At 43.7% G+C, this 71,769-nt stretch overlaps 3 protein-coding genes across 4 annotated transcripts in view; all 3 read right to left on the bottom strand.

Annotated features, from left to right (window-relative positions):
- LOC147237103 (CDK5 regulatory subunit-associated protein 2-like) overlaps window positions 1-3,799 on the bottom strand; it is a 34,656-nt gene extending 30,857 nt beyond the window's left edge. Inside the window, exons 1-2 of the mRNA XM_086144066.1 lie at window positions 3,661-3,799; window positions 304-342 (exon numbers count right to left, since the gene is read on the bottom strand). Of these exons, the coding sequence (XP_086000192.1) occupies window positions 304-310 (7 nt within the window). The 5' untranslated portion in view covers window positions 311-342; window positions 3,661-3,799. The remainder of the gene's footprint in view (window positions 1-303; window positions 343-3,660) is intronic.
- Window positions 3,800-25,306: 21,507 nt separating this feature from the next.
- Window positions 25,307-42,780, bottom strand: prrx1b (paired related homeobox 1b). Of its 2 annotated transcripts, XM_086144018.1 has the most exons (5): window positions 42,454-42,780; window positions 33,171-33,346; window positions 30,598-30,779; window positions 27,129-27,194; window positions 25,307-26,167 (listed from the first exon to the last, which is right to left on the bottom strand). In XM_086144018.1, exons 1-5 carry the CDS (start codon window positions 42,698-42,700, stop codon window positions 26,035-26,037), a joined length of 804 nt encoding a protein of 267 aa, XP_086000144.1. In that variant the 5' UTR covers window positions 42,701-42,780; the 3' UTR covers window positions 25,307-26,034. The 2 variants fall into 2 exon arrangements, with proteins under 2 accessions (XP_086000144.1, XP_086000155.1); XM_086144029.1 differs by lacking the exon at window positions 27,129-27,194.
- Window positions 42,781-52,561: 9,781 nt separating this feature from the next.
- On the bottom strand, window positions 52,562-55,584 carry gorab (golgin, rab6-interacting). The gene is made up of 5 exons (XM_086140811.1): window positions 55,398-55,584; window positions 54,999-55,326; window positions 54,520-54,621; window positions 54,302-54,442; window positions 52,562-53,501 (listed from the first exon to the last, which is right to left on the bottom strand). The coding sequence occupies exons 1-5, from the start codon at window positions 55,450-55,452 to the stop codon at window positions 53,132-53,134; spliced, it is 996 nt and encodes a 331-aa protein (XP_085996937.1). The 5' UTR covers window positions 55,453-55,584; the 3' UTR covers window positions 52,562-53,131.
- Window positions 55,585-71,769: the final 16,185 nt, after the last annotated feature.

Here is a 71,769-nt window from a genome sequence, read left to right as displayed (position 1 = left end):
GATTAACCTACTGTATTAACAACAGATTAACTAGCATATTAACTACCATCTTAACTACCACGACTAGAAGAGGAACAACTCAGGAGGGTCAGAAAGAGAGAGACAGTCTCAAGCAGAGAGACACAGATTAACTACTGGATTAACCACAGATTAATTTCTGGATTAACTACGATGACCTGAAGAGGAAAAGATAGCAGAGGGGTCAGAAATAGAGACAGACAGATTAACTACCAGAAGAGGAACAGTTACATGGTTCAGAAAGTGACAGGGAGGGTAGTTAGGTAAGTAGATAGATAGACTCACCCATCATGGCTTCCACTCCACTTGTCTTCACCTCTGAGCCTGAAAAACAAAACACACGTTATTAGTGATTCCTACTGACTCAGTGCTGCCTCCACCTGGAGCTCCCTCACACACACACACACACACACACACACACACACACACACACACACACACACACACAAACCTGGTGAGTCAGCACACATGCGTCTGACACACACTCACCAGTCACATCTCTCACACGGCTCTGAGATTATTTTTAAAAGAATAAAAAAAAATTCTTTATAAAGTCCGGGGCGACTGAAAAGTTCAGCGGAGGAACCAAGCCTGGAGTGGAGGAGGAAACTACGGCAAAAAGAAAAATATAAAAAAATGAATAAATCACCTGCTGAGAAATGAACGACCAGTAAGGAAACGCTTTGTTTGGAGCCAAAATGGCCGACAGGGGACGAAAACAGCGAGGATATCCGGGGATCGGCGACAAAATCCACCAAAAAGGGAGGAAAAAAAATCCCTTTCAGGACCTTCAGGGACTTTTATTTTGAAATCCTGCAATGAGATGGTGCTCTGTTCGCCACAGAAGAAAAAAAAATGCAGCGCCTTGCGACCAACAGATGGCTAATCCTGTCAACATCTCACACAAACTATGGGAATAATCTGTGAGGAATGATGGAAAATTAGCTGAAAACGGACCACACAAGAAAACAAAAAAAGCTGTTTATCTGTCAGAAACTATGCCTACCTTGGCCATAAAGTCGGCAACAAGAATCACCTTCATAGCTGAGAAAAAAAACAAAAAACTACAAGCAGCAGTCTTAAAAATCAGGAGGATGTTAGCATCAAGAAGCCAGCAGTGGGGAAACAGAACAGAGGGCACACTTCCTGTTTTATTTTGGTAAGAAAAGGAAGTGCCGCCATCCTGACACCGCATTGACGCTACCTTGACATTGGATGCAGCGGGTGAAGATTACAGCAATAAGATTACGGTAATCCTAATCTGACCATCAAATTCAGACGATCCTAATCTAATTGTTTTCAACCGAGCATCTTAATCTGACCAATCATCCTGATCTGGGCATTTTAATCTGATAATCCTCATCGCGACCATCCTAATCTGTATGTCAGCGGCCAAAAATGATAAATGATCATGAATATTGCATAATCGACTCACTCGTCACTCATTCATACCGCTGAGAGGCGGGGTTTCCCCTGGACCAATCACAGGGCCACATGTACAAATATATATATGTATACACACACACACACACACACAACCATACACATTTCTATATACATTTACACACACATGTATATATAATACATACTGTATATACACACATATTCATATATACATTCACACATACAGTACATATATACACACAAAAAAATGTAACTTAACACACACACACACACACACACACACACACACACACACACACACACACACACACACACACACACACAGTAGAGCCTCAGCTTACAATCAATGTTTCCCCATTTAAATCAATGGAAACTTCACTGATCCATTCTCCAGCACCAAAATAAAAAAAAGAAAGAAATACTCCACTCTATTGAAACTTTATGTTTTCATTTGTGGTAAAAATTCAGAAAGGAAAAAAGATAAGCTGAATTATTGCTGTGCTTCTGGTTCTTTCTCTTCTCACCAGCACTTGTACTTGCTGTTACCTTCACTGAATCAGCAAAAGTAATGCCTTCTCGCATAGGATACCCTCGCTAACGCTAACATTTCCAGCAAGCTGAGATTCATTCATCCAAACGAATAATAACTTTTCTACTTCTAATCTTTGTTCTTCATGATCGTACCATTTGTACGATCATGAAGAACTAAACCGTTTAGCTATTATGTCCTTCTTCAGATCAACTGTGATTCTTATCTTCCTCTTAACACCATTAACACGAGCACCTTTAACCTTTTTGGGAGCTATAATGAGGGCTAGCTTACTGGAAAAAAGCGTTATAACAGGAGAGCACAATCATGAACGATGTAAACAATGCAGAGCAGCCGCTATGCTGCAGCGCCACAACGCGGGAAGCATTGTCTTTGGTCTTCCTCTAGATATTCCAGCATCCGTCTTCCAATAAATTCACCATCCCTCATCCTGATCTTATCTATCCAGGTCACTCCCAAAGAGAACCTCAGCATCTTCATCTCTGCGACTTCCAGCTTTTCCGCCTGTCTTTTGGTCATTGTAATTGTTTCTAGTCCATACAGGATCGCTGGTCTCACCACTGTCTTGTACACCTTTCCTTTCATTCTAGCTGATAGTCTTCTATCTCATTGTATCCGACACTTTTCTCCACCCATTCCAACCTGCTTGAACCTGTTTCTTTACCTCTTTTCCACACTCTCCGTTGTTCTGAACTGTTGACCCCAAGTACTTTAAATCATCCAACTTCTTCATCTCCGTTCCCTGCGACTAACTTTCATTCCTCTCCTTTCCAGAGCATACCTCCAACTCTCTAGACTTTCCTCAACCTGTTCCCTGCTCTCACTGCACATCACAATGTCATCTGCAAACATCATGGTCCATGGAGATTCCTGTCTAACCTCATCCGTCAGCCTGTCCATCACCACTGCAAACAAGAAGGGGTTCAGAGCTGATCCCCGATGAATCCCCACCTCCACCTTGAACTTTTCTATCATCCCTTCAGCATAGCTCACCACTGTCCCACAGCGAGCATACATGTCCTGCACCAGTCTAATTTGTAATCAGACTGCATATACATATATAACAGCAGACATAGGGAACAATGCGCATGGAACGTGAAAAAGCCAAAGTTATGACTGGAGGAAATGAACAGGAAGAAGAAAAACCTGGAAGTACTTCGATCCTCCAGGACACAAGGAGTACTGGTACTTCTCCTGTGGTACTTGTGTGCTACTCTGACTCAGACCCTGGCCGGCATGACTGGAATTTTTTTTTTTTTCCTTTTTCCAGTTCCCGATATTATTATTGACCCAAACCTCAGCAGGCTGTCTCCACGGCGACAACGCAGCGGGACTCCTTGCCACGTCGCCGCTGTTCCGTCAATGAAGTTCTGCTGCGACTTTTTAAAAAAGAAAAAAAAAAAATCCATTCAGGTGTTTACTTTTAAAACTGCGGCTCGGCCAATCAGAGCGCCTCCTGCGAGGCCGCCGCCGGAGAACCGGACTTCTTACATAACAGCAGCAGAAAGGACTCCTTTTTTTTTTTTTTCTTCCTTCTTTTTTAAACTTTTCCAGACGAAGCGAACGCCGGGCCGGGTCTGCGGCGAGGACCCCCTACCCCACCCCCACCTCCAATTACACACACACACACACACCCTCGGCGCCGACCAAACAATACCACCACCACCGCCGCCGCCGTGCTCACACACCTGATCACGACGAGGAGACGACGAGGACGCCGGGAGGAACCTTCTGCTCCGGCGGTTCTGCTGCCTCTGGTTCCACGACGGGCCGTCCGGCGCCGAAGCTCCCCCGAGGAGAGCGGCACCCAGAGCAGCCTGACGTGGCAGCAGGGAGGAGGTAAACGCAAGAAGGGGTGCAAAGGTACACACACACACACACACACACACACACACACACACACACACACTCCGACAGGCATGCAGTCCCAAACACACTCTGCCTGCTGCTGCATGAATGAGGGATGTGTTCCAGCATGCTTTTCCAAACACACAGCGCGGTGTATGTGTGACTGCGTGTGTGTGTGTGTGTGTGAGTGTGTGTGTATGTGGAGCTTGCAAAATAGTTACCAAAGTCTGAAAGGACTGTTCGCTTCTGGTGGTTTTGAGAACAGGGGGGACCGCAGGGCAAGGTAGACAGCTGTTTGTGTGTGTGTGTGTGTGTGTGTGTGTGTGTGTGTGTGCATGCATGTGTGTGTGTGTGGTTCATAAAACAGTCACCAAACTGTCAACCCACAATGCGCCTCTGGTGATTTGCTTTCAGTGGAAGGGTGGAGCAAAATGTGAATGTTTATGTATATCTTTGCGCAATTCTGTGTGTGTGTGAATGTGTGTGCGTGTGTTTGTGTGTGTGTGCCCCCATCGGTGCCTTGCAGGTGTGTTTCCGAGTGTGTGTGTGCACGGGCAACATGTCAGAGCAGGCTTACAGCAGGTAGAACCAGGTGAGTCAGGAGTTATTCTGCTGCACACACTCACACACACACACACACACACACACACACACACGTACACAAACACACACTTATGGAACTCCGGCTTCCAGGTTCTCATGGGGGACCCTCTTAGTGAATCTAAACAGAACTTTAGAGGGGAGAAGGTATCTACAGACGAGAAGGAGGTTCCCGCGTTCCTTTAGCCACTGCAGGAGAATGTTGTGCACGATGACGCGCACGTGGACCGACAGCAAGCGGACACGGCGTTTATCAACGCCTGCAAACATGACCCCTGAACGCCTCAAGCCGCCAGTGGGAGGAGCCCGGAGAACGTGCTTCCTCCTCCTCCTCCAATCAAAAAGAACCACCGTCCCTAGCAACTGTCGCCGCGCAAACATTGAGTCGGTTTCGAAAAAAAAAAAAAAAACTCGGCACTCTGACATCACAGGAAGTGGTTGCTTCCTCGCTGTGACATCACTTTCCCCGACAAAATTTCTCCAAATCACAGCTGGGAAGCGCTCGCCTGTGTGAGATCACGGCGTTATGATTTGATGACGTCGCCGATGTAAAGCCAGCCAACCGCCGCGGAGAAAAAGCGTCAGAGACCTCGGACCGAACGCCGGACGCCAAAGCGTCCATATAGAGCAAAGAAGGGGCCAAAAGAGGAAACTTGGGCGAAGAGAAGAACCAACGCGTCGACCCCGAAGGTGCCGGAAGCCCCGATGGATCGCGACGTGGAGACGGACTGGCCGCCCCCGTCCTCGGACCCGCTGCAGGACTTTGTCTGCATGGTGACGGTGCGGCTGCTGGACAAGTTCGACGCCATCGAGAAGCGGGAGGACGAGGCGTGGGCGTCGCAGGTGAACCGGCTGGTTGGGCGGAGCCTGGCGGGCCTGGAGGACGCGCCGGCGCCGGATAGGAAGCTGGCGGCGTCCGTCCTGAACGCCGTGGTCCGCGACCTGGAGGCGCTGTACTCCTCCAAGCTCATCCTCAGGCTCCTCCTGACGGAGCAGGACGAGCTGGCCGAGGAGCACGTGGCCGAATCCCTGCGGCTCCACGTGGGGGAGCTTGTCGACGGGAAGAAGAAGAAGAAGAGGACCAAGAAGAAGAAGAGCGCCGCCAAGGACGCCGCGGGAGGGACGGCCAGAGGACGCGTGCGAGCCAATCAGAAGGAGCCGTCGGTTTGATAGAAGGTCCTCAAAAAAGAAGCTCTGAAACCCGACAGGAGTTTGTTTACGGAGCGGAAGCCGAGGAGCCTCCATGTCCGGAGCAGAGGTTCGCTCTGAAGGACCAGAAAGGCCGTATCTGACATTTACAGAAAATGTATTGAAATCAGCAAGTAATGTAATTTGTTTAAATAATTTAAACACTTGAATTATTTAAAAATAAAAGGGAAATATTTCCTGAAAATTACCTGAAATTATCTTAAATGTATGCATTTGAGAGAATGAGAAATGAATGACGGAAAATACAGATTTTCTGAAATATTTGTGGGGAAAAAAAAAAGTGATACAAGTCAGAAGAAATAACTTGAAAATAACAGAAAAAATTGATTAGGACAAAGAAAACCCAAATAAAAGGACCTGGAATAACATTTGCAACTTGTTACTAACTGAAAATAACAAATCAAACATCAGAAAACCACCAACTAACAACCGTGCAAATCGCCAATGACATGACATCAAACAAAAACTGCCCGAAAACACAAAAACAACATAAAGTCACTGATAAACTACCACAAAAACACCATTTAACACAAGAAAGTCACTGATAACCTATATAAAATCACAAATGAAGCACGAGAAAATCCTCAAACTACCCAAAAGCACCAGCAAACCTGACATCCACCAATAACAATCAGATAATCACAAGAAACTACATGAAAATACACACAAACTGCAAAACAAATTACAAATAATAACACTGACTACCAGACAAGTGTCAATAAATCACCCAAGCAAATTAAAAAAAATAATAATTAAAGCCCCAGGTGGTTCTGACGGTGTGTGTGTGTGTGTGTGTGTGTATGTGTGTTGAGTGGGGGTGAAAACAGATGGAGTGATGGCAGGAATTCGGGGAATGCAGGCGGTTCCTCACCTTCCTGACAGAAAAGCGGTTATGCAATCAGAAAAAAAAAAAAAAAAAGTTGCCATTTGGGGAATGTTCTGTGAAGAATGTTATTTTTTTAACGTCTATTTTCACACAATCTTAGCTACTGATTGATTAACTGTCACCTTTGATATGGATTGATTGATTATTCTGATAACTGGGGAAGTTTTTCAATGGATTGTCTGTAAAATACAGATAATGTGATCCAGATCAAAGATCTGAGAATTCTCTAATCTCAGCAGATTATCATCCATCCCAGGCAATCAATCTGACAGGTTGAAGTCAAGAAACACAGCGATTTCACGAACTATGACCGGAGGGCGGGACTTCCTTGCAGACAGGAAGTCAGTTTAAAAGACAGGAAATTATGAAAAAAGTACAACCGGGAAGTGAGTGAAAAAAGAATGACAGCGAATGGGTTTTAAAACTACAAACAGAGTTAAAAAAAGACAGTAAATAGGGTTTAAAAACTACAGATAATGGGAAAAAAACACAGGACATAGGGTTTAAAAACTACATATAGGAAGACAGTAAAAAAACTACAGGAAGGGGTTTTCAAAAACTACAAACAGGAAGTTTGAGTTTGAGGAGAAATTACACAAAAAGATCAAGGAAAAACTTGATATAACAATATTGCTTCAGAGTGACAAATAAAAGGTATTGATTGATTGATTGATTGATTGATTGATTGATTCCTTCCCACAGGCAGGTTCCAGGACCCAGAACCCCAACCCGGAACCAGAGCCACCCTTGTTCCTGCGCTGGACCCCTGTAATCTGCTTTGCTGGCAGTTTGTTGCAAAGAATAAAACACAAGGCTCTTGACGACTTTCACTGTCCATTTCTTTTCTTTTTTCATATATAATTTCTCAGAAAAATCTGGTAAAAAAAAACAAACAAAACCATATTTACCATATATGTGTGTGTGTGTGTGTGTCAGGGGGGCAGTTAGTATCAGCCAATGGGAGAACTGGACAGTGGACATCCTGCAGCCCCTCTGCCACCGATCAATAAATCAATCTATCCTCCCAAAAGGGACCCCAACACGGCTCATAAAAACCCCATTAAGCCCCCCGAAGCCCCACCTCAACCTACAAATGCACTAAACCGAGAAACCATCTGTGAAGAATTGAAAGAAAATTGACAGGGAAATGTAAAGAAATTAAAATTTATACAATTTTACATACATTTTAAATACAATTTTAATTTAACTCAAGAAGAAATCAGCAGTTGTGTTGAAAATCTGCATTTAACTAAAAAACAAAAACACTTGAGACAAACCGGAAGTAGAAGAGGAAACGACCGGAAACACCGGATGGAAACATCTTCACAAAGTCAGTGAAAAATTTATCTAAAAATAAAAAAAAATAAAAAAAATCTGATGGATTGGAAACCACCGTTTTGCGCGAACAAAAAAAACAAAAAAATATCAACCTGAAGGCGAAACGCAAAAACAAAATTACCCAACACACACACGCACACACACACAAACACACAGATCCATTTCACATTTCATGTTCTGATCACGTGACACCGAATAATGGCGCCGGATGACCTAAAATAAACCTCAATCATAGCAGCACCAACCTCGTCCGGTTCCCCCTCCTGCGCTTCAGTGCGTCGGTACCGGCCGACCCTCCATCCTCCCCCCGCCCCGGGGATCACGGCGTCTCGTCCCCGGGCTTCCCCTCCATCCGCCGGCTCGGTGTCTCCGCGTCTGTACCGGCTGGATGCGCCGCCGCCGCCGCCGCTGCTGCTCCCGTTTCAGCTCATTGGTCGGTGGAAGCAGAGGACCCCCCCCACCACACACACACACACACACACACACACACACACACACTCCCTCCCTCCTTCCACCGCGACCCAGTAAACGGCAGACCGGGTTTCACGCTCCGGGAGGCCCCGGGGACGCGCACAGCGTGAACGCGCCCCGTCCATTTGAATGCACAATCAAAATGAGTCACCTGCAGACTCCAGTGGTGTGTGTGTGTGTGTGTGTGTGTGTGTGTGTGTGTGTGTGTTGATGAGTCTTCGAATATCTGTCTGTTATTTTATTTCATGTTCATTTTATTTTACTTTATTTAGTCTTGTTTTATTCTTACTTAGCCTTTCTAATTTTTATTTTGTTTCACTTCATGTAATCTGGTTTTAAGTTTTTTATTTGGATTTATTTTTATTTTATTTGAATTATTTTTTTGTCATTGTTGCACTGGTGTGACAAAAGAATTTATCCTATGGGGATCAATAAAGTATATCTCATCTTATTTTCATTTAATATTACTTACTATATCTTGCTATTTGTTTAATTATGTCTTGTTTTATGTGACCTGATGTTCCTCAATTTATTTCATTTTTTACTTTAATTTAATCTTGTTGTATCTTACATGATATTTCACTAAATTTCAAATTCTATTCTTTGTTATGTTATTTTCACTTCACTTTATTTCATTTAATCGTGTTGCAATTAACTTGATATTTCATTTTATTTTATTTGTCTTTATTATTTATATTGTCAATGTTGTGCTGGTGTGACACAAGAATTTCACCTATGGGATCAATAAAGTATATCCTATCTTATAATCATTTGATATTACTTATCTTGTTATTTGTTTCATTATTTCTTGTTTTATGTGACTTGATATTATTCAATTTATTTTATTTAATTTATTACTTTTACTTATTTAGTCATGTTTTATATCACTTGATATTTCACTAAATTTCATCAAATTCTATTCTATGTTGTGTTATTTTACTTCACTTTATTTCATTTAATCTTGTTGTATTTAAGTTGATATTATTTAATTTATTTTTTTTATTTTATTTGTCAGTTGTCCGCTTCTCCACATCCCTGGGTGAATTATTTATTAGGTAATATATCTGTGTGTGTGTGTGTGTGTGTGTGTGTGTGTGTGTGTTGATATCATTTACCGGATGAGACATGTTTTAATTGCAAATAAAAACAAATGGACAGCAGAGGCCGGGGTTGGTTTTGTTGCCCCCTAGAGGCCACGGGGCGAAACGACCCGGTGGTCAATCACGAACCAGGTGTTCCGGTCACATGACCAGTAAATGGAGTTCCTATTGGATGAGTGACATTCCAAGATGTCAGACGTAAATACCATTGAGCAGGAGAAAAAAAAATCATTAAATGATCAAATTCTACCAAAGAACTGATTTCAGAATGAAAATTTAATGCTAAACCAAATATATGGAGTATATCTATTTGAAAATAAGAGTTATCTCGTTATTTAAAGGTCTGGTTCGTTTAGAGGTTCTTCAGTTGACAAACTTGTCCCCCCATTCACCCCCTCAGTGGTTTGACCCGCCTCACTTCCTCCAAAATAAACTCACCTCCAATTTGAGCACCAATTACATCAATTTAACTCAAAAAATGACGTTACTAAACTAGTTTAATCTAATCTAATCCAATCTGATCAAGAATAGACGAGACAGTATCAAATTTATACATAAACTAATTGATCAATCAAACAATCAATCAATCAATCAATCAATCAAAGATGTGTTCCTTCTGCTGCTCCCCTGTCTCCTGGTGGCTGAAAGTGGTACTGCATGTCTGTTTCAGTCAGTTCCCTGAGGACTTTCTGGCAAAAGTGTGTGTGTGTGTGTGTGTGTGTGTGTGTGTGAGTGAGTGAGTGAGTGAGTGAGTGAGTGAGTGAGTGAGTGAGTGAGTGAGCGAGCGAGAGAGAGAGAGAGAGAGAGAGAGAGAGAGAATATCAATACTGCTTATCCTGCAACCAGTATTAACCAGTATAGAGAAATGCAGACATGCAATCATTCACCCCTTCATTCACATCACAGAGACATCCCAACATGCAATCACTCATTCACATGCCTGATAGTGACGTGCAATCATTCGTCCTCTCATTCACACAACAGACATCCATCCATTCACTCAATATGTGGAAAATATTCCAAAAATATTCCAAAATCAAGCAATGTCTTGCTGCAGACTCAGCAAGAAAGCAGGTGACGGGGCGCCGAGAGATCAACCAGCGGAGACTTATCAGAAAAGATGGCGGGCTAACCCCTCCCCGCCCTCCACCGAAGCCAAACGGAGAAATAGCCAGTATTATATCGTGGAAAAATCGTCTGAAAATCCAACATGGAGCCACTTCCTGTCGGCATGCAGCCAATCAGGCGCCTGCCACTTAGGCTAAATGGATAATTGAGAAAAAAAATAAACTGTGGGGTCCGACTCCTGCAGGCCAGCGTGTGCACGGCGTGTGCACGTGCGCGTGCGCGCATGTGTGTGTGAGTGAGAGTGTGAGAAAAAGCGGCCACCAGCGGGGGGGAAAATTGAAGGCAGATTTTCCGGGGCAGGCGTTCCCTTCAAATTGCCGGGTTTTTTTGGACGAAGGGGGAATTTGCTCTGGCAGGAGATGTGACAGTGATATTCAACTCACACACACACACACACACACAGTCCATATGTACAACACACACACACGGACGAGAAAACCCCTAAACTATTAGAGAAAAGTGAAACTGCCTTCAAAGGATATAAGAGAAAGCTCTCCGACTATTAAATCAGCAGGAATTTATCTTAAAAAAATAAAGTAAAATTAAAATTAATCATTATTATTGGACTTATTAAATATTAAAAATAAATGAATGCAGGAAAGCAGACTAGAATAAAAACAAATCTCATGAGTGAACAGGAAATTATATTAAAAAAAAAAAAAAAAACAAGAATTCCCTTTCAAAATAAAGTCAGATTCACGTAAAAACCATCACATTGAGAAAAAAAAAGTCTTTTTCAAGAAGTCAGCCGACTGAAACACCAAACACGGAGGATTTAACGACCGGATCAGAAGAAAACCGCAAAAAGATAATCTGCTGAAAATGACCCCGGGAGAAGAAACTCAGCCAGACGTGACGTGAAAGTTGAGATTAAATGAAAGGGGGAGCTGAAATTACAAGAAAAACAGCAAGAAAAAACACATTAACTCTCTCTCTCTCACACACACACACACACACACAATCATAAGAAAGAGGCAAAGTCGTATCCGGATGTGGTTCTGAATCCCTGAACCGAACGGAGCTGACCCCGGGGCAGGAGGCGGGGCTTAACCGGGACGGGTCAGCTGTCAATCATCTGACCGCTCACTCTCATCCACACCTGCGGACAATTTGGGGTGCTCGGAGAACACGCCAACTGTTTTTGGACTGCGGGGAGGAAGATGGAGGAGAACCTGGAGGGAACCCAGACAGGAGAATGTTGAGAACATGAAAACCGGGGACCTTCTGCTTCAATGAACTCTATAAATCAGTTTCCTGAAAATGGAGAGTCAGTTAACACATTGCAAAAGACAGAAAAAAGCAACAAGAAGTAATTTCAAGATCTGTGAAAAAGAAAAGCAATTTAAAACTAATTTACGATCAGCAGTAAATCTATTGGAAAAACTTGTAATGTATTTAAGCAAAAAATAAATTAAAAAAATACCGCAATGATTAAGTTACAAATCTGCAATGAATCAAATAAACTCCGACACTGAACTGCAGAGAAACAAACCGGAAATTAAGGGGAACTGACCGGAAACACGGGAAGGAAACATCCTCAGAAAATTGGCAATAAATAAAATTTAAAAAAAAAGTTAACTTTTTATCTTCCATAATCTGATCTAAGATAAATGAAACGCGGATTTAAACCTTATATCGTCATGATCGATAACCGATTATCTGATATCGATCGCCCAGGCTGCAGTGACGGTGGGTGTCCAGCAGGGGGAGCAAGACAGCCGAGGGACGGAGGAACCCGGAGCTCCGACCCGGCGCCGGGGCGTCCCTTCCGGGGAGCTGGAGCACCGGGACGCGGGGCACGACACCCGGGTCTCATTTAAAACTACAATTTGAATGAAAACACACATTTGTACCAAAATATATATATAAATATATGTATCAAAATTACTATAAAATAAAATAAAAAAATCTAAAATAAAATTAAATTAAAATAAAATTAAATTAGTACAAATGTAATTAAAAACTGTTTTTTTTTTTTTTTTTCAATTTAATAGAGTTGGGAGGCTCCTCCTTCCATGACGCTGCAGAAATGGTGTTTTACTTCCCAAGACGTGAGATGACGTTCGAACGCAGGCTTTTATTTTGGATGGTCGGCCTCCGGCGGCCGCATGTTTGATCTCCGGAGCTCCAGATGAGCGTGTAGCTCCATCGCCGCCAAGCGACATGATGAAGCCATTATTCACCAAACACGTCGCCCCGGAACCTTCTGACGCTCAGATGGACTTTTCTGTTCTTCATCTGATAAATCTTGGGGGGAGGGAGGCTGCGGCTGGACGTCGCCCGGTTCTGCTTGAGAAACCGTCATAGAATCGTTCGTGTGTCGGTTAGCGGTCGAATCCTAGTCGTAGTTCATTTTGGTACGTCTTGTTTGGAATCAAGAAATGAGTTTTTCAGTCCTGGACAAATGCCACAAACAGTATTCAAAACTAGCTAACCGTAGATTAACAATTCAGAACCAGCTAAACTGTCGATGAAGCGCTCCACACTAGCTAAAGGTACATAAAGTCATCCACACGAGCTAACTGCAAATAAAGTATTCAAGACAAAGTAAAGGTACATAGAGTCTTCCACACCAGCTAACTCAAGATCAAGTGCTGAAAACTAAGAAAAGGTACGTATAGAACTGATCAGTAACTAACGGTAGAACTCAAAATTAGGTAAAGGTTAATTAAGTAGTCAAGTCTGGCTAACTGTAGATAAAGTGATCCAAACTGGCAAAAGGTACATAAAGTAAAGTACTCAACGCTACCTAAAGGTACTCAAAAACGAGTTCAATGTAGATAAACAACTCAACGCAAGCTAAATGTAAATGAGGAAGTACTCACCACAAGGTAATTGTAGATTAACTACTCAATACAAGTTAACTGCAGATAAAGTACTCATAATTAACAAAAGGTTCATAAAATACTTAAAATAAGCTAACTGTAGAGTAATTGCTCCAACTAGCTAAAGATGCATTAAGTATTCAAAACCAGCTAACCGTAGCTAAAGTACTCAACAGTTGCCAACTCTGGATAAAGTACACAAAACTAGGTAAAGGCATTTAAAGTACTAAAAAGTAACTAACTGTAGATTGAGTGCTCAACACGAGCTAAAGGTACATAAAGTAATCCACACTTGCTAATTTCTGATTAAGTACTCGAATCTAAGTAAGGGTACATAAAGCAATCCACGCTAGTTAAATTTACATAAAGTACTCAAAATTAGCTAACGGTTAATTAAGAACTCAAAACGAGCTAACTGCAGAAAACACGCTACAAACTAGCAAAAGGTACATAAAGTAGTCAACAAAACTTAAAGGTACATTAAGTACTAAAACAATAGTTTAATGTAGATAAACTACTCAGTGTGAGCTAAATGTAGATGAAGTAGTCAAACTAGATGAAGGCACATAAAGTATTAAAAACTAACTGTAGCTTGAGTGCTCAGCACTAGCTAAAGCTACAGAAAGTGCTAAAAACTAGCTACCCATAAACAAAACGTTGCGTTTAAACAGGGTCACTTCCTTCTCATGCAAATACTGCACTGGCACATGCAGATTCGTGGTACTCGGGACGGGGGCATGGGTGTGTTTTGTCTTCAGCCGGTTTCTTGGAGCGGAGATGAAGTCGAGCTTAAAAAAAATAAAATAAAAATAAAAAAAACGTGAAACCATTAGAACCGAATATCTGCCTTTTAAAGCTGCGCTTCCCGTCGGTCGTGGAGGGTAGGGTGGGGGTGGGGGGGTGTAAGGCGGAGGGCGGAGGGGGGCGGATAATGTAATATTCCCCGCGGTCGCAGAAAAAATGTTCTGCATGTTCCCCTGGTCACACGTGTTCGATTCCGAGAGGCAGGACTTCCTGTAAGTGAAAAATCGAAAAAGCGCCGAAAATAGAGCGTGTAGAGCAGAGCCCCCCCCCGCCCCGGGCGATGATCGCACACCCACCCTTCCCTGGGCTCGCCTCACGTCACTCACCATAATTGCTGTTTTGGGTTTTTTTTTTTTGCCCCGCCGGACCTCGTCAGGGCCCGGAGAACTCAGAACGCTAATCCGCCCCCGGGACCGCAGTGGGCGCCGCCGCCATTTAACTCAGGCCAGCGGCGTCCGTCGCACAGTAATTAGGCCGCTTCCAGGACAGGCCGGACTATCTTTGTCGCCGCCTTACGTGCGGAGTCCACGAAAAAGGGAAAAAAATAGCATGTGACTTTCGGAGGCATCTGACGTGGGCGCCTTGCTCCGGCGGCTAAAATTAGAAATGAAGAAAAAGCAGCGAATCGGGGAGTTTTTAGGCCACGCCGGATTTCAGAGCCGAAAGACGGAGGTGAAGGAAACGGCGGAGGGATGAAGCTCGGAAACACAAAACACAAATAAGACACTGAAAGTGGAGAAATCTTGGTAAATTATTATCACTGATGGCCTTTCAGCCAATCAGAGGTGTCAGCGGAGTAGGAGGCGGGGCTTAGCCTGGACCGGTCAGCTGCCAATCATCTACCAATCACACTCCATTTCACAAATACGGACAATTTAGAGGCTAACGTCCGCATAAGGCTAACAGCAAAGCTAACACACACACATGGTGTGGAACGGTCATGTAACATGCTAGCTGTCTGCTAGCTGTGCTAACAGGTCCATTGGAGGATCCGAACCTGACGCCACCTGCAGCCTGGATTATAATCTGTTATAATCCGTATATGCTAACATCGAGCTGCATTACAGCCATCGACGTCTTTAGCATTAAGCTAACTCAACGCCCCCCACAGTGTTGATCAAGTAGCGCTTTGCTAATTTAACTAGCGTAACGCTTGCAGGGGTAGGATGGGGGGGTGCTCACTTCCTGTAGTGAGAAAAAAAAAGGAAAAAAAAAAAGGAAAAGAGCCGGCTAGCGGACGAACGGACGCCACGTCCATATGGTCATCAACCTTGAGGTGGCGGTTTGAAGTTAATTACGTTCTCCCGCGGGTGTTGGCGTGCACACGTGTGTGTGTGTGTGTGTGTGTGTAATAAGTGACTCAATCACACAAACAGTGAAAAAAAAAAACCTCAACTCCTTTCTCTTTTTTTTCCCCCCTTTTCCTTCGGCAGAAACTCCATTGAAGAGACATTCTTCGGGGATGTTCGACCTCACGCTGCTCGCAGCTGCACCGCATTTCACCCCCCCCCCCCCCAAAAAAAAAAACCCTCCCTCATTAATAAAGTATTTGTGATCATGTGTCAAGTGACAGGCGAGACGAAAACGACCGCGGGCGAAAAATAAAAGAAGAGAAAGTTCGAGGAGGAGGAGGAGGAGAAGAAAAAAAAAAAAAAAAGAACGGTGGATGTTTTAAGGGGGTAGAAGGTTCCCGCTCCTCACGCAGACTCCCCCCGCCCCTCCCTCGCTCGCACTGTCTCCTCTGTAATGAGCTCCAGATGTGCTGCTGAAGGGAGGGAGGAGGAAGGTGGCGAGGAAGGGGGCAGAGCTGCTTTTGTATGCGGAGGGCGAGGAGAGACGCCGCTGTCCAAAGGGGGTGGGGGTGGGTGGGTTGGAGGGGGTGAGGTGGGGTGGGCTGTCATCCCTGATGGAGTGGCTGGTCGAAGCCTAGGGGAGCGAGGGAAGGGGAAGGGGTGCGGGGGGGGGGTCAAAGAGATCTCCACATCTGGAATCACTTGGGGTCAGCTCGGGCCCGGGCCGTGAAAGGTGAGCCCGGGCGCCTGGCGGGGGGGGATCGGGGGTGGGGGTGGCGGGGTTGGGGGGTGGGGGGGGGGTTCTGACACTGGACATACCACAGTCAGGGGATCAGCCATCAGGAAAAACAGCAAAAGAAGAAAAGAAAAACAGGAATAACCCCCCCCCCCTTTTTTTTTTTCTTAACATGTTTTATTATGACTGTCGCCGGATTTTGAGAAGTTAAACAAGCGGAAGAAAGTCCCTCGAACCGGGGTTGCTAAATTCACTGTTTTCTGAATGGAGTTCTTTGCCTGACGTCCACGTAACGGCCAGCGGGGCGTTAAGCTAACCCCCACGAGAAAAAAAAAATAAAAGAGGTTTTCCTGAACGTCGGTGTCAGGAGAAGAATTCGACTTGTTTTTTTTTGTTCCGTGGAATTCGGTTTCAGACAAAGAGGCAAACAAGTTTCTCGTTAAAACCCGCCAATAAAACGCATCGGTTCTACGTGGGAGTTGGCAGAATGTAGAATTGAGCATTTTTCCAGTGGAATTCTGTGAAGGGCTTTGCATGTTTCTCCCTCTCCGGGCGGAGGGGGAAATCAAACCTACGCAAACCGGCCGTGGGAGTTGAAGCTCTCGTGACGCCGGGAGCTGAGGAGCAAACACGCCAAGAACGTGAGCGCGGAAACGACGGCGTTTGAGACAGGCGGAGGGCCGCATGTTCCACTCGAACAAACTCAGAATGTTGCTTTTTTTGAATGGAGTTCTGTGTGTGTCCACGGACGCAAACCAGGGTTCTTGTTAAAACACAGCATCAGAGAACATCGCGGAAAAAACATCCTTCAGAGAAGAGTCTGGACAGCAACGCAAAAAGTAATCAGGTGTCTCGTTTTTCTTTTTGCAATTTTGGTTACTGTTTCTTGACCCGCAAGAATCGAACGTAAATATCAAGTAACGTTTGTGGAAAGAATGTCCTGGTTTGTTCGTGGTGGAAGAAGAAGAACACTCTTCCAATCGCGTTCCTCCGCCAGGAAACGCTTGGATCGTTCCGCGATCAGCTGAACCTGTATCTGGCTAAAACCGCTGCGAATGACAAGAGACAGGACAACACGGCGCAAAATACAGGCTTTTTTGAATGGACTTCTGTTCCTGATGGAACTTTCAACCCGAGTTTCCCCATTTATCGGTTCATTCTCCCGAGCCAATCCAAGCTGTCACTGGGGCGGGTTTTAAGTCTTCAATGAACCTGTTGACTGTTTTTGGACCGTGGAAGGAAGACCTGGAGAGAACACAAAGACAGGAAGAAGAACATGGAGTGAACCCAGGCAGAAGAACCTTGAGATAACCAGGGAAGATGGAGAGAACAGAGAGAAAGAACCAAATCCATCTTGAACCGTGACCCTAAAATAACCCTTTTAGTTTCTTTCTCACAAGAGAAGATCATCCAACGGGAACCAAAGGATAAAGACTCGCAAACTGACAAAGACCCGAATGGAGTAAAGACAAGGTGAATGAAGGAATGAATAGATCTCTATAAGAGGCCCTGTGATTGGTCCAGGGTAAGCCCCGCCTCTTGCCCAATGACAGCTGGGATAGGCTAAGATAGGATAAGGAAAACGAATGAATGGTAAATCCTGAAAAAGGCAAAAACCCAACAAAAGCTAAATTGGATCGATGGAAAATCATCCCTTTTGAGTGCAGTAAGGGGAATAAATGAGTGATTTCTAAAAGAAAAAGTCTCTGAACATCACCATTAAACCTAGTGTTATTATTGTTTTGTGTTTTTTTATGGGGACGGGGGCTATTATAAGTGAAAATCAAACATTTAAAAATAAAAACAACCTTCACGGCCGTTGAGTGACACCCCCGCCCTCACCATCACCATCATCCCCGCTGAAATTGGACGAATGGATCGATGACAAGCGGCCGCAACAGTTTTCATGCTTTCGGATGAAATGCTGGGGGATCTGAGGGGGTCTGGGGGGGTCCGGGGGGGTCGGGGGTCCCCCCACCCCTCTGAAAAAGCAAAAGAAGAACCACAAAGTCCATCCGTCGGATTAACCTTGTAAAAACTGCAATAAGGAGAAGAAGGGAAAAGTCGAAAAAAAAACAAAACAAAGGAAAACAGGCCGTTAAAAGCGCGGCGACGCACCGAGGAAAATAAGTAGGAGCGGGAGGTTAAAGACGTGGAGGCGAGAGGGAACCGCAGATGTTCGCGGGGAGAAAACCATTTTGTGCACGGGGACGTGGCAGCGCGTGGAATTGGAGTTGACGTCTGGTGAGGGGAGCTCGCTCTGACAGAAACAAACCAGCCTTCTCGATAAAAACACGCCATTAAGGTCCATTATTTTCACTCTCGCTTCGCCAGAACACGAAGTCGGGCCCCTCTTTTTTTTTTTTTTTGTTTCGGTCTGCGGCGCAGAACTCAACCTGGTTTCCTCGTAAACACTCGCATGTTAAAGCGAACCCCGTCTGTCCACAACACACACACACACACACACAGGAAAAAACAAACTATTTCAATGGAGTTCATCCAATGCTCAATCAATCAGTGCATCATATCTTCTCATGTGACAGGTTCCCTCTCCTGCGTCCACCATCATTTTCTTTTTTTACAAATATTAAAGCTATTTTTGTACCATGTTAGCTATTAGCATGTAGCTGCTTGTGCTACTGTTATTGCTAGCATGATATCATCCATAGCCCCCGTTCGCTCTCACTCCTTATCTTTTTAACCCCAGTTGAGGCAGAAGGTCGCCGACATCGAATGTTGTGGCGTCTGTAGATCATCTTGAAGAGCGTGGTCCAGATCTGCTCAGACAGCTGCGTCCTGATTGGACGCCATGTTTACGAAACCTGACCTGACTTATTTCTGAATGTTTGGTTCACGGTGAGCGGGAGAGAGGACGGTTTTATTTAGCTCTCAAATCTAATCAAAAATAATTTACTCTTCAGTCTTTCGTTGTCCATGTGTCCGGAGCCTATCCTAGCTGTCGTTGGGGGAGGCGGGGCTTATCCTGACCAATCACAGGGCCTCATATGGCGACATTCACCCTCTCATTCGGTGCGCCTGGACGACGATGGGTTTCGTGCAGAATTCTATCAAACCCCTGCCTTTTCTTTCAGGGAGAGTTTGGCGGATGGCAAAGATGCAAACCAGGTTTCTTGAGGTTTTTTTCCGCGACTTGTAAACAATAAACCTCCGCAAATTACTTTTCCACATGTGGCGGCGCAGGGTTCCCTGAAATCGACCGACGCACTCGTAAAGTCCGTCTTCTGCCGGGCTGTGTTTCTGCGCCTCGAACATCGATAATAAAATAAAAAAAAAAACTCAAATTAAGTAACGGATCTCTAATAAATACCAGCATTTGAGGCTTTTTAAACATTCGGGGGAGGAAAAGGTTAAACGGCGGCTAAAAAAACCAACAAGACTTGAACCATCTGAAACGGGTCAAGCGCCAGGTGATGGAACGTACGGTTTTGGAGATTTGAGTGTGTATGAGTGTGTGTGTGTGTGTGTGTGTGTGTGTGTGTCTGATTATTTTCCTGCCCCGGACCTAAATTAAACTTGACGTTGTTTCCAAGGAGGGGGAGGGTTCAGTGTCGCCGACGCCTCTCCTTCCAATCAGCTGCGGCAGCTCGAAATAGAAGCTAAATTAAATTAAAGGCTGATGACCTTCAAGCAGAATTTGCAAACATTAAAAGTGACCGTCTTGCTTTCCGGGCTAAAGTTTCACAATACTTTAAAATACGCTCTGGGAGTACAGATATACAGCGAAGTAAAAGTACCTGCAGGGCTACAACACATGACACCTACGATGGAAGCTGACCGACTTCCTGTTTTCGGTCGCCACCTAGGAAGACACTTCCTGTCTCGGCGCGATGACAAACGCAAGTGTAAACATCACCGACGGCGAGTGATCGAGTATTTGTTCCAACGATGTGGTGGATTTATTTGTTTGGAGTGATCCTGAACTACTAGAACAAGTAGGGGGAAAATTCTGGAGTCGGCCATATTTGTTTTGGTCAACATGCATAGGCACTTCCTGTTCAATAGAGTGGGGAAGCGAACAGTATTCTTGAGTCGGCCATGTTTGCTATGGTCGACCAACCGAAGCATACATAAGCACTTCCTGTCTAATAGAGGGAGATCGCAAACAGTACTTTGGAGTACGCCATTGTTGTTATGGTCGACCCACCTATGCATGCATCGACACTTCCTGTCCAGTAGAGTGAGGACAACAAGCGGTACTCTGGAGTCGGCCATATTTGTTTTGGTCAAACCAACTACGCATGCTTAGGGACTTCCTGTCCAATAGAGGGGGATGCAGACCGTACATGGGAGTCGGCCATTGTTGTTATGGTCCAGTAGTCCCCAACAACTGTAATTTGGTACCAGTATCAGTATCTTTTTTGTTACAAATTATAGTTTTCGGATGTTATTTTGAAAAACGACTGTTCCTGCCTTTGCATTACTGCTGCAGTTGATATAGTAATTGCCTAATATGAAGTGTAATCGTTGTATTCAGATTAAATGCTGTGAACTGATAAAAGTTTTTTTATTATTTGAGCCCCCGCGACTCTAACAGGTCCGTGGAAACATTTTCATGCGTAAAACTGGTCCCTGGTACAAAAGAGGTCGGGGACAGCTGTTATGGTCAACGCAACTATACAAGTGTAGACACTTCCTGCTCAATAAAGACGGTCATTATTACGGTCAACACATGTATTAGCACTTCCTTAGCAATAGAGCGAGAACACAAACAGTGCTCCGGAGTTGGCCATTGTCGTTATGGTCCACATACCCGCACGTGCTTGGACTCTTCCTGTTCAGTAGAGTATTCTGGAGTCGGCCATGTTTGTTATGGTCAACGTCACTATGCATACATAAGCACTTCCTGTCCAATAGAGTGAGAACGCAAACATTACTTTGGAGTACGCCGTTGTTGCTATGGCTAACACTTCCTGTCCAATAGGGTGAGGACTTTTTTATTTATTTATTTATTTTAATATAAACAGATATACATAGGTACAAACAAACATGGCAAGGTAGAATCGAATGTCAATGAATCAACCGGGGATGGAGAAGCAAAGGACATTAGGACATCAATTCTGTATGTAATCACTTAACTGTACTAGTTCACAGTATTTAAGGTTTGTGAGAAATGTTGAATGCTAGAAGAAAGAAAATAATAAGAGAAAATAAATATAAAAAAAATCAAAAATAATAAAAAAAAACAAATAAATTGCAAGGACAATATAATATAGAATCGAATGTCAATGAATCAACCGGGGATGGGGAAGCAAAGGACATTAGGACATTCGTTCTGTATGTAATCACTTAACTGTACAAGTTAACAGTATTGAAGGTTTGTGAGAAATGTTGAATGCTAGAAGAAAAATAAATAAATGAAAGAAAATTAATCAAAAAAAAAAAAAAAACATAATTAAATTGCAAGGAGAATATAATATGTATTTAGTTTGGTTGTTCACAAGGAATCTCAGGCAAATATTGCACATATTTTGATTTTGGATTTTTCCATAAGTTTTAAGGATTTTTTTATATAATTCAAAATCGTTTATAAAGAATGTAAAATTGGGGGAACACTTTTGCATTCTGTGTTTTTGCAAAATAACATTGACACATAGTTCATCTTTTTTGTTGCTTGAAAGTAATCAAATGTTATATCATCTCTTGAAAATTGGTGACGATGGAAATTTCCATTTAATTTAATCATTTAATCCATTTTTGAGTTTTAGCCCCACCAATAGGGTGAAGGACAAGAAGCGGAACTCCGGAGTCGGACTCTTCCTGCTCGGTAAAGCGAGGACAACATCGCAGAACTCTGCGCACTGATCCCTCGCTATAATGCGGTTTACTTTTCACGGTTTCGCTACTTCACGGATTTGCATCGTGCATTGTGTTCTGCATTCTGATTGGCTAAAAAGTCAGTCCGCTTCTTCTCTACCTGTGCATCAATAACGTTGCAGTTTAATATGTACACGTACGTAAAACAGCTCGCCGAATTTACATGACATACGTGCAAATTCTCTTGCAATTTCGAGTTTCTCTAAAACCCATAATGTTGACAAAAGCACCTGCAGCAGGAAGATGCTATCTATCGCAAATAAAGTTAAACTTCTGGACACGCTAAGGGAAGCTAAAAGCTATGCGGCTGTAGGTCGGCATTACGGAATTAATGAATCTTCCGTTCGTTCCATAAAGAAGGAAGAAAAAAACATAAGGACGACAGCAGCGATGTATAATAGAGTATTTCATTGTCTAATAATTGTAAAAAAAAATAAAGATTTCTACTTCACGGATTTTGCCTATCACGGGTTCTTCTGGAACGTAACCCCTGCAAAAAACAAGGGTGCACTGTAGTCGGATATATTTGTTACGTTCAACCAAACTGCGCATGCGCTAACGCTTCCCGTCCGATACCGAGGAGTACGAGCGGTCCTCCGGAGGTGGCCGTTGCTGCGGTCGGCCCACCAACGCGTACATAGACACTTCCAGCTCGATGGAGCGAGAAGAGAAGAACGAGCAGAACTCTGGAGTCGGACGTTGTCGTTGCGGTCGGCCCGGCCTCGCAGGAGTAGACGCTTCCTGTTCGGTCGGGCCAAACTGGAGAACATGAAGTCGAGCGGCGCTGGATGACAGAAAACAGCCAATTTCACTTTTACGCCGAAATTGTCAGCGAGCAAAATTAGACTTGACGTTTTCTGAATGGAGTTTGGTCTGCGGGCGGAGACACAAACCAGGTTCCTGGCCTTCTTTCCTCCTCCTCCTCCTTCCTTCTTCTTCCCTTTTCCCCACGACGCGAGAATTAAACCTCTGCAAATTGCGTTTCCTCGGCGCACGCGCTCATGTGGCGGCACTTCCCCATTAAAGTGTCCAAACGTATATATTTGAGATATAACATTAAAGTGCCGCCACCCAAAGCAGTCAAAGCACCGCCGGAGTCCAAGGAGCGACATCAAGACAAAATACGTCCTTTTTTTTGACAGGAGTTTGGTCTGTGACACAAACAAACCAAGTTTCTAGGCGTTTCGGAGGTGTAAACACAAGAAATCTGCCAATATCGCTCCCGCGTGGCCCCTCAAACAAAGCCCGAGGTCAAAATATGAAAAGTTAAAATATGAAAATATGAGCAGAAAGCAACATTGGCTGGGTTTTTTTTTTCCCAAAATTGGTCTGAGGCAAAGATTCCAAGCAGGGCTGCTCGTTTTGCACCGCCCGCCCCGACGACTAAAAACAGCGAAAAACATTAATGCGTAAATTATATGTTCGGAGCGGAGATGCTACAGGAGGTCGAAACCGCCGAAGGAGTGACGCCGCAAAAAAAAACAAAAAAACAAGAGTGTCATCAAAACAAGACTCGTCTTTGTTTCCCGACGAGTTGGTGACTTCGGTACGAAAATCGTCCGTTTTCTGGGGGGAGTTTGGTCTGTGACGGGAAAAGAGCGAGGGGTGTGTGACTCGTATGCGTTTTAAAGAATAAACCCCCCGGAAATTTAAATTTAAATACGAAACGCAGCTGAAGCGGTGCCTCATTGAAAAATAAACCAAAAATAGAATGAGTGAAATCTAATGACCTGCATGTTGAGCGGTAAAACACATTGTCAAGTCAGTAAATTTGCAGTTTTTTGAATGGGATTTGGTCTGAGGCAACGTTTTGTGATTTGTGAATGTTGGACGAACCTCAAATCCCACGCTCTTGAAAAGTGACAGGAGATTAAAATCCAGAATAAATGAGCAAACAAGAGTTGAAAGATTTATCCTTACTTTCTCTCTCTCTTTTTTTTTCTTTTTGCTGCATTTCCTGGGATGCAAAATCCACTGATTTTATGAATGGAGTTAAGTTTATCTCAAAAACAGCAGGTGTCCTGAGAGCGACACACTCAGAAGCAACTTCCTATTTAAAGATTTTCAAATTAAAAGCAGTGGAAAACACTTTTTTTTTTTTTTTTTAGCAGAATTTCCTTTGCGCTTAAAAAAATGAATGGATTCAAAGATGCTTTTCTGGTCTCTAAACTAAGAAGAAATTTAAAATACGAACTAAGAACACCGACGGAAACCATGGCAACAGCGAACCCTGTTTTTCCCTAGCGGAGCGCGAAAATCCACTGTTTTCTCAACGGAGTTCCGTGCGTGAAAGAACCAGGGCGGGGCTGTAAACACTACACCGATTGCAAAATCTAAATAAAATAAAAGTTATTAAATATTAAAACGTCTCGGACGTGGGGTGGATTCTACTCCATGTGAAGATTTGTCCGGATGTAAAATTCACTATTTTTCACGGAGGTAGCACAAACCGGAAATGATGTTTCCACTTGAGAGGCACCTCCACACACACTCACACACACACACACATAGACGAACAAAACAGAAATAAATCGAAAAAGCCCCCTGATAACTGGATAGCACGGGAGGGGGTCCTTCAATACGTGAAATGAGGGTGACGTAAAATCCAGCTTTTTTTGAATGGAGTTTGGTACGTAAAAAATGAACCCATTCTGTGTTCAGAATCTTTGAATACTAGAACCCCAACACCACCACAGTTCTTTGCATTCCGACGTGATGCAACAGACAGACCCCCACCTCCACCGCCTCCATCCTCATCTCCACCCCCCTGCCGGCTTCAGCCACATGTGCCGGCATGTGTCCACTGACGGTGGAAGGTTATTAGGGGCCGCCAAGAGCCAGAGGAAGGGGGGGGGGGGGGCCTGCAGGGTTGGATAGGGGGGCTTCTTTTGAAAGGTGAGGATTTCCCGCCTCGTAAATTATTTTCCTAAAGATGGAAAGTTCAGTTTTTCGACAATCAGGAGATTAAAAACACCCAGAAAAAAAAAAAAAAAAAAAACAACAAAAGGCAAAGTAGAAACAGCTTGAGGTTTTCTTTTCCTCCTCTTTCTGTTCTCGGCTTGTAAATCTTTGCTTTTATGGTTCCTCCGCACCGGGTCCGGGTCCAGGATCAGGTTTCTACCCCCCCCACCCCCAACCCCGACCCCAGAACCCAGACCCCCACCTCAAAAAAGACCGTAAAAGCTACTTATCCCTCACAGTAAATGAAGTGTAATTCATCCGCCGGGGGGTTCGTCCGAGGACATTTCAGAAATACCGCCGCTACAACTTCACACTCTTTGCTTCAAAATGCGTTTTTATTTAATATACAAGTTTGTTTGATTGTTTTTTTTTTTTTTAAATTCTGTTACAAATAAAAGGTTATTATAAGGAGAAAAAAAGAGAGAGTGTACTGCTGGACTATTAGTAAATAGTACTGGACTATTTAGTACATGGAGAGAAAAGGCCTGGGGCTCGTCAGTCAGTGGTATAATAATGGCACGTAGTTGGAAAAACAAACTTATTTATAAAAAAAAAATACATGGATGAAGAGGAAGTCTGTTCGTTTTGTTTTGTTTTTTTTAAAAAAGAGAAAAAATAGATTTATCCTTTTTTTCATTTATGGATGTATTTAAATCCAACACCAGCCAACAACAACAAAAAAAAAAAAAAAAAAATAGAAGAAATTCCATTTGGTCCATAAATGAGCTTGGGGTCCGTCTTGGACTGAAAAAAATAAAAAAAGGGTAAAAAGTTGAAAATGTGAGCAAGTCTTCCTCCGGTTCAGTCACGAAAAGGAAAAAAATATTTTTTGGTCTTTTTTTTTTTTTTTTTTCTCTTTTTTTTTTCCCCCCATCCAGAGAAAAAAATAAGGAAACGGATCCAGGCTGAGATGATGCTCGTCCTTAAAGATGGCGTCCGTCTCCGGGCGGGGGGTCCGGGCGGGGCGGTGCAGGGGGGCGGGGGTCCCGACGAGGAGGGAGGGACGGGGGCATCCGGGGTCGGTCGGCCTCAGTTGACCGTGGGCACCTGGTTCAAGCTGTACTCCTTGGCTTTGAGCCGCAGGTTGGCGATGCTGTTGGCCATGTTCATCCCCTGCGACGCGTTGGTGTTGGAGCAGGTGGGGGGGTAGGTTGCCATGGCGCTGCGGCGGGAGGAGGAAGAGGAGGGGGGGGGGGGGGGGAGAAGGAGAGGAGGAGGAGATGGTCAGCTGGCGTGGAAACACCAACAAAAGGACCAGAAATTACAGAAAATAATTAAATGAGCAAAAAAAAAAAAAAAAAAAAGAAAAACCTCCACGGATTTATGGATGATCAATGATGTCCAAACAATAAATATATATCAAAATTAATCAATATTATATATAACTGTTAGTTCATTTACAGCTCAGAAGCGATAATATTCAGTCCGGTTTTGATCCTGATAAAATTGATTTTTGATTGAAACATTACATAATTGTTTTTGTGTTTATTAACTTTGACAGCTTCTGCAGGAGAACCTGCTCCGGTGGCTCAGAGCTAGCACAGGGTTAGCCTGCTGCGCTAAAGCTAAAGACAGTGTGTGGATGTGTATGTGTGTGTGTGTGTGGGGGGGGGGGGGGGTCATCCAGCAGTCGGGACACCCTGAAAATGCTAACGTAGCAGTTAGCAATCATGGAAAGGGACAAGATGTAAGTGTTTACTTTTTGGTGCAATTAGCCCTGAGCTAGCATTAGCATCTTAGCCATTCTCTGATCTGTCTGTTTTTTTTTTGTTTTTTTTCATGCAAGGTGTGGGTTCTCCATGTTCCGCAGTCCTAAAACAGTACGCAGGTTCATCGAAGACTAAATTGTCCATAAATGAGAGCGAGGGGTTGGATGATAGACAGCTGACAGCCTCCCACGCTTAAACCCCGCCCCCTCACCCCAAAAAAAAAATAAATTTCCAAAAAAAAATCCAAAAAAAAAACAAAACCAATTCCCGGCAGTATTTCTGTGCACTATTCAACCCCTCGCGGGTTGAACAGACCGGAAGGATCTCGAACGGATCGGCTTGCAGACAAGAACATTTTCACAAGACGGGGAAACAAAATCATCAGAAAGTAAAGAAGTAAAAGTGAAAGCGTACTTGTTCTCCGAGGGCAGCATTTTCTGTGGCACCCGCACTGGCGCCCCCTCCGGCATCGGGTACCAGCTTCAGAATAATATACAGTCAAGTGTTAGCACCACGTTAGCATCACTCCTCAACACCCAACAACAAACAACAAACACACAAACAACCAATAAAAACCCCTCGGAGACACAAGTTGGGACGCTTCTACCCCTCCCGCCTGCCGATCTGGGGTCGGGGTCGGGGGGTCGAGTGGGTCGACGGCGGATTTAGCAACGGTTTGTTTTCACATTATCGCCCCTCCGTCTTTCAACATAATTATCCCGGGTGGTTACAGACGCGGCGAAGACAAACGTCACCGGCGGAGGGGAGGATGGAGGAAAAAGGAGGAGGGAGCTTTGCATGTTTTGCTCCTGCTATCATAATAAACCGCTAAGGTAAATAAAGTGAGAACCGGCGGGATACGACGTCCTCATCCGGGGACGATAAAGACGCCGTGACACTATGTAGGATGGAAATCAGGGTTTTTTTAATTTTTTTTTTACATATATCTCATATGTCCTCATATGAGGACGGCGGGTTTATTTCACATTGTAAACATCGGTGGCTGTTGTCATAACAACACATTCGAAATGTATGTAAAAACTCATGAGGTCACTCCTCCATTTTTATTTTTGTCCGTGTTATCGACACTGATTCTGTTCTTATCCTTGTCTTCTTTTTTTTCCATTCTGCTGTATTTATTTGTGGATGTCTTTTGCTATCTTTTAGTTGTCTCTCTTATATGTATTTATAATAATGTATATAATGTAAATAAAAATAATTATTCTCATATTTACTGATACTGTCATTTTTGCGCTGATGTGACCAAAGAATTTTCCCTTTGGAGCTCAATAAAGCATATATTATATTATTTTACGTATTTTTATAATCATTATATATGCTGCTATTGCACCATACATTATGCTACTACTAACTGTAATTTGCACAAAACTGTACAAAAAAACAAAAACAAAAACCTTTGCTGCTGCTCTGTCATGCCGTCGTCAAATATCGGTTTTCATCTGCGTGCACTTTTTACTTCATACCTAATTGTTTAATGCTTAATGTAACAGCGCACTCTTATTATTATTATTATTATTTCGTTCATTTCAGGTGGGATCGACAGTGAAGCTGACTTTGACTTCCAATGACATATTTAACCCCCCCCACATCTTCCATCCGATGGTTTCTCCCGGACGCCGTAAAGATGGCGGCCGTTTCTCAGGGTCGGACGCAGAATCCGACCGGTTCCCCGTCATCTGGCTTCCCCCCTCCGCCGCCCCGCTGGGACCTCAATCATCCCGCCTCGCCAGAATCCCACTTCTGGGAAGCGCGAAACCAGAAACCGAGCCAGAACCCCCCCCAAAAAAACTCAGCCGCCCACCCCGGCAGGGGACGGCGGCCCCGGACGCCGGTACCTGGGTTCTTTATAAGGAAAACACGGTGCGTTTGAGGGTGTTTAAAACCGGCTTGGGCAAAACAAACCCGCGGCACCGGGGTTTCAGACCAGCGTGGAGAAGCTGGAATAATGGAACGCTTTCAAAATAAAGCGGGACGTTAAAGAGCCGAGAAGATGTGAATCCGGTTAAAAATAAAAACTAAAAAAAAAAAAAAAAAAAATCTCTGGTGTTTATTTTTCCGTGAATTTTTTTATCTTCCTATCTTCTGTCTTTCTATTTATATTCATATTTATTTCTCTTTTTTTTTTGACATTCTAACCGTTCCGCTGCTGTGACAAAGGAATCAATAAAGTTTCTAATCTAAAAACATCATTGTTATTCCTTTTTTTTTTTTTTTTTGCATTTAAGCAATAAATTATTTTTTAAGGGTTTTGCTTTATTTTATAATTATGTTTTTTTTTAAAACAGCACAAGGGTTCTGTTATTACTCTGTTATTACTCTCCCTCCCCTCCGAGGCGGCTCGGTTGAGATGTTTGTGTTCTGCCTCGGGGAACCGGACTCTCCAGGTTCTGGTTGCGGTCCATAAAACTTTAAGAGGATTCTGAGACCTGAACCTAAGAGCAGGAAATATATTTATACACATATCTTTCTGGTGGTTTTATTACAATTTAATTACAATCTATAACAATTTTGTGACAATTTTAAAAATCATCTTTTTCAAAAAAGATTTTTATATCATTGAGACAATATTTGAAATAAATAACTTGACATCATAATTTTAGAATATATATTGGAACTATTTGGTTTTATGATAATATTTAAAGTGCCTGCTTTTTAAAAAAAAAAAAAAAAAGAGAGAGAAATCTTGTTTTCTCAGTTATGTATTTTTTTTGCTGACTTATTTTTCCTATCAAACTGATGTTTTTTGAATTATTACCACGTTTATAACTAGTTCTGCAAGAAAACTGAAGTAAATTAAAAACAGCAGCAAAAAGATCTGATTGCTGAGGGGTTACAAACAAAAAAAAAAACATTTAGCAATTTTCTGCTTACTTCTCTTTGAAAATAATCCTAATAATAGATTTTATTTCAAGCGCCAACACTCAAGGACACCGCAGATATTTACACGTACACGAAATTCAGAAAAATGGATTGATTATTTGTTCATTTTTGACGCTAATCAATGAACGTTGTGATTGATTTATTAAAATAAAGGTGTTCCTTATATTGCGGCCACTCGGCCGACAGAACCCAGAGCGTCAGAAAGGGTCGTCGGTCGGAACGCCGTCCCTCAGAGCCGCCGCCGGCGTGTTGTTTTCCCTTCTGGAATACAGTTTGGCCTGAAGGACGGCGCCCGCTGAGCGGCGGCGAGCGGGTTTGATGCGGATCAGAGGAGATGAAGGGAAGGAACGAAGAGTATGTTCAGGTGGACGGAGAGGAAATGAAACAATAACAGAGCGGCCGGCGAGTATGAGCCGGCTCTGTGAGTGTGTGTGTGTGTGTGTGTGTGTGTTTTCATAGTGACGCCGCGGGGACTCCAGCCTTCACCAAGTCCAGGCAACGTCAGTATTTCAGAGGAGAATCGGGTGTGCAAGATGTTGTTGCAGGAATTAAGTCAATTAAGTCAATCTTCTCGAGTGTGTGTGTGTGTGTGTGTGTGTGTGTGTGTGTGTGCGTGTGTGCGCGCACCAGGGTTTCTTAGTGTTTGGAGAACCTTGGTGTGTTTACACAGTGATAATGTGTGGACTCCAGTCTCTCACAAAGTCCCCACATCGTCAATATTTCGGGGCGAAGACAGGCTGTGTAAGTTGTTGTTGCAGGAATTAAGCCGCCGCCGCCGAAGTCAAACATCTCAAATGTGTGTGTGTGTGTGTGTGTGTGTGATGTGCGGCTATTGACCCGAGGACGTTGCGCTTTTCGGATCCGCATCCGAGGACACTTGACAGAACCGGGTGCCGTTTCAAAAATAAATCATCTGTTTTTGTTTTTTTTTTTTGTTCTGATCCGCCCCCGTCATTCCCACCGAACGAGAGTTGGGTTTTACCTGTAAGGGGCGGCGCTGCCCCAGGACAGGTAGTCGTTGGGACGCGGCGCCGGCCGCGGTACGATGGGCTGCTCCACGGCCGTCACGTCTCCGGAGTACGACTTGAGGAGCGAGGCGTTCTTGCTGGCCAGCATGGCGCGTTCATTCCTGCGGAACTTGGCCCTCCGGTTCTGAAACCAAACCTGGAAGACGAAGCGGCAGTTAGAGGACGGTTCTTCTCTTCGTCGAGCCAAAAAAAAAAAAAAAAGCCTCCGTCACGGGATTACTTTCCGTGTCCTCATACGAGGACGTGGCATTGCTAATTCTCTTCATTTGATGGAAAACCGACTGAAAGAAACTAAACGTTCAGGAAAATGGAAGTCCAGGAAATGCTATCGTTATCACGCTAAAACACGTCGTACTCCATATTTAGGATGTTATTTTTCAAAAGTGAGCGAAACAAAAGAGCGGCTCTGGAAAGTAGTTCCACGTCAGGATGTAGCTTGAAACCTCTTTTTGGCGCTAGAAACCCAAACATCGCTGATGGATGAAGACACTCATAAAACCAAAAAAATACGCAAAAAAAAAAAAAAAGTCCAATCCAAGATGAAGACAGGAAACAATCGCTTTTTATCGCTGAAGCGTCGAGAGCTCGTCGTGTAAAAACTGTGACGCCCCCCCCCCCCCCAAAAAAAAAGGATGGAATGCGTTTCTATGCAGACGATTCACTTCTTTTCATCAAAAAAAAAAACAAAAAACAAACGCTCGTCCTTCATCGCTGGTTCCCCGCCGGTCCCGCCCTCGCCCCTCCCCGCACGACCATGTCGACGGTGATGATGAGTCTCGGAGGAAGGGGGGGGGGGGGCGGCGGCGGCGAGGGGGGGGGGGTTAGTTGGTCTCCCGCTCTGAAATCATATCCATTATTAGAGGCGGCGGGCGGGGGCTGACGCACGGCCTCAGGAATGAAGCCCCGAAAGAGCGTTTTATCAAAGGCTTTGTGCTGCACATTAATCACAGATGTGCCGCTTCTTCTCCCTCCAACCCTTCGCCATTTCCTCCCCGCTCGGAACAAATAGTCCCTCCGCTGGCTCTGCGAGGCGAGGCGGACTGACAAGTCGCCGCGAGGCCGGGATTGGGGGGGGGAGGGGGGGCGGGCGCTGCCGTGTGCGAGATGCATAATTCATGTGATTGTTAAAATGTGCGGCCGAAGCCCCGGGAAACAATGGAGGCATTAAGGGTTTCCTTTTTAATGTAAAGGGGAAAAAATTCCCTTACAATCTACTTCTTCACGCTCGGGTCTTACGAGCGGAGAATCGCATGGAAATCAACACCTGCGACAAAATAAAGAAGAAAAGAAATAGGAATCTCCAGGAAGGCGGTGGAATTATGGGCCGGCTGGCGTTGAATAAGCCGCGAAACTTGTTTTCGGGTCCGATTGTCTGCGACTACGCGGATGAATGTGGACGTTATTTTGATTCGTAAATCAGAACCACCTGGATTCTGTCGGGGTTTTGAGGAATTGACTCGTCTGTTCACGACAGGCATCTTTATATTGCAGTTAGCAGACAATTAGCTTGCTATGCTAAAATCAAGCACATGATAGTGCATTGAAAAACAGCAACAGGGTTAGCTTTCTTTAAAAAGTAGCACATCACCTTAAAAATCAGCTAGTAAGGGCGTGTGTGTGTGTGTGTGTGTGTGTGTTGTCCACAGGCAGGACGCTTTGAAGATGCTAATCAATGTGCTAACAAGATGGGGCTAATTAAAATTAAACAAATAAAACATCAAGAAACAACAAAAGAACCTGCGGGTTGTTAAAAAAAAATTGAACTGAATAAGTTTAATTTTAATGATAGGCTTGAGTATAATTTTTATAATAATTTTCATTATAATATTACATTTGTATTTTTTATATATATGTATTATAATTTTATATTTATTTTCTTTAAGCTATACAGCGTCTTCATCAGTAGCTTCTATTTTTATTTTCCTTATAATCTGCCTTAATTCTATCTATCTGTCTATCGAGTCCAAGAGAAATAAATAAATGACAGAGAAAAAAAAGAACGATCAACTATTTAAATTATGTGACTCAAAATAAAGTTGCGGGAATTTATTTCCTGAGATTTTGATCATATTGAATTTTCAAAAAAATGAATTACAAAAACCTCTCCGTCACACGACACAGTGTCACATGGCCTCGGCTCAGCCAATGGCGAGCCTCTCCCGCCCCCCGGCGCCGCAGCGCTCGCTTTATCGCCACATCTGCAGGAAATGAGACGTCATTACGGCCACCTGGGCGTCGAGCCACGGCGGCCGCCACCGGCTGAGGAGGGGGAATCGGGGAGGGCGTTAATGAGGAAGATCCGGCGAGATAAAAGATCGGACGTGTCTTATCAGCTAATATGGAACGTAAACAAGCTAATGGACTGATAGGAATCAGCTGGAGGCTAACGGCTAACACATGACGCCGGTGCTGGAAGGTGGAGGGAGCAGACCTCCCGCTTGAACCCCATCTTCTGATTGGTGGAAATGTTTGACCGGATCTCCAATCGATCAGTTTTTTGTTTTTTTTTCCAAAAGCGTCTCGGTACCTGGACTCGGGCTTCGGTCAGGTTGACCCGACGGGCCAGGTCCTCCCGGACGAAGGCGTCGGGGTAGTGCGTCCTCTCGAAGACCCGCTCCAGCGCCTGCAGCTGGCTGCTGTTGAAGGTGGTCCGGTTCCGACGCTGCTTCCTCTTCTTCTTCTCCTCCGTGTTCATCTGTTCATCTGGAGGAAGGTGGAAAAGAGGAGGAGGAGGAGAGGATAGATCAGACGTCTGGACGCCGTTGGGTTTGCGCCCGAGTCGAGCTGGATATTCCCTGCAAACACCTGGAAAGCACCCAGATGTTTCTTCCAAAAACAAATAAACTACAAACAATTAGTTCCACGTGAATTACAGTTAAATTACAAACAATTCAGCAACTGATGCCAGAGAGTTTCATCTGCCGTGTGCGTGTGTGTGTGTGTGTGTGTGTTTCCCACGAAAGCATGTCTTTCATATCAGCTTCTCATTGGCCAGGAGTTTTCCTGGATGAGGAAACTCTAAATTATCTAATAATAAAGAAAGCAACAAAAGGATTTTCAAAACAGAAGCCTCTCAGGATGGAAAGTGCGCACTGATTTTTTTTTTTTTTCTTTTTCCAAAATATTGGACTCCCTCTCTGAGCAGCAGAACCTTTAGCGCAACTTTTTTTTTTATTTACATTTATTTAAATTCTTCATCCTGCTGAAAATCTACAATGAAGAATACATGTAATATTTTTATTTTCTTTTTAATCCAAGACACTATCTACATATCTATCAATTGTATTAATTTGTGCTTAATTAATTGTAATGTTACCTTTCATTGTCTTTGGCAAAAGGCGACTTGAAAATCAACAAAACCGGATCCAAACAAAACTGATCGGAGACGGTAAAAAAAAAAAAAAAAAAAAAAAACGGCAAATGTAGAAAGAAGAGACGGCAGATTGTGACGACCGGAGTTCCGAATTTTATTCTGTTTACGCTTCGGATCAGAGACGCGTTAGACAAACCTTTAAATCACACCCCGGCTGAAACATCCTCCCTTTCGCCGACGACACGCTGATTTATTTGTGTGATTTTAATTGGAGGCGACGGTTGGAGGCCCCTGGGGGTCCTTAATCCCTGCATGTAAATCTATTATCATCATTAATAACCCGCAGCTGGCCTCCGGGACGCCCTCGCCGTCCAGGGCTACAGAAGAAGAAGAAAAAGTGATGCAACGGCGGATTAAAACCCCGGAGGAGCCGCCGTAAATACACAACGTCCCGCCAGACGGGTAATTACGTCTAACGCAAACCAGAACCGCACAACAAGTAGCATCCCGCTCCGCGGCTGAGTTCACCTCCTGAACGACGGCCAGCTTTAGGCAGCGCGGCGGCAATGGCGGCGACGGCGGCGGCGGCGTGCTGTTGCAGCGCCGCTTTCGTGAGAACCGGACGAGGAGGGGAAAAAAAGAAAAAAACAAAAATCTGTCACGCAGGTTTTTTTTTTTCCTTTTTCTTTCCCCGCTTCTCACGTCAGCTTTCGTGAGAAAAAGCCGGGTTTGCGGAGCAGATGATCTCGAGACGCTTCTTTCCCTCCGTCACCACCGGGAGGTGGAAAATATGGAGGGGGAAGAACAGACGCCGTCGCTTCAGGTTTCAGAACCCAAAAAAAAAGTTTCCAAAGAATTGGATCCCTTCTTCCTGTCTAAATTATTATTTTGATTTAATCCCCTTGGATTTATTTCAAATAAACGTCTTTAAGTTGGAGAAGGAAAAAAAAAAAGATCGGGCAAAAACCTGGAACACCAAAATACAACTTTTTCTCATCTCCCCTTTTTTTTTTTGCATTTCCCTGTAAAATCAGGTTCTTTCTTCCTCATGATTAATAAAATTCAATTAGAATTTTTAGCCCCCCCCCCAACAAAAAAAAAAAAAATCCGATAATATTTCGAAACACAAGCCAAAAAATCCAGAAATAAAATGAACCTCAAAAATGTATATCTGGAAAAGAAATAAATAGATTCATGAACGTAAATTGATATATAGATACTAAGTGTTTATTTATTCATTATACATACATATGTATATATATATATCTGTGTGTATGTGTGTGTGTAATAGATAAATAAACACCAAAATTTGCAAAATTAAACAAATTGAATTAAAAATGTTATCCATTTTAAACTAACGTAATTTTTTCATAGATTTATAGCATAAAAGTTTGGCCGTCTGACGCGTCTGGCCTGTCCCCCGGTGGCCAAAACCGGAATTACACCAACAAACACCCGCTCATCCGCCTCCTTTCTTTTTCAACTCAAGAAAAAGTCGCGAGTAAATATTCGCCGAAGTATTCCGACCTTTAAGATCCAGCGTCGCAGCTTAAAAAAAAACAACAAAAAACTCAAAATGTTCTTGCCTCTGACACGCATCCAGGAACGACGCCCCTTGTGGCCGAAACTGGTATTACACCGATAAAGCTCCGGGTTCTTTCGTACATTTCTGTTCAGTGACACCGAAGACCCGCTGAAGACCCTCCAACCCTTCAGCTGTTCACGATGAAGTCACGGTTCCCCGGAGGAACCCTGACTCGGCACCAGAAACAAATCAGGGTCTTGGACGGAGACGCCGGCGAGGAACCAAACAAACAGAACCGCCGCTTCCTGGCAGGGGCTTTCAAAGTAAAACCTGGCTCTTCCTCTCCTTCTCCTCCACGTTCCGATTAAACCACAAACACCTGCGGCCAGAATGCATTCGGGAACGACAACAAAAAAAAAACGAAAAATCAAGGGGCGGAGCCAGATCCAGGAAGAAGGTGCTCGAACAGTTGGGGGGGGTTTTAGAACCCAATGAACCTCTGGTTCTCAGTGAGATTCCTTTTCACAAACACTGGAAAACGTTCTCGCACGGTTCTCTAGAAGCTGCCAGAACCTCCAACTCCGATTCAAATCAAGGAGTCTCTCCTGATGCTGAAGAACCCTGGATGTTCTTGCAAAACGCTCAAGACTTGGGGGATCCTTGACCCTGAACTGAGTCGGTCCGAAAAGAACGATAATGTCCCGGTTCCTCGGAGCACAAAGGTTCTGCAAGTATGTTTGGAAACATGGGTTCTCCAGAGGTCCCGGAACACCCAATCTCCAGGCAGAGATCTTCTTCTCTGGTGGAGCAGAATCACATAATCATGACAACATCAGTGATCTTGATCTTTCAAAGGGTTCCTCGGGAACAATTACGCGATTTTGTTTGGGTTTTTTTTTTTTTTTTTTGCTTCCTCCACTTTGTTCCCAAGTTTTGGTCAAAAGGACCAGAACAGTTCCTGGACCACATACCAGAGAGGAACTCCAGGGTCCCAGATGGATGGAGGACCATCCTGAAGTTCCCGCAGGGATCCTGTAACTTCACCAACCTCAACACGTCCTCAGTTAATGGGTGGGTCGTTAGTTAATGGTCAACCTAATCCAGAGAAGCTATGGAGTTCCCTGCAGGTTCCACAAACCTTGCATCTAGAACATGGTTACGTAACCAAAAAAAAAAAAAATTAAAAATAAATAAATATATATATATGTCATGTGTGTGTGTAAAAAATATAATTAAATACAAACATTTAATTTAAATATATTTGAATTGATTAAATACTAATTGGATATAACATAATTTAAATCGATTACTCAAATTATATTCATACAAAATGCAGCAACTCCATTCGTACAAATAATCATATTAAAAAGTTTTTAAAAACAAATCATCATCATTGAAAGAATTTCCCAATCGGAAACTGGGTCAATAGGGTGTATTGATAACCAGAACTGATCTCATATTTTGCCGGGTGATTGATCGGTTTCCCTGCCGTGACTCGGCCCGCTTTCACACACCAACACACTTCAGCGCCTGTCAATCACGCGACCATGTGACCGTCGCACACAGACGGCCTTTTTGCACTGGTTCCGCTATGCATTCAATCAATCGATCAATCAATCAAACAAACAAACGACCAGCAGCAACACAAATCAATAAAAATCAATCAAAGTCCTCTGGCCTCATCCAGCAGGACATCTGAGAAGCAGACGTGGAACCCCGTCAAAATAAAAAAATCCCGGATATGGAGAAGCTCTGATCAGTTCCTCTATTGATTACTGATCGGCGGGACTCCACGAGAACTGAAAGCAACTTCAGTAGAAATAGAAATAACAGTAAACGCCTGATTTTCGGATCGATTGCAGCAATAAATGATGTAATTCAACATTTTTTTTAATCCCGTTTCCTTTAAAACCATTATTTGTAAGGAAACACTTTCTTAGGAAATAAAATAAAATAGTCAATTCATATTTCTCCACTGTAACAAAAAAAAAAGGGCGGAGGGCATTAAAACTTCCTCCTGGAATCACTTTGCGGGCGATTTTGATTTTTTATATAAAAGAGTAAAGATCAGACGACGAAGGCCGAGGGATGAGGAGGAGGAAATGATCGGATTATTGGATTATCCAGGAAGAAACAAACTCCGAGCTATTTTGATCAATTGTGTTTCCTTTCGTGGCACATTTTCATTTGAAGTTGAAGTTAATGAGCTTTAGTTATCTTTCAAAATATAATAAAATAATAAAAGATATGATATAATGAATGCGAAATAAGTATTTTTTTTAAGCTGTTGCTCTTTTCAATCACATTTTCAATAAGGTTTCAAACTTTTCTGTTTCTTGCTGAGAACATTTTCATTCACTTTCAGAATAAAATTCCCTATTGATTAAATTTTAACCCGCTCTTTCGGCGATTTCTGCTCTTCCATAAAAAAAAAAAAATTATAATAATTTAAAAAATATATATATATTCTCACATATAACATATAATGTTATTTTTTTTAAATTCTGAGGTTGTTTTAAAAGCCTGCAGCTTTTACCACCGCAGACAAAAATATCCTTGTTTTTGATTATCGTTATTATAACTATTGGAGCGAAACGGCGAGGACGAGGAGGCCAAAGTCTTCATCCTCCAAGACGGAGTTCTCATCTCGGGATGAAGAACCGAGCTCCTCATCGCCTCCGGAGCAAATCGGGCGGATTTGATTCCCCCTTTGAAGAACCTTTTAAATATTTCAGCAACAAAAAAAAAAAAAAAAAAAAAAAAAAGAAGGGAGAGAGAATGAGGAGAAAGAGCGAGAGAGCAGAAGGGTTCTCGGCAGTTCAATCGCCTTCAGAACCATTTGGGCTCCAGATGTTCCCGAGGTTCCACCTCCTCCTCCTCCTTCTCCAGCTTCACCAGCAAACAAAACGAGAAGGAGAATCTTTTCCACCGATAAGGCCTGGTTTTTTTCATCGGGGGTTTGAGAGGTTGGTGGTGGTGGGAGGGGGTTAAAGAGAAAAGGTCAAGAGGTTTGACATGCCGGGTCTTATTCAACCTCGATTTTAACGGCATCAACGTTAAATCCGATGGATAATCAATAGACCGATCGGCTTTTAATTACCCGGCTTGTTCTGAAACAGGAAGTGGTTTCCGGCAGGCCGACGGACGAGCGTCGGGTTTCAGGTTCTCCTTTTCCTTTCCCTGCATATCAATGTCTTTGACCTTTGACCCCCCCCTGCCCGGGCGAAGGTAGCGTCCAGCCGGCGCCGCAGGACCAGGTTTCCCCCCGAGGTTCCTCCTCACACAGAACCAGGGTTTCCATGGAAACGTCTCCTTTCATTTCCCGTGCGCACGGAACGCTATTTATTCGACGTCCGTCGAATTAAATTGAAAAGCGCGGATGTGTTTTCCCGATTTCCCGATTTCGCTCCAGAAACGACAGGGAAGTCCAAATTGTATTGATTATCGATCGGTAGACGCAATCGGACTGTTTCTGGGATTAATCCGTTGTTCCCTCCGGCGAATACAGAGGCACCGTCGGCGATAAGATCGGTTGCAGGTTCTGTTTTATGAAAGAGCCGCTTCGGCGATGCTGGTTTGAATTAAAAGAAAAATAGATGTAAGGAAGGGAGGACGGGCTTAAAAGAAAAAAAAAAAGAGAGAGAAATCTGACCATCCGGACCTGCGATGTCGGCCTGGAGACGCTGATTTTATTTTGAAGCTCAGCGCAACCAGCTTCCTGCCGGCGGGAAGCTTCTTATTTATTTTTCTTTTCCTATAACATTTCAGCAGAAATCTCTCTTTTCTTTAAAAAGCAAAACATACACTCTTCCAAATCCTGATTGTCTTAAGGATTTACATCTGATTTGCATTCCTTCTAATACAGTCACGTCTATTTAAAATCTAATATACATTTACTACGTCGATAATACAATTTGAGAAATATATATTTTGATTGAAGTCAATTAAAACCAGTATGAATTGAATCTGTGGATTAAGCCCCCGACGTCCTGACGGATTTATAAACTATATTTAAAAAAAAGGCCTGCAAAAATAAACATACATTAAATTTAATGTTTAAAGAAAAAAAAAAAGCAGACTTTTGACTTTTATTTTGTCTTTTTTTTTTTCTCTTCCTGTAAAAACATTTTCCTTATTTAGAAATAAAACCCTCCAAAATACAGTTGGACTGCATTCAGATGGGATTCAAATCTTTCCCTGGTGTAAATAAAAATTATTGTTCTTTTTTTGTAATATAATCTGATTCAAACGTAAAATAAAGAAATGCTTTTAAAAAAAAAAAAAAAAAAAGACGGGGATTTAGAAATGTGCGCGCGAGCTGCTTTCATCCGGATGCGATGTGTCATTTTGACTTTTATTTATTTTTTGTCACATTTTGAAAATAGAAAATAAAAACAACAAAACGACATAAATCAATGTCAGCTGTCAGATTAATGACCTCACTTCCGCAAATTATATTTTAATTTGAAAGTCCTCCCTTCCACGTGCGGCTCGTTTCCGGCTCACGCGCCTCTTTTTCTATCAAGAAAAATAAACAAAAAGGAAAAAGAAAAAAAAAGAAGTTTTTTTGTTTTGTTTTTTCGTCTCGGAACCGAAGCGGAGATCCAAACACCACCCGACTTCTCCTGCAACCTTCTCCCCCGTTCGGCTCCTCCTCGGGCCGGGCCAGCGGCCGCGGGACGCCCCGGTGCGCAACACACACACACACACACACACACACACACACACACACACACACACACACACACACACACACACACACACACACACTTAACGGAGGTTTTAACGGCTGGCAGGGGATAGGTGTTATTCCGCCGAGAAAAATAGATCCACTTTTTTTTTTTTTATTATTAATATTACCGATTCAGTTACCGATTGATTTGTTGTTTAACGGAATCGATTCTTTCCGAGCTCCGAACGTTACCGGTTGTAAGCTCGTTTTTTTTTCCTTTTCTCCGGAAAAGCCCGATAGATTCGAGTTATCACTGTTTATCTAAACAGAGAGCTTAATTTTCATTCTATTTTACGTATTTTCTATTATTTCCACTGAAACCCATCGATTTCAAGTCGGTGTTTTATTGATTATTACACCGTTTTTCGGCTTTCTATTAATATCAATATTGCGCTGTATAGCAGTAGTATTACAGTATATCAGCGTTATATTTTACTTTCACATCGTCTGATTTTTTTGCATTTATATCTGTGAAATGAACGAATTAAAAAAAAAAACCTTTAAGGGTAGAATATCCTCGTCAAACGTCTTGTGACATTATTCTGCTTATTTTCGAGTTTTTATTTATTTCATTTTATTTTTCGTTTTAACTTGTGTTGTGTCCGGCCAGCGTTTCCTGGGATCGACGCAAAAAAGTAAGCCTGAAACGGAATTCTTAAATCGCGTGATTACAAATAGTCAATTTAATCATTGTCTTTCAAATAGCAAATGATGCGGTTTTTTATCTATTTTTTTTTTTATAATTCTGCGGGTGTTACTCGTCGTCTTTTGGCGGAGAAGAAAAGAGAATTTATCAAAATGATAAATAAATGGAGGGGGGGAAGACCTCTAACTTAAAGAAAATCTCCTCTGTAGTTAAAAAAGTTAATATTTTGAACTTAAAGGTAAATTCGCTTCCAAAGAAAATAAAAAGGCGATTTTCTTCTCCTCCGCAGGTGAAGATGAAGACGATGAAGAGTCCGCCTTCGCAGAGGGAGGAGAGTTAAAAATCATAAGTGACCTTCCTCATCTTCATCATCTTCTTCATCATCATCTTCATCCTCAGAGACCCGGATGTCATTAGCAGCGTGAAGTGAAAGTCAATTAGCACAGCGGCTAATGATAATCCGGATCCCGTGGAGACAAATAATTAAATCTTTTTGTTTGTTTTTTTTTTTAAAATCACGTGATTAGACCTGTAACAACCTGGATTATAAATTGCAAAATAATAATAATAATAAAAATGCTAAAAACAGATTGACGCGTTTTTCTTTGCATCTATAAGCGCAAGAACATGGTACAGTCCGTCTGACCGATCTCTCCGCGCGTTAGATTTTTTTATTGATATATTTTAAATCAGGAATATTTTTATAAACCTCATAATCAGTATGGATGTGTTATAATTATTAAAATGGTGTTCATTTTTTTTTTATTATGTTTAATTCCGGTAAAGGAAAAAGAACCCGGATGATAAATCGATTCCGTTCCGGTGTCACGTGGGTCACTTGATCCCTAATGTAACGATCGATCCCCGGTCCCGTTAAATAACCGTGAATTAACGTCGCTTCCCGCGAGGTTTTTTTTCCTCTCTCTTCCCTCCCTCACAGCGCCATTTTTTTTCTTCTCTTCCTAAAAGAGAAGAAATAACAAAAACACCCATTAAACCCTATAAAGTTTCTGTCAACTGGAGCAAATGGCCCGTCAGAGGGGAGGGAGAAGGGAAGAAGAAGAGGAGGAGGAGGAGGAGGAGGAGAGGAAGAAGAAGGAGGGGAGGGAGTCCGTTTATTTATCTCTCAGCTCGGCTCCGAGCCTCCGGGGGAACCGGCGGAACGTCCCGCGGCCCCGTAAGCCGCCTCCGGAGCTCCGCGGCCCGGCTTCGGGTTCGGCGAAGGCGGCGGGCCCGGTCGCCTGTTCGGCTGTTCGGGCGAGCGCGAGAGCACCGGAAATCTCGCGATAACAACAACAACAACAACAACACGAATGATTATAATTGTAAAAAAAAAAAAAAAAAGAAGAAGTTTGAGGGAAAGGGGGAGGGGCGAACTCCTGTCAATCATCAACATCAGAGAGTTAATGGCGAATTAATGGCCGAGTGAGGAAGACGAGGGTGAGGGATGAAATCGTCCCGCAAATCTCACTTCACGCAAAAAAAATAATCAAACCAAAAGAAAAAAAAAAAAAACATCTCGTCACTTTTTTTTTTTTTTTTTGTTTTTTTGATGCGGATGAAGGCGGCGGGTCTACGCATGCGCATGACTTACTCTCCTGCTGGGTCGTGTCGCTCCCGCTGGTCAGCCCCGGGGACTCCAGCATGCTCCTGCCCGCCTCGCCGACGCTCTCGTCGGCCTGGGTGCCCACCATCTCCCCGGCCTCCTCCAGGTCCAGCAGGTGGCTCACCGAGAAGTTCTTTTTGGCCTGCAGCGTGTCCAGGTTCGGCGTGACGGGGCTCTCCAGACGCGCCGGTGCCGGGGCGGGCCTGTCCATTACATGCGCATAGCTAGAAGTCATGACGCGGAGACGGGACGGCGGGCCGAGTCGATCCGCTCATGCAGCAGCGGCGCGGCGGCGGCGCGTCCACACACACACACACTCACCGGCCGGATGGAGGTGGTGGTGGTGGTGGTGGGGTGAAGGGGGGGTGGGGGGCGTGGAGGGGTTGGGGGGGGGGCGTGGGTGGGTGGGGGGGGGGGTCCGGGCTGCACACCTCAGCGGACTTTGCTCTGTCCTGCGTGGGTTCTGAGTAAAAAACCTCCAGACGGCGGATCCATCCAAGAAGAAACAACCGAGTGTGTGGAGGAAGGAGTGTGTGTGTGTGTGGAGGGGGTGGGGGTGGGGGGGGGGGGGTAGCGCACACACGCACACACACAAACACACACAAACACACACACACACACAAACACACACACTCGTTCTCGCTCCCGCTTGGTTTCTTGGTCCGGAGAGTTTCCTTGTGCGAGGGAGAGGAAGAGGGAAGAAGGAGAAGTAGGAGAAGAAGAGGAGGAGGAGGAGGATGACGAGAAGGTGGAGGAGGAGGAGGACAGATGTTCGGTTCCCTCTCCGGTCGCGTCCCGTCTGAGAGCGAGGAGCCGCGGCGGCTGATGACGACCAGATGAGCATTGCTCAGCTGCAGCGAGGCGCGGGAGGGAGGCGGGACCGTGCACGCCCGTAGTCTCTCTCTCTCTCTCTCTCTCTCTCTCTCTTTCTTTCTCTCTCCCTCCTCCCTTTTCTCCCCTCCCTCTCTCTCTCTTTTCTCCCCAAGTGAAACTTTGCGGCCCCTGTGAGGGCGGACGCACAATCTTGCATGCACACACACACACACTTACACACTCAGGAGTGGTAATTACGTGGCAAAGACTTTATGCTGTGTCTGAAGTTTCACAGACTCCCCCCTTTCCCCTCCCTTCCATGCCCCCTCCCGTCAGCGACATCCACCTCCTCGGCCGGGTCCAGATCCTCCCCTGCCCACTGGGTCAACCCCCGTGACCTTTCACCTCCAAGAGCCGCCAATTAAAGTCTTCTTTTTCCCCCGAAATTTAGCGTAAATAAACCGGGGTGTCGTCTGCAAAAGGGCAAATATCAGGTGTACGAGACGGATACGTCACGCGCAAGTTTCATAATGGCATTGTTAAAGGGAATAATAATAATAATACTTTTGAATTATAATCACAATGTAAAAATTTATTGCTAGTTTTCAAGGGATTTCTTGCTAATCTTCACTTCTTCCTTTGTGATTTTTACAGCTTAATCATCGTTCATATTTGTTTGGTCATTTCTTCGATGCTAACTACTGCCTGTATACGCTATATTTTTTTAAGATTACCGTTGCTAGTTTCAAAGCTCTTTTCATGCTGGGATAAATTAGTGCATCATCAGCAAAGGGTAGTTGGGAAAAACTTTCATAACTTTTTTTTTCATTTCCATTGATAAACATCAAGTAATTTCGTATAAATTCTCCAGCAGCTATGATGCTTAATCCACATTTATTGTTTTGCTAATCTCTAATTAGTCGGTGACTAATGCAATTTCTTGCAAATCTTTCGGGAAGCTGTCTGCTCTCTTTTTGGGGGGGAATTCCTTTCCGTTCGTTTACAAAATGATTTCGCCTCCAATTTGAAAATACATTGGTAATTTTCAGGTCAGGTTGAGGTGAAAATAAAACAATTACTTTCGCGGCGAGGGAAGATAAACTCCAGAGAGAGGCGGAGCGCGGATCGATGGAAATTCCCATCGGTTGCGGGGAAAGAATTTCACGAGTTTTTCCTTGAACCGTCCGTTGTCGTCTTCGATAAAAGGGGAAATCGGGTGAAAGGCCGCCATATTTTTTCAAGGATTATTCCATCAAAGGGAAACAATGAGAATCATCAAACCAACGTTTCACCTATATTCTCAACAAAACCTTTTTCTTTTATCAAACTTTCCTCTCCACTCGCTCTTTGCTCGGATATTTTCCGCCGAAAACAGCAGCTCCCCAAAAAAAAAAAAAAAAAAAAAAAAAAAAAAAAAAAAAAAAAAACACATTTCGCTGCTGATTCAAAGCTTGTGGAAAGTTTGTCTTTTTTCCTTTAAAGGTCACGTTTGTGGAAACACAAACGACTAAAACTCGAAAAAAAAAAAAAAAAAAGAATACAAACCAGAGGATATAGAATATGTGTCTGGCATTTGATGAAATGAACCTTTAATAATGTCTCATCACGCTAGCCTGACCTTTGACCTCTGGGAGGCGTTCAGTTATTATCTGAACAGGCAGGTTCACGAGGGGGCGGAGTCTATCCCGGCGGTCATATTCAATCTCGCATTCACGCGGCTGGACAACTGAGGGGTTTTTGCGTGAACCTGTTGGAACCCAGCGGAACCCCATCTAGATATGCGGAGAACATGAGGTTTTTGTTTTTTTTTTGTGCAAATTTTACCGCTAATTTGACCAGAGTTTCCGTTCAGAGCTCGATGACTTTCGATCCCCAAAAATGAAGTACAACTTAAAATAAATGAGTGCGTCGTCAGCACAAAGGTGCAGCTTTAAGTGATTAGTTGGCTATTTTTTGACCAATTCTTGATAGTTTTGATTTTTTTTTTTTACTGGGGACAGTCCATTTAAGCAATAATTCGGGGGAATTTTCATGCAATTTATGATTCATATTATGCAATTTATCGTTATTTTTCAGGCAATTTTATTCATAGCTTTATTTCATTTTGATATTATTTTGAAAATGCTGCTCTACTGTGCCCTTCAGTGATGATTCTTTTAAAAAATGCTAAGATTTCCAGGATTCGAGCCCAACTCCTGCTGATTTTAAACCTGACTCAAACCAGCTAACGTTAACTCACTTTCACATCTGTGAAATAAAAACGCTTCTGGCACCATGACCCGTATGAACTCAGGCCTCAAAGCAGCGTTCCCGAAACTGCTGTTTTTCCAGCAAAACCTATTTAATGTCCATCGTTTGGTCCAATGGTATGGATTTTCTACTCTGAATGGGGAGAAAAGGTTCAAATTCAACTCCGGATGGCGATCTGAGTCGAAAAAAATGAGTGATAGGAGGATAAATTAGATAAATAACTGAAATATGAAGGAGAATCTCAAAGATGCTGTTTGAAAATGACCATTAAAGTTAAAAAATACCTAAATGGTCAGTAAAATCGGAGAAAAAAAATCTTAATCTACATGACAAACGCAAGAAATGATGCCCCCCCCAAAAAAATCTGGAAAATAAAAATCAATAAATAAAATTAATTAAAAAAAATGAAAAAAACAAACAATCAATAAATAAAATTCATTAAAAATTACAACAAAAAAAAACAAAAAACACCCCCATCTTATTCTCTAGCCTTTCCGCCAAAAACAGTTCCCCGGAATCGAGACCGGCCTTGTTTTCCGATGAATCGCATTTTGCAAAAACAAACAAATAAAACGGAAAAAAAAACAAACCTTCAATCTGCTGGGGGAGGTGAGGGACCAGTAAACAACCGGGGGCCACTTTGACCAGAATAAATCACATTATGGAGGAATTTGCTTTTAAAAGACGTATAAAGAGAGAGGGAAGAATATTTGCCTCCAGAAAGTCCAGTGGAGGAACGAAAAAAAAAAGAAAGAAAGAAAGAAAGAAAGAAGGAAGGAAGGGGAGAAAGAAGGAGTTGCCTGTGAACTGCAGGTTAGCGGGGTAAGGAGGGGGTTGATGTTGGGAGGGGGGGGTCAGATGGCAGCAGTCCGGGCTTCGAGCTGCCATAGACGTCCCGTAGCTTCCAGCACCCCCCCTCTTCCCCCCCGAACCCTCCCCTCCTCCTCCACCCCCCCGATCTGGGAAAAGAACACTTGATGCCATCAAAGGGACGCAGATTGAATCCAGATGTGCTTCTCCGGTTCTTTCCATGTATTTAATGAAGGCGCAGGGATCGAGTGGACTTTTTCATCATTAGTTTTCCCCCCAGATTTCGCTTTTCCAGCCTACGAGTCCATTCCGGTGCCAGCTAGCGCAAAGTTTAAAAAAAAAAAAAAAAAAAAAAAAAAAAGGCCTCCCCGTGTCTGAGACTTGGAGTCTTGTCTCCTCCGGGGCCCCTGGTCTTTGTCGACTAAAAAAAAAAAAAAAAAAAAAAAAACACCATGTGAAAGTGGCCTGTTTTCCCCGCTGTGAATTTGGAGGAAAAAAAAAAAAACATCACGAGATCCCAGGGAGGGAAACGTCGTCGGCACGGCGAGCGAAATCTGCACTGGGGATCTGCAACGCCGGCTTTTCAGCCCTGCGACTTAAGAAACCCGTCTTTTTAAAAACCTCCTGTAAGTAGAGAAGCATGAAGTGCTTTGACATGGAGCTGATTGGACGTCAAACGTGTCCTCGCACGAGGACCAGGGGCTTCAATTGCAGCAGAAGAGTCACTGGAAACTAACCAAAAACAGCGATGGAAGTGGAAGCAACGCATAAACTTCGCACGTGGAGGATACTTTACTGTTCCCATGCATTTTTTTTACGACAGGGTTTTCGGATATATGTGTTGATCTGCTGCAAACAGCATAATATTACCATGTGATTCCAGCTTTGACCACTAGGGGGCACGAGCAAGGTGGTCTGAGTGGAATGTTGGGTCATTTGCTTGTTTTGTCCCAAAAAAGGGGCAACTATTTCCCATTTTCACATATTTAAGGCAAAAAAACATTTTTTATCCGTTAATCATTGACAACACACTTAACATTTGAGGGAAGGGTTACGAAGGAAGCTAATGTAGTGAGCTTTGTATGATCATGTTGGGATGATAATCACTGAGAGACACCGTCTGACAAGGAAATGCTAACCCTCTTATTTCCGAATTCCCAATACGCTTCCATTGTTCCAAATGTAAACATTACAGTTGTGAACCTCATGGCATCTTTGAGAGTGAGGCTGAGCTTGAGTTGTGAAAGATTAGCCGAGTATGTTAAGTAGCGTTAGCCAGCCAGTTTTGTCACCCTATATTTCAACATCTGCATGGGTAAATATTGTGTATCTAAGAAGTGAAAGTTGCTAAGCCCAAGATCTGAGAAATTAGCATCAACCAACTGCGCATCACATGCTAACTGACAAGATTCCAGTCATGTGACCTGCCTCAAACACAAACAACTATCGTCCTTGTCCTTGAACAAGGAACAGAACAACAATTTCACAGTGTTCAATGTTGTTGCTAGCGCGCAGGATTAGCGACTCGCTCACCTTCCTCAGTCGTATCCCTTTCTTTTCATCGCCTCCATGCAGTTTGTCTTCGTCGACTCCGGTTCTAAAAGAGAAAACGATGAGTTGACACTCGGACTTGCAGGAGCGCCAGCGTTAAATTCATTTATATATTTTATATCTGCATTCAAGTGGTGGAGCCCAAACCAGATGTTAGCGGAGGACTGTTCTTACATCATGCGACATGCTGGTTAAGGTAAATTTTTCCTGATGTTTGTCTATCAGGTCACTTTTCAGATACCTTATTTCATCACCTTAGGAATATCTTTATGATTAAGTTAATTTTTCGCCCACTTATAGGGCCTTTTTGCTGAGATCATTTTCTCGATGGGAAATTGTTTTTGCAGACTTGCGGGTGATTCTCGGTGTTTCATAAATAGCCCGACTGAAAAAAAAAAACCTGTGGAAACCGACTCCATCGTTAGCAAAGAAAAATAAAAAAAAAGTTTCTCACTCAATAAAAACCTCTAATATGAGAAAATGAAACTGATTTCATTCCATATAAATGTGGGTCTGAAGGTCAAAGCCCTCGCTGGCTGTTATTAAATTTCTGGCACTGTCAGCAGGTCACTGGGGGATCTGGAATTTGATTGGCTGTCAGGCGGGTTTTGATATAAAAACGCTCTGATGCATCAGAGCAAAAACAATCTTTCTCAAAACGGCAGTTTAGATGTTTGAAGAAGGTCTCCTAGGCGTCAGACCTCACACTGATCAGCAGCTTTACTGGACTGTTCTGGTTCTGGACTGGGGGTAAACTGTGAGTCAACGGGAACACGGCAAACCTCAACAACCTGTCAAGGCGGACGAGGAAACAGATATTCTTCAACGTGTTATGTCACAGAGCCTGTGACTTGGCTTCTACTTTCTAGCTTAGCATAGTGAATGGTAGTCTATGGTAACTGTTAGCCCTTTAGACACTCCTGAAAATGTTAATGTTCGTGACATTACGACCGTCGTTATTCACATTTTTTTAAAAGCTAATGATTTATCCGAGTCATCGTAAAAAAATCTTTCTCTCAAGGTGTTTCTAATCGCAATAGACCAAAGAAAAATGACTCAGGGCAATGATTCCCGGAAACAAGGACTTCCTGCTTTGTCGTGTCACGGACTTGTAGACAGATTTTTTTTCCCCCTCGAATGGAGTTCAACTGATCAGATGGCAATTCTAATCAGACCCACCTCTTGCTCAGCCACTAGCATTAGCATCGGATCTGCGGAGCAGCTGGACACCATGAAGACACTGTTGTAGTTCATACCCTCTGGCTAGCATTCACAAAATGGGGCTAGCTGCGAGCGCTAGCATCAGATTTGTGCCCCTTTGAATACCGAATGCTAAACATGAGCCTCGTGCTGGCTCTCGCTCTGGAGGAGGAGGAACACGAAGACTCTTTGGCACCTGACAATGCTGATAATTCAAGTGCCAGTTTTCCACGCCGCATTTTGGTGTAAACTCTTTCCACGGTCTGAAGCATCTCCGAAAAAAAATCCAACCGTCCTGTGCCAACGTCTGGATGAGACTCAGCTTGACATGGTCTTCAGTTCTTATTAAGATAATCAAATTATCTTAAATAACTATCATCATAAGTTCTCAACTTTCATGAACTGCTGCTGCATTTGAACATTTCAATATCAAAATAACGTTATCAAAATAACAATATAATCTATACAATTTAGATTGATAATTCAATGTATGATTAGTAGTAAAATTCAACCTTATTTTAAGACTTTTAAATGCATTAAAATAAATCATTATTTCTAAATTTGCATTTTTTTTCCAAACATATGATTCTATATTTAATCAATAAATCAAATAAGTCATAAACATCAAACATGTCATTTGTTGAAACGATATAAAATTACTCTTTTTAAAAAAGAAATCTTATTTATTTATCCAAATTAAGGTCTCATTTCCGGTTCCGGCCACCAGGGGCTCCCACCCGGACGTGTTTTACGAACGCTAACCTCACCAGCTCGGTCCCTCCGTGTTTGTTTTTCCAGTTCCGGGCGGTGAATAAATCCAATATTCGGTGTTTAACTATTAAAAACAAACAAAACAAAACAAAACAGAAAAACAAAGAAAAAACTCATAAAAAACTCCCCATTCCGGTCCCGGAAACCGCAGGTGATCGTGGGCGGAAACGGAAACGCATTAAAGCTCAGGAAGAACACAATTGGTCAGGAGAGGCAAACACGTGACCCCAGTAAACGAGGAGCTTTCTGAACCACGTGACCGTCCGTAATCCCGTACTCTGGATGGAGGGTAATCCAATTATATCCGATTTAAAAATTGTATCTGTTTTCATTTACTTCCAAAAGAAAAAAAGGAAAAAAAGAAAAAACAATTCAGTTACTTCCTGATAATTGACTGAAAGTCCGGATCGGATCGGTCGTATCGATCAGGAAATGTAACCAGAAGAAACGAAGAAATGAAACAAAATAAAGGTTTTAAATTCTAAATAATTACATAAAGATGAACGATATTGTTCAAATAGAATATTGTTCTCAGTGGAAGGAGGAATGAGGATGAGGAGGAACCTGTTCATCAGATAGATGTGGAAATATCAGATTAAATATCAGATTCTGAGGTTTGTTTTATTTACAAGAAATATGTATAACGATTTAAATATTCTATTTACTTTCCTTTAATTTCAAATGTAAACAATACCGTTTTTAAATCAAATTCCGGGTTAAATAAAGCTCTGGCGGATCACTGATTATCGATGACTATCGATTACTGGTGTATGGGGGGGGTGACGTCACGGACACCAGAATCAATCGGTGAGGTGAAAACGCACGCGCAATGCGATCAAACGGCCGACGCGGGAAACCGGATCGAAATAATTGATCGAAATGAATGTCTATCGAATCGAGCCACGAGACACAAAAAAGGGAGAAATAAATATATAAAAAAAACGGGGGAAAAAAATAAGATCAGAGAGTATATAAGAATACAGATATTTTAGAAAAAATAAGTATCACATTCAGAATTAAATCAAATAAAAAAAAAAAAAGATTTTTAAATCCGGAAAATTTAAATAAAACTTAATCAGAGCGGAAGGAAGGGGAGGGGTGATGATCGATCGAACGGTTATTCATGATTACTGAAGTGAAAAAGTTTATCGAAGTGCGCGGAGCCGAGAGTCCGCTTGGTTTTCCGGTTCCGTCCCCCTTCCCGTGACAACCGGGCTCCGTGACCGTGAACCGGATCGGTTTGTGACCGCGGCCGCGGAGCCCCAGTCTCCCGCCGGAGGACGAACAAGCACCGGGAATCCGGACGATGATGAACGAAGGTCGAGTTCAGGTCGAGAAGGAAACCCCTCTCACTGTTTTTCTCTGTCTCAGTTTGTTTCTTATTATTTTAGATCAGGCGTATCTCAATGATTACTGGTTAATATTGATCATAAACAATTGTATCTGAAGGGCGTCATTACTGTGATACCTTCCTGGTTAAAGCTTTTAATCTATGGAGATGACACACGCGTAATTGTGTTTAATTATTATTATTATTCATTTGTATATCACTTATCTCAAGAATGGAGAAGTTGTAAATATGGTTTGGCAGGGTCTGCGATTGTTAGTTGTTTTGACTATTACTAGTTGTTGTCTTGTATTTAAAACTATACCGGGTTGTCCTACTTATTTATTGCCGGCGTTTATTGTTAGATAAAAAATGCTAACAATTTTAAATTGTTATTGTCTTTTATACCCATTTTAGAATAATTTAATGCCTGATATTCAACCTTCCGTGTCAAATTTAATCAATTCAAAGACAATAAAAAACTACTGACGGTCTGTTGGGCTCAGGTGAGAGTAGAACCGGAAGGTAAACAAAGTCGAACTTCCGGTCTGTTCAGGAAGTGGCGCAGTGGTGGAGAGCCAGGAACTCCAGGAATCTTCGGTCTCACCGGGTCTCCACGACATTAAAAAAAAATTAAAAATTAAAAACAACCCGAACCAGACGGGATCGGGTCAAACCGTCCTCCTGCACGCACGAAAACGCGTCCCCTCCCCTGGTTCATAGTCAGCCCTTAAAAATAAAGGTGCCCCGCGACCCCGAAGGAGATCAATCCGCCGCGGAAACTAGTCCGCAGATAGAAAAAATAGAAACTGTTGTTTTTTTTTTCTTCTTGTCAGAACGTATTTACCGGTCTTTACTACAAAGGTCTGCTTTTATTATCATTTTGTTTTTGAGGTCACCTTGTTGATGGAACAGAAACTGATTTGAACCGAAGACAAGTCAATACATCCCAACTTATTTTTCAGGGAATGTTTTTTTTTTTTTTTTGGTTCTTTTTTTGAAACGTGTTCAAAATAAAAATCACGAACTGGACTTAAAACCCAGCAGCCCGTTGGGTCGGCTGATTACATGTAAAAGGACTTTCTCTCGGACCCCGAGGCGTCACCGTCACCTGAGGATTTGAGAAAGTCATCTACCTGGCAGGACACTGTAAAAAAAAAAAAAAAAAAAAAAAGGAAAACAGAGAAAAAACGTGAGTTTGAGCTGGATTTACCTTGAAAACAGGCAAAGTAAATTGGAAAAAAAAAAACCATAAAATCAAGAAGAATAGGGAAATTAAAAAAAAAAAAACTGATTAAATTCCGCAGAATGGTGGAATTACATGAAAACCAGCAGTATAAGTGAGAATTAAAATACAAGAAATGAACAGCATCGGCTTTAACATGTTTATTGTAGTAAAATAGAGCTAAATATTTAAATATGTTCCCCTTTAAATTAAAAACCTTTCAGACAATCAAAGTTCTCCGTCTCTCCCTCTTAAGAAAACATACAACCTAATTAGTGTCAGGAAGTGTCTAACACACACAGAACCCCTCGTCCCGGCGTTTAGACGGTACCAACATGTTCAACAGTGATTTTAGACGATAAATGGGGAAATATTAAATTCTCCCATTTATAGTCGGCTTTCTCACTTTACGCCGGCGTCCAAGTGAGTTCCATTTTATTTATTGGTTCTCACGTCGTTTTGTTTAGAAAGTTCTGGATCCACTCGTCCTCCAGGACCCCGAGGGTCTTCGTGATCGATCCCCATCTTCAAGTATCAGGAAGGTTCTTTCACTCTGAGGATCAGTTCATGCCTGAACTTGATGACAGAGGAAACTCTGAGATCCCTCCGTCAGAAGCTTTTCTCGAGGCTTCCTGCTGAAACTTAACGGTGTGAACTTCTATTTGGATATCTGCTGCGGCTTTGGAGAAAAGTTCTTTGCGCTGTTTTCAAGATGAGCGTCAGCGTTGAAGTTGGCCATCGCGTTCATCTGGAGGCCTCTGCTCTGTTTCAGCGTCTATTTCTGTTTCCCCCTCGCCTCCACCTTCTCCTCCCGTCTCTTCCGAAAGCCTCGGGTTTTGGCCGGATGCCTCCTCTTGCTTCTCCAGCAGGCCGTTCTCCACCCCGCGCTCCTCTTCCTCCTCCTCGGCCAGCTGGCGCTCCTGCAGCGTCAGCTGCAGCATCAGCTCCTCCAGCTTGTTGCTCTTGCGCAGCTCGTTCTGCTGGATGATGGCGTACAGGTGCTCCGTCAGCTGCTCCTTCAGCTCCGTCTTCCTGTGCAGCTCCAGCTTGGCCGTCACGTACTCCGCCTCCGCCTTCTCGTACCGCTTCCTGGGGTCAGAGGTCAACATCCAACCGTTAGGGGCAACAACCTTTTCTCACTTTTAGGATAACAAACATTATTTTTTACTCATTCACTATCGATAAATACACTATATTTAATGAAATTGAATTGTCCACAACTTTTTCTAATGTTTTACAATGTTTAGTAATTTTCTGGGTGATATTTGGGCATTTTTTTTACCCTTTCTCACAATTACATTAAAACCTCCAGGTTAATTATTTCTCAACTCCAGTGTTCTCCCTGACTTTCCTCTTCTTCATCCTTCTTTCACCTGCTACTTGTGGCCCTCATCTTCCCCTGCAGGGGGAGCCGTTCTGATGCGTCAGCCAATCATCTATGGCTGACCTTTGACCTGCATCATTTCCATGCGTTATTACCGGCTCCTCCCATCTGACCTTTTGACCTTCTGTCATTGGCGCCTGCACATATTTCTGGACAATTTTTTAATGGTAATGTTGGGTGAAATTTCACGCCAATCAGCGATAATCCTCCCATCATTTCTAGCAGACTTTTTAATTAGTTTTTGTTAATTTTCAGGTAATTTCCTTCCCGACTTTCAGGTCATTCATGTGAAATTTGCAGGTAATTTCTTGCCCTTTTCACAACTCGCTCGCTCATTTGTGACTTCTTTTTGGATATTTTTCTCGCTGTCCTGTCATTGACGTCTTGTTGATTTTGGGAAATTCTGTGTTACTTTTTAGGTCATTTTCAGATCATTCCTTGCTGATGATTCTGGTAATTTCTGTCAGACATTCAGGCCAGATTGTATTCCCTCAGCAGGCCTCACCTGGCGGCGGTGTACTCCCAACTGGCCTCCTCGATCTTCCCCCGCAGGATGCCGATGTCGTTGGACGCCATGTCGTCCAGCGTCTGGAGCTCCTTCTGGATCCTCTTCAGCTTCACCGCCTCGGCCTGCGTCTGCTTGGACCTGCGGACGGCGGCGCCCCGACCGCAATCCGTCAGCTCAGCTTCTCATCTCGCCTCGACGACGGAGGCGACACTTACTTCTCGGCGATGGTTTTGGCCAGCAGGGCCTTCTTCTTCTTGTTCTGCTCCTGCATAATCTTCTGCTCCTTCTGAAGCTGCTCCAGGCGGGTCTTCTCACGCCTGTAAACACAGGAATTTCAAAATTCAAGTCTAGCCTCTTACACACACTAACAAGGAGAGCTGTTTTCTTAATACTTTTCAAGAGGTTTATGATTTTCTTCATCCTTCCTTTGAACATATATCTGCTAGTTTTGGGCCCGGAACTCTTCCAGCTGATTTTCAAACAATACCAGGCCCCATATTAAACCCCTTTCTTATCCAAAAGTCAGTTAGCTTACAAACATGTCCGACTTGAAATACTTGAAAACTTGCATGCCAATGCTGTGAAGCAGCCGCAAACCTGAAAGTCAGCAGAAATAGCCTATATTTTATCAATGAGTCAGGGATTCTCCAAGACCGGGCGTCCACGCAGGTAAAGAGGGTAATCCCGCACTCACTGTTCCACTTCCTGGCTCTCCAGCTCCTTCACGGCGGGGCCCGGCTCCTCTGCGGGGGGATCCGGCTCCTCCGCGGGGGGATCCGGCTCCTCCGCGGGGGGATCCGGCCCCACAGCCGGCGCTTCCTCCTGCCTGACGGCCGGAGCCGGCGCCGTTGCAGCGGGGGGACGCTCATCCTTTGCAGGGGTTTGAGTGAGCTGCTGCTCCGGTGAGAGCACCGGAGCTCCGTCGGTCCTCTGAGCGGCTAGCTGCAGAGCCTTCTCCCGCTGGAGCTGCCGGCGGCTCCGGCCGGCTGGAGTCGGTTTCCGGCCCCGCACCGCCGCCGAGTCTGGAACCACAGGGAAAACTTGTCTGGCTGCCGTCAGACATGCTAACCGGGATTAGCTTAATTAATATTACCTGTCTGCTGCAAGCGGCGCAGCTCGTCGTCAGAAAACCCGGCCCAGCCGCTCATTTTACGGCCTCACGCTACGAACATGAAAGTAAATACATACAAATAGGAGGACTTTTTTTACCATTCACGTCGGAAGGAAGGTGCATTTTAAGGCTGCGGGTCGAGAGACAGCTGAGTGAAGCCACCTCCTATGCCGCCATCTTTGTTTATGCCTGCCACGTCAAGGACCCCGAGTAGGACCGGTGAGGCCGCGGATGTGCCTGAATAAAAATCTCAAAAAAAAAAAAAAAAGTCAGTCAAACAATCCTTTCATTTGATTTAGATTATTCAAAAAATGATCTCAGACAAAAAAAAAGTTTTATGGTTTTTTTTAGAAAGTTTTTTTCCCCAAAAATACGCACACCTTAAACCACTCGAGAAATGAGAATAAGAACGACTTTATTTATCCCCGAAGGAAATTGCTGTGCTGAGTTACAAGAAAAACATAACAATCATAAATAAGAGTAGAAAAATTGTATAAACAGTGAAAAAAAGGGAGAATAAGAAATACAAATAAACTATAAAGTGTCTTGAGGTCTTAAGTAAAAAAGAAAAACAAAAGAAAGGCCTGAAACACATTCAAGCGTCATTATTGAGCATTTAATATGTAATAAGTATATATCCACTAGGACGACGATTTTTATTTATTTATATTTTTGTTTTCTTTATATGTTAAATCCATTTACTGAAAGAACAAGGTTCCATCATTCATTTAATGCTATTTTTGAGGTGCGTTACACAAACTGCTGCTTGAACTGATGCAAAGGAAAATTGCATCAGTAAATGAAAATGACAGGAAAACAGTAAACACAAAATGAAAGGAAAATAATTTTATTCATGAGTGTAAAAAAAAAATGTAGAAATGTAGATCATGTCTTGCCTTTTTCAGTTTGGTATGACCGATGGAAAAAAAAAATGAAAATGTCCCTTTAATTTGAAAGACCACTTGTTTACTTTCTTCACCGAAAAAGTGTCTCTACTGTTAGAAGTCGCAACATAAATATACAAAATCTAACGGAGCCAAAAAGTTTGAGAAATGACCTCTATCTCGCTATTAGATTATTTTCGAATACTTTTAAAATCTACTTTCTTTGACGTTCTTCCTGCGGTTGGCTCTGGTCCCCTTTCTGTTTATTTATTCCCACAGCTGAAACGTGCAATGTGTTCAATTGAAAGGGCTGAATGTGCAGGAGCGACCCCGGAACGGGCGAGCAGCTGCACAAACTGCAGCCTCGGACGCCGCCCAGATCCGATAAGAGCCTCTCAAGATAAATTGCGCGTGAAATCGGGCCTCCTGAGAGACGAGCGTCCGGCCGCCGCCACACGAAAACACCCGTTCAGGCGGAAAATCATCCCAATAATTCAATTTGTCTGATTCTAGTTCCCTTGGACTGAAGGGTCGCGGAGGTCAAAGGTTAATTGAAGATCTACTTAGTGTGGGAGAGAAAAGCGTGAAATTTAATTGGAAGATAAATGCCTCCCGGTGTGAAAGTCATTTGCGAATGGCAGTCTCTTTATTTTTTGGCTCCTTCCTCTTACTTCTCACATTAATATGAAATATTACTAACAATATATATATATTTATATCTACGTACCAATTTCTTTCAGAAAATTTATATCTTTCTGGTTTGTTCTTGTCAGTTTAGACGGACTATTATTATTTATTGTGGGTGTGGGTTAAAAGAGTTATTGCTGATTACTGAATATTTTATACGTGTTATTTTCCTTCCATTTTTTTCATGTGCATTTGAAGGGGATTTTTAAACATTTATCATATCTTCAGTCCTTCCAGATATTTTGAAAAAAAAAAAAAAAGCTTTTTTTTTTTTTTTTCTTTAACCACAATGCTGACGTCCAAACGACCTTAGCGGGTGTTCGACCTTAAACAGGAAGTCAAACCGTCTCAGACATCGTAAAGGCTCCGCCTCCCCATCGTTTCGCAGGCTTTCCTCGTAAATGTTGACGATTAACTCGTACAAAGTGACAGCAGGAGCGTCGCGTCCGGGAGGGCCAGAGCCTCAGGGGGGGGGGCGACGGAAAGGGGTTCATTTGTAGAAACGGGAAATGGACAGATAATATGATAAAACATGATTGTGAAATGGCAAGAATGCATATTTTTACACTTCTGTCTTGGGCAGCTGCCTGCCAGAGTTTCTCCTCACCTTAGTGTCTCTTTTTCCTAAATTTTCTACTTTTTTTTTTTTTTTCTATTTATTTCTTCTTGCTTTAGTAACAATTTTGTTAAGAATTTACCAAAACAAGAGGTTTCAGTCGTAGATTGATACCACCAAGGAGCTCCGCTGAACGCCACAGGAGGTCTTTCCTACCTGAGGCTATCAGACTTTTTAATTCCTCTTCCTTCAGCCGACGGGAATGTCCAAATCTTTGTACTTTTTAAGACCTTAAAACACTTTATAGCCTTAACTTTGACACTTTATATTTTATTCGTATTTCTTATTCTACCTCCTTTCTGCTATTATCTATTATTGTTATGTTTTACTTGAAACTCTGGCACAACAATTTCCTTCAGGATAAATAAAGTTGTTCTTATTCTAATTCTTATTCTTATTTTAGAATCCTTTAATTAGATGAGTTAATTTGGGAAAAGTTGAGAAATAAAATTGAAAAAAAAAAAAAATTTTTTTTAACATGATTCATCATTGACTCAATGAATTCTTCTTCTATTAATTGCCTCCCGATTTCCTTCTGTTTGTTTTTCTTTCCGTCACTTTCATCCGCTTCCATTTCTCACTTCGACCCGACCGGATAAATCCCGATCCCCGATTGGACGGCCGACGTCTGGCCCGCCGATCGACCCCCCCGGCGGCGAGGAGCCGCGGCGGCGTTGCCACCGTGACCTCGGCTTGGCAACCAATAAAAAAACTGGCCTCCACATCTTTTCGGCATCTGGGGGCCAATTATGACCGAGTTAAAAGACGAGACACCCGGAGCCGGGTGGTGGTGGTGGTGGGGGGGGGGGCAAACGCTGCACGCCGGGCCTCTGATTAGCCCCCGCCGGAGGGTCCGTATGCCTCATTACTGCCCCGACCCGCCCCGCCGCCCGGGGTCACACGAGTGGGGGGCCGGGGGGACAGTTCATGAGTTCAGGGTGTCGGATCTGTGGTCCATGTGTGTGTTTGTGTGTGTGTTTGTGTGTGTCGTGGAAAGCATTCGATAATCTTCAGTTTCAGGAACACAGAGTAGGATTTCCCAAATGGATTCAAAAACAAGAACTCGTTTGGATTAACCCGACAGGAATAAAGCGATCACAAGTTGAATATGTTTTTTTACGCACACACACACACACACACACAGAGTCAGGTTTCCTCCGTTGCACTGGTCATAATCTCCGCCACCACTAGGGGGAGGGTTGATTTTCCCCTCCTTGCCAACCGGATAACGGATGGAGGAATTTAACATTTTTCCTCAATTGGAGGATTTAACACATGCGGTCAGATGACCTTTGACCTCTCCGAGTCCAGCCGTCAAGAGGCGCAGGCTTCATCGAACAGGAAGCGCCGTTCGGAGGAGATTGTAAGGGGAATGGATGCTGATGGGAGGTCAGGACGCCGCCGCCGCCCTGAACCGATGCACCGGCGCTGAACTTCTGACTGATCCCTCCTCCTCCATCTCCTCCTCCAACCCCCTGGCCCTCTGTTGCCTCCTCTTTAACCCCCTCGTCCACGGTGTTCTGAATTTGTCCCCTAATTTCCATCCTGACCCCCCGTCCCCTTTGTCTACAGCCGTTTTGATCACACTCACCTCCATCCCCCATCCCGAGTTCTTTTTCTTTTTCCTAATGAAACCGCTCTGTTTTTTTTACCCCCGTCCTCCTGCTTCTCTCAGAACCTCCCAGAGGAGGCTCTTAATGTGACAAATAGCCACGTTGAAAGGAGGCGGGCAGGGGTTTAATGAATGAAAATAAACAAACAGAGGAAAGGAAAAGGCTCTCCTCGGGACGAGCGAAATCTGCTGAGAGACAAAACCGACTCGGACTCGCGAAGGGAGGGGGGTCACATGACCCGGCGGCGCTCTTCTGCTCGACTCCGGTGGCTACGAGTGAACGTAAAGAGTGATGGTCTGACAATGATCTGTTTAAACCTCAAACAAACTATAAAAATAATTGGATATATGCTTAAAGCATCACTAACAGCGAAGCTATCGCTTCTAGCCACAGCTAATTGGGAAAGTAAGTGCTAGCTGGAGCTAACTGGATAGCGTAGCGGAGCAGTGAAGGAGCAGCAATGATTTGTTTACACGAGCGCCAACAGTTAAGCTAAATAAAACTGACATTTCGGTCATTCAAATGAGCAAGCTAAGCTATTAGCAATGAATAACGTTCATAATAAGTGGATAAATATGTTAAGGTATAATAGTGTTGCAGAAAAGAGTGATTTGTTTTAAAAAAAAATAAAAATTATTGACACAGAATCACCTGTGATAAATGCTACTTGTATTCTAACAGGTAGTTTTGACTAAAATAAGATAAAAATAAAAACCACGGGTTTGTTTCTGATGAGTGTTTCTGTCGGATTAACCGGAGAGAACATCGAAACAAAAAAAAGGAGTTATTTTTCTTAAATTATTTCTTTACACCGCATGAGAATATCATACAAACGTACGGCGACGGACAACAATTAGAATTTAATGCCGTTAATTAACTTTTAAAAATATGCCAGATTCCCATCCTAATAGCCATTCGTCCATAATCATATGGAGCCAATCCCACGGGCCGGGAGGCGGAGAACATGGGAGAACCTTCAACCTTGTGAATGTCGCTGACCCGATGTAAATAAACGTGAAGGTTTCATCGCAGGAGCGGTAAAGGTCAATCTGATCAACCTCCTTTCATTGATTCTAACGATCAATCGCCCAATGTAGCGTTAAGGCGCATTCTGGAACGTGATTGGTCCAGAGGATTGGACTTCTGTGAGCTCTGGAAACGTCTGGACCTCCTTTTCAGATCCATCCTTTGTTATGGGTCCAAATTCTGCCAAATCCTGACGCAGTCCAGACCAGGTCGGAACCCGTCCAGAACCGACCGGCTCCCGTCCCCGAGGCGAAAAACCCAAGATGTCCTCTTCAGACAACAGGAAGTCAGAACCCCCCTCAGATGTGAGCGCGGCTGGGCTTCATCCACCGGCCCGCCTTTGCGCCTCTGCCATCGTTTCCATTCCCGGTCACCGCCAGCCCGATGCCAGGCCCGGGTTAATGTTCTTGGACGGCGTCCTGGTCGGTGTGAACGGGGGTCTGTGCTCCGTCCCCCGAGGAGTCCCACCTGTAAGGACGGGGCGGTGGGTCCGGACAAAGTCCCCCTGTGTCCCGACCGATGTGTGGGCCCGTTGGTACCGCAGGCGAGCTCTCTGGACGGAACCCAGGCGTCCCGAGCTTTTCCAACCAGCTTTTCCGGATCCCCGACGAGGCGGCGCTCGGGGGCCTTTCGGTGGCGAGTAAAGCTGAGAGGGAAGATATTTGATGCTACTGATGGCTTCCAGAAAGGGAGGAGGTTGATTAAAATTAATAATACTTAATAATGTCTATGGAGGTTCTCAGTCATCCCGGTCGTGGTGAATTGTTGTCGAGTAGCCTCTCGGACGAGTGGCGAAACGTCTTCAAGTGAGGAAGTTGGAGTCCAGTTGCCGCGACAAGAAGATTTCAAGAATACCTAAAAATCCACATGGATGAATTGCAATCATAAAATCCCAGAGTTCGGATTTATTTTCCGAATCTTCCAATCTTCTGGGAGGTCCTTGTGTCTTCTTCGCGCTAGCGGCTAATGCTGGGGGCTAGCTAGCTGCGAGGACGATTGACGTGATGCAAATCAAATATAAACCAGCGTCTGATGTTTCACTGAATCTATACGCTAAAAACATCACAAACTGTAAAGCTATCACCACGAGCCATAGCTCATTGCTAGAGTAACTGCTAACACTAGCTAACTGGCTAGCACAGAGGTAAAGGAGGAGCTCACTGATATGTCTACACATGTCAGAGAACAGTTAAGCTAAATCACGTAATCACCATTTTGGTTGTTCAAATGAGCAAGCTAAGCTAATAGCAATGAATGCGGCTCATAACAAGTTAATAAATATGTTAGCATATAATAGTATAGTAGAAAAGCGTGATTTATCGACACTGAATCGCCTGTGATAAATGCTAATTTTATGCTAACAGTTAGTTTGGTTGGTAAAAATGTACCCCAAAAATAGAATAAAATGAAAATATAAATAAAAATCACTAGCTTGCTTCTGTCCGACCCCGATGACGGAACAGCAAAAAAAAAAAAGATAAAAACATATCATATTCTCTCTTTATCCTGCGTGAGGATATCATTAACACGTCATCGCATGATAATCCGGATTTAATGCCTTAAATTAATAGTTTTCGAAGCCTGTTTAGATTCCGCGTCGGGATAGCGTCGGTTTAAATCGAGGCGCATTTGTAGCGTTGCAGCCGCGCGCCGTGACCCCGGACGACCCCGTCCGAGCTCGTCCAATCAGGCGCGGCGCCTGTCAATCCGTCGGGACTCCGCCCTGAAAAACCCCATCGAGCCTCATTACGTCGGGGGGGGGGGGGGGACTGTGCGGTTTCTCGCGGCGAAGCGGGAATAAAGAACCCAGCTGTCTCCGTCGCTCCCCGCAAACCATTTGGCCGCCGCCTCACATTCTTCATCGCGTTATTTTTAGCGGCGGCACATTTAGCCCGCCGTTGTTTTATTCATTAGCCGTCCCACCGGTTCGTTGTGGTCCTCGCCCGGCTCTCATCTCGCCCGGCTTTTCCCAGCGAGTGACGCACATCTGGTCCCAATCAGGGGTGGCGGCAGCGGCGGCAGCGGCGGCGGCGGCGGCATAAGCGGGAAAAGCAGCGTCCCCGCCCCACAAATCTTTCTGGCCTTCTGGTGTCCAACACCCCATTTACCTGAAGCTCAGACACCGATTTGAAGTTGTGCGTCCGCGACGCCATGACAGGGGTTGTGTTTTTCCCAGCGGCGGAGTGTGTTTTGGTTTTGTGCGGAAACCCGGATAGTTCCTTGATCACATGGCGCGGGTCATGTGATTTTTGTTTTCAGTAAAATTGCTATAAAGTTGTTTGTTTTTTTAAACTCGGTGTTTGATCTTAAAAGAAATACCAGCAGAAACAATGCTAGCGCATGCAGACACACACACACACACACAAACACACAGTTAATGGGATCCAGGGAGCATCTGATCACCACCAGTTCGGCTCCAAACATCCCAGTGGCTTTTCTGTTTGGCGGTGACAGACTCCCGACCTTCATCCCCAAACCAGAACACCAGCAGGTCCCGGTGGACGGGGAACCCTGTGGTCCGAAATCCTGGGAACGCGTTCCCAGTACACACACACACACACACACAAACACATACACACTGGCAGAACGTCAAGGACGGCAACCTAAACCAGATGATGCAAAACTAACATGGTTCATCCTGGCGGTTGAAGGGGCGAGACTTATTCGCAACCTTCGGGACCAGGGAAGGAGAACCTCCAGAGAACCTGCACCCGAGTGGAAGGTCTTCCTCGGAAAGAAAACAAAAACAGAAACGTCTGTTTTGTTTGTCCACCTGGTTTCCAGGAAATAGCCCGCAACACTCAGCACAGTGGTAGACGGTTGCCACGGCGACCGACACGTCCTGACATCCCTCCACCCATCGTCGTCTCCAGCAGCATCCTCATCTTCTTCTGTCCCCCTTCAAACGTGAGATAAGATAAGATAAGATAAGATAAGATAAGATAGACTTTATTTATCCCCATAAGAGAAATTGTTTTGTCACAGCAGCATAACAGTTATAGTATCAAATAATTTGAATATAAGATTATGTAGCATAAGATAAGATAAGATAAGATTGTCATCCCTGATGTTGTTGTTGTTGTTGTCTTATTATTTGTTGATTTTCCTGTCTTGCTATCTTCTGTCTTCTGCCTCTCTATTTATTTTTATTTCTGTTTTTTTTTTTTTGTTGACATTATTACTGTTACGCTGCTCTAACAAAGCAATTTCCCCTATGGGGATCAATAAAGTTTATCTTATTATAATACTCTATTGCTCCCCATGGGGGAAACTTGTTTGTCACAGCGGCACAACAATAACAATATCACTAAATATAAATATAAGTATGAATAGGAGAGATAAGTGACACCAACAACAACAGCCAAGGATAAACATATCATGGCAATTCAGCTTTTTGCGGAAAAATCAGCAGAATTGAAGAAACAAAATAGAATAGCAATAAAGCTGAAACATGCAAGATATTAATTTCTATTTAGAATTCAAGAGGAGAACCTGGCGTGGATGCTGATGTCACCTCCTCGCCGCCTTTTAAATCGTTTCCCGACATACCGACGATTTCCGACGATTTTCTGAATCGATTTTTCTCGGTAACCCTGGCAGCTCCCTGCGGCCCGGTCCACTTGCTAACACAGACACGTGTTAGCAATTACACAACTGCAGCCACCAACACACACACACACACACACACACACACACCAAGCCAAGGGCGCTCCAGTGCAGCTTAATGAGCAGCGTTTTAACGTCTATAATAGCTCAAGCTGGCGTCCAAACGCCACGGCGCCCCCGGAGGTGACGCTGTGCGACCGCCAACGCCTCAGCCCTGCGCCGGTATTTTGTATTTTGTTTTACTACAAACACACACACACACACACACACACACACACGTACAGCAGGCGTCCTGTAGGGCAGCAACTTACTGCTCAGGACTATTTTATTAATGTAATTACACGTTTACAACCGTTTCTTCTCCGAGGACAAACGTGGAGGACTTATTTCTTTATTTTGTGCACGCGTGTGTGTGTGTGTGTGTGTGTGTGTGTGTGTGTTTGGAGGCATACAATCTCGTTTTTATTTTACGGCCGAGAGAGTAAGATGTCGTGTTTGTTTTTACAAGGTTTCCCTCGGTGTGTGTCGGGGGAGCCTCGGGTCCAATCCCGCTCTGCTGATCGGCGGGAAAAAACATTTTCCGTTCGGATGATTCTGGAACATCTTTACACCTGGAAGATGTCAGACTATTTTTCGCTAATTTTGCAATCTCAAAGCTGATTTTCCTGAAATTTTTTGGACAAATATACACATTTTTAAAATTATTTTACCCTTTTTTTGGGGGGAGGGAGGGTGTTTCCTGCCCATTCACTTCCTGATACTGTGATGGTTCATCTTCAGCCAATCAGGTCTTGAGGAGAACATCCGAAGAGCTTTTTGGAGTTTCAAAAACTACTTTAATTCCGACAAAAATTCAACCGTTCATTTGTGAAACTGGGCCGGGAGGGGGGGTTTAACCTGGACGGATCAGCTGTCAATCATCCATCTCCAAACCATCTCAGTGTGACTTGATCTCACACACGTGTTGTCCTTCTCATGGACTTCTGATCTTCTTCGTCCTCCTCGCTCCCAAAGAGGAACGTCCACATCTTCTCTGCGTCCCGTCCTGCTGCAGCTAACCTCCATCCACCATCCTCTCCAGGTCCTGCCTTCCCCTCTCTAGATGTTCCTCCACCATCCGACCTCATCTGCCGCTCAGCAAAACTGTTACAAAATATTAACAAAATGCACGAAAAATCAAGCCAGGAAATCCGTGAGAAATAATCAGAAATAGATCCCTAAAAAATGGGCCAAAAATATGAGGAAAAAGGCCAGAACACGATTTTTTTTCTGTTTTTTTTTTTTGATCCACAAACAAACCAGAATGTTTACAAACATGTGAAACGAATCGCATTTACTCTGCATGAGTGCGCTGCAAAATGTGCAAGACATTATATGTGTGTGTGTGTGTGTGTGTGTGTGTGTGTACGGTTCTGGGGCAGCGCTGCAGCTCCCCTCAGGCTAACGTGCGTCACTGAACCCCCAAGTGACCAAAACTGGAAATGCAGGTGGCGATTTTTACTTTTTATATTTTTATCTTTACATGATAAGGAAAACGGTGATTCCCAGAGAGCGGCACGTTATTCAAACAAACCAAATAAATCATATCAAATATAATATATTATAATATAAAAATAAAGGGAAAAAATGAATCAACTCCAGTCAGCAAGAAATTACTTTTTAGTAAATTCATAAAATCAACTCAGAAATAGAATGAACATGAACCCAAAAGCTTCGAGACACAGTTTCAAATAAACAAAATATTCCCAGGAAATAAAGAGGAGAATAAGAATAAGAATAAGAATAAGAATAAGAATAAGAATAAGAATAAGAATAAGAATGAGAATAAGAATAAGAATAAGAATAAGAATAAGAAGGAAATAGTTGTGCAAGAGTTACAAGAAAAATATAACAATAAATAATAGTAGAAAATTGTCGAAACAGTTAAAAAAAAGGGGGGGAGAATAAGAAATACAAATAAACTATAAAGTGATAAAGTGTCTTAAGTAACAAGTGAAAGATAAGGAGTGCATGAGAGTATGAAAAAATATTGTACAAGTCGCTGTTATGAAATATAAATATTGTACAAGTAGCTGTTATGAAATAAGAAATACAAATGACAACCTTTGATTTTATGTCCGTCTGATACCACACAACTTCTAACACACACACACACACACACACACACAAACGGTGAGCGGCGTGTTCACATTCATAAGTGCAACGCGGCAGAATTAGGACCGAAAATTCAAAAGTTTGGCAACCGTATCCAATCGGGGCCTTCATCCTCACGTACCTTCTTCACGAGGAACGAGCCTCTTCCCTCAAGCGTGTGCACACACACACACGCACGTGCACACGCACAGAACGTGCACGAGGCGATTGAGGTAATTACACGACACGTGTTAACGTTCACGTCGTCAGTTCTCGCCACCGGACAGAGAAAATAACTCGCTACAACAACTGGGCTCAACCTCTGGCCCGCCGAGCCCCGATTATTACGACGCGTCCGCCTAATCAAAACAGACACACACACACACACACATTAGGCCATCATGGCAGGGTGTGTGTGTGTGTGTGTGTGTGTGTGATCTGCTTCATGCGGATGCAGAGAAAAGAAAAAAAAAAAAAGCAAAACCACATGGATCCACTTTGATTTATAAATGTGTTGCTTCGACAGTGTCCGACAAAACACACACACACGTTACAATATTTGCCTTCAGATGTGATTACGGCTTCAGAAAGTGTGTGTGTGTGTGTGTGTGTGTGTAATTGAAAACAAACCCAGGCTGTGTGTTTTCTCTGCAGCTCTAATGAGGTTTAGTAACTGATTCTGAGGATCACGTGACCTGACGCCGCCGCCGCCGCCGCCCTTCGTCTCCGTCATGGGAGAATAAAGCTGGAGTCACACCTCATCCATCCGCACACACACACACACACACACACAGACAGGCGGATTCATTTGTTTCATCAAAGTCAAGTTTCAGATTAAATGACACGTTTTTGTGGGATTTTCTTACTGACTTTTATTCATTTTACCAGGAGAAAAAAGAAATCGCGACATCATCGATAAAGATTTTTTTATCAAAAGATCAGAATGAAATCGACGCCCCCCGTCACCCCGCAAAAACACACACTACTAAATCACCTGGAAATGACACACACATACACACACACACACACACACACACACACGCCTTGGGATTAAATGAGGTTTCAGTGAAGCGTTGATGAAACCTGCACCGCGGCGACGAGGAAGGAGGAAAAAGATCGGGGATTTCCTCCAACATCGGAAGGAAAACCAGAGAAAACAAATACATATAAAAAAATAAAATAAAGGAACGGGAAATCAATCGCAATCACTTAGCAAATAATTAAATGAGCTGAAGTCGACTCTGTTTCCTGAAAAGGACGCGGAGACGGGCCAAAACGGGATGAAGCCGCGGAGAAAAGCGAGGAGAAAAAGGATGGAGAAAAAAGGGTAAAGAAAAGATGATGGTTTGCAGGAAAAGAGAAGAAAAAGAGAATAAACAGATTATATATAAAATAGTAATTAGTTTACACACACATACAAATACACAGGTTTAACAGGAACTAATTTGTCATCGAAGATTCTCATCAGGGAAGTAGAAGATAGAAGATAGTCCACACACACACACACACACACACACACACACACACACATACACACACACACATGCATACAAAACACGGGTCTTACAGGTGCACAGGTGTTAGCATGAAATGGTTTAGACATCTTAAATGTATTGATAAAAACGTAAAATAAGGGTTTCGAACAAGAACAGACACACTCTTGGCGTGTGGGTGTGTGTGAGAGTATGAGATTGTGTGTGTGTGTTACAAGTCCCTCACCTTTATTTCAAAGGTCATGACCTCAGAACATTGAAATTCCTGATAGAAACTCTTTAGACAGAAATCTCTTGTGAAACAAACACCAGGGTGTGTGTCCTTTCTGTGTTCGTGAGTGTGTGTGTGTGTGTGTGTGTTTGCGTGCATGTTCAGCAGCAGCACATCTGCTTGTCCGTGGGATGGCGTGCCTCTCGTCGCTCCACGCCGCCGTTTCTCACGGCAGATGAAATGGCCGTCGTCCCGGCGGGGCTGGGGTGTGTATGTGCGTGTTGGGAATGGGGTGTGTGTGTGTGTGTGTGTGTGTGTTGGGGGGGGGGGGGCATGGCGGCTCTGTGACCTCCAGCAGAGACACCAGAAGAAGAAAAAGCCCCGTCTGGCCGCCAAGCATTGCCGAGAACAATGAGGCTCCAGTTTCTGGTCCAGATGCGGCCATCTTGGCGGCGCAGAGTTTTTTGTTGTGTTTTTGTTGTCTCTCTCTTTGTGAGGCTGCCAGGCATTGTGTGTCTGTCATGGCAGCATCCGAGCGGCACAGAGAAGACGGGGCGGAATCAACACAACCTTCCAACACACACACACACACACACACACACACACACACAGTATCATAAGTTCAAGTACAGTTGGTAAACTGATTGCAGCCAATCAAATCCTTTGTTTACCTCTGACATCACAGCTGCCAATTAGCTTAAAGTGGAAATATTAAACACACAAAATGACTCAGCAACTCATAGGACAACCGCATTACTATTATTTGTGTGTGTGTGTGAACCAGATGAGTACACTCATTGGGGGAAGGTAGTTGCTACTGTTAGCATCAGGTTGGTCGAATCAATAGTTTTGATTCTTCAGAACTGTAACCTGCGCATACACACCGCACACACACACACAACACCCTCAAGAGTGTTATCAGCCTTCTGACAAAAGAGCAAATAAGTGGATGCTAATGTAGCTAACAGACGCTAACTACCAATCACAGACCAGGACTCGCCCCTGTTGACATGCACTGTGTGGAGTGATTAGTTTTGTGTTGCTAACGTTAGCCTCTTGGATTTTATTTTCAAAACAAACCCTGCTCGTGTTAATGTAGCTGATCGCCAGTCACCACCAATCACAGCGCAAACAGCAAGTGTGTGTGTGTAGCTGATGTTAGCATGGTGGAAATGATCATTTACTGCAAACACTCCCAGTGAGGTGCTAGCTAGTATTAGCATCAACCTTATGGTTATAAACGCTTGTTGTCGTTAGCCTTGTTTTCAGTCAGCTGTGTATTGCGTTCAGGGACACAGACCGGGTCGACCCGGCGTCGTTTCCGTACCAGACAAGCCGGAATCACGCCGATGACATCACCGTCTCCACCGGGGGGCCTTCAATGGCGGGAGGAAGCGCCGCCGCCATGTTGGACTCCCTGCAGACTCGCATTCCTAGTGACTCCCTCTCGTTGTTGTCGCTCCTGAGAATGATGAGTCATTCGGATGCTGTTTCAGCAACCCCCCCCCCCCTCCCCCCCACTTTCCCAACCTCCACCACCTCTTCGCTCGCTCGCTCGCCGGCGTGACTTTGGGGGAGTTTAATATTTTCCGAGCGCCGCGTCCAGGACGTTTACGGTTGGCGTCAGGCTGCTGCTGCTCTGAAGGGGGAGGCACTTTGAAGTGTTTGTGGTTTCGCCACATCTGCAGGCAAGATGTGTTGGGGGGGGGGGGGGGGGGGTAGTTTGGAGGGAGGGGTTGGGAGCGAAGGGGGGTGGCGGCGGCGGCGAGGGGGGGGGGGGGGGGCTGTCAAGTCTCCTCACGTCACGTGACAATGAACAACATCCTTTTAACTCTTTCCACAACCTGCTGGGGACGGGGATGTATTCGGTTTCTGCTGTTTTTGACTGATAAAGGTTCGGGGGAGGAAGAGGAGGAAGGTGCGCGATGAAGAGGGCTGAGGGGAAGATGCTGGAAAATTAAAAAAAAATAAATAAAAATAAAAAAATTAGACACACTGCAGATGAAAAAAAATATACATGCATTAACCCCGGAAAAATGTTTTTGTGTCTGTAAAAGAATCCAAAAATATGAATATTTACCTATCTTTAACCTAAAAAAATTCAGAACTGTGCAATATTTCATTTCATAACAGCTAAACTACAATTTTTCCTTTTATCATACTATTGTGCACTCCTTACCTCACTTGTTACAAAGACACTTATAGTTTTATCACTTGTTTACTAAGACACTTTATAGTTTCACTGAGACACTTTATAATTTATAATTTATTTTTATTTCTAATTCTGCCTTTTTCTTTTTATTATTTATTACTGTTATATTTTCTGTAACTCTGGCACAACAATTTCCTTCGGGATTAATAAAGTTGTTCTTATCTTATCTTATCTTATTTATACCAAATAATTTTATATTTTTTTAATTAAAAATGTATTTTTTATTCTTTTTTTTGCTGGATGACAAAGATCAGCCTGAGTGAGAAAACTTGTTTATTTCTTTTCTAACCCTGTTCTAATGGAAAAAGAATAAACAAACAACAAAACAACCTTTCCATGAGTTTAACCGATGCTGACGGGAGAAACAAGGTTTAGAGAGGGGAAAGTAGGAAAGTAGGAAAACATTCAACAGCGGAATTGTTTGTAAATGTATTTGACTTGAAATCATTACAAATATTTATTTAGGAGCTGTTTTTTTGGCTCTGTTGAGAAAATAGAGACGTCAAAGACGTCAAAGGGCTGCGAATGAAGATCATGCGATTCTGCGCTCGTGCTGCGTTTACAGGGAAATCCATGCATTCATTATTAATCTATTCATTCATTCATTCATCATCCGGAGATATACACATTTGGAGATATACAACCATTCACTTAGTCATTCACACGTCTGGACAATTTAGGTCCTCCACTGAGCGTCCTGGGGGAGGAACCTGGAGAACCCGGAGGAACCCCACCCAGACACCGGGAGAACATGGAGACTTTGTGGGGAATTCAATCAGGAACCTTCTCGCTATGAGACGGGAGCGCTAACTGCTGCAGCAATATATTACAAGTAAATACAAATATTATTTTTGACAGCTTTTATGACAAAAACGAGTTCCTTTTGATTTCTTCAAAAAATTATTTTCCTCGCTTTTGAAAGTTCCAACATTATTGTAAAATAATAAAACTAAAAATCGCCGATCGGCCCTTTGCACTTCCTAAATTAATTTTTTTTTTTTTTCGATCGTCACGTAAATGCTAAATGTCCTTCAACGGTCATGAACTTCTGACTAATTCTGATAAAAATTGAAATCCAAACACATGAAACCCCGCTGCTTGTTTGTTTCTCGGTTTGACGTTTTAACCCTGGTTTACAAGGAAACAGCGTTTAAACGGGAGTGACTCAGGATGAGTGTGCGTCTCCTTGGGGAAGGAAGCGCAGGGCACCGAAGGGGGACTTTCCAACATGTGGTCGCCACGCCGCCCTCCAGCTGATGGAGCCAATCTGAGCGGGCCTGGAGATCCAGATCCGGCAGAGAAGACCACCTGCAGAAAAAACCCGCCGTCACCCCCTGCGGGTCGGAGATGGCGTGGCGTCGACAAAGTCGCCCGTTTATTGAGCTGGATTTCACCGAGCGAGTCACTGCCACCGCCGTACCCGCAAGAATTTTAACGTCGATTAGCGGCGGGTTTGACACCAGCTCGACGCCCGCCGCTGGAACGCCGCCTTACATTTTCCACCCTGGACCCCCCCCAAACCCCCATTCTCCTCAACGCCAGCCATTTGTAACCATTGTTAAAGTCATATTTCACAGCTTGGTTCGTAAAATCACTCGCTTTAAATTAGCAGCGCTAACCCCCCCCTAGCTTCCAGCCAGGATCAGCTCCGGATTACCGGGGCTTCTGCTCGCACGGCGGCGAGTTTCCTCGCAACATAAATAGCCATTTCGGTTGTTGTTCTGAACGCTTCCCGGGAGGAGGATTTCAGCCGGGGCCTGCGGCCGGGTTCCACCGGCTAACGCTGCGCAGACGTCGCTTTTTTTGACGCGGGAGGTTGATTCCGCGCCGCGCAGACATCGTTTTGACGTTACGCAGACGCCGGCGAGATGTT

Source organism: Fistularia commersonii, chromosome 1, assembly GCF_037954325.1.
Source record: "Fistularia commersonii isolate RoL2024-O1a breed Wild chromosome 1, RoL_Fcom_v1.0, whole genome shotgun sequence".
In the NCBI taxonomy this organism is placed as follows: Eukaryota; Metazoa; Chordata; class Actinopteri; order Syngnathiformes; family Fistulariidae; genus Fistularia; species Fistularia commersonii.
This window is presented reverse-complemented; position numbering and strand designations above follow the sequence as displayed.

What these genes read in the sequence shown, in the direction of transcription:
- prrx1b (XM_086144018.1), bottom strand. Translation starts at nt 42,700, where the DNA reads ATGACTTCTAGCTATGCGCATGTAATGGACAGGCCCGCCCCGGCACCG. An exon ending in TGACCGAAGCCCGAGTCCAG is followed by an intron (nt 30,780 to 33,170) that starts GTACCGAGACGC and finishes TTCGTCTTCCAG; the next exon opens with GTTTGGTTTCAGAACCGGAG. An exon ending in ATGCTGCCCTCGGAGAACAA is followed by an intron (nt 26,168 to 27,128) that starts GTACGCTTTCAC and finishes CTCCCGCCGCAG; the next exon opens with CGCCATGGCAACCTACCCCC.
- gorab (XM_086140811.1), bottom strand. Translation starts at nt 55,452, where the DNA reads ATGAGCGGCTGGGCCGGGTTTTCTGACGACGAGCTGCGCCGCTTGCAG. An exon ending in GCCAAAACCATCGCCGAGAA is followed by an intron (nt 54,443 to 54,519) that starts GTAAGTGTCGCC and finishes CGCCGTCCGCAG; the next exon opens with GTCCAAGCAGACGCAGGCCG. An exon ending in TGGGAGTACACCGCCGCCAG is followed by an intron (nt 53,502 to 54,301) that starts GTGAGGCCTGCT and finishes CTCTGACCCCAG; the next exon opens with GAAGCGGTACGAGAAGGCGG.